Source organism: Pinus tabuliformis, chromosome 3_2 (assembly GCF_031772625.1).
Source record: "Pinus tabuliformis cultivar Carrire ecotype Pingquan chromosome 3_2, CPIR1, whole genome shotgun sequence".
In the NCBI taxonomy this organism is placed as follows: Eukaryota; Viridiplantae; Streptophyta; class Pinopsida; order Pinales; family Pinaceae; genus Pinus; species Pinus tabuliformis.
This window is the reverse complement of record NC_142302.1, coordinates 8,273,482-8,345,570: the sequence shown is the minus strand read 5'-3', so window position 1 is coordinate 8,345,570 and position 72,089 is coordinate 8,273,482.

The window sequence follows — 72,089 nt, the reverse complement described above, 5'->3', positions numbered from 1 at the left end:
ATGTTTATGAGGTTAGGAGTTTTTTTAGGGTGACACAATACCTGAGGAAATTCATAGCCTCATTTTCAATAGTAGCAACACCAATCCATTCCATAGCAGGAAGTGGAAAGACTTTTTAGTGGGGAAAGAATCAGTAGAGGGCCTTCGAGGATTTAAAGAATAATATTAGTCAATCACTAGTTCTATAATTATCAAACTTGCAAAAACCCTTCAAAGTGGAGAGATATGTGAGTGGGTATGTTATGGGAGTGGTGTTGATTTTGGGAGGAAGGATAATATGTTATCATTATGTAGTATTTCATGGGGTAGTTCTTAACTAACATACCTATGCCAATGAGATATATTCCCTAGTGCAAGCTATGAAGAAATGGAAGCACTATCTGATGGTAAATGAGACAATAATCCACACAAATCACTAGCCACTATAGTATCTGTAGGCCTAGAGTAAGCTACAATAGACCATTCATTACAACTGGATGGCATTTCTAGAAATATTTAGTTTAGTGGTAGAAAAAACAAGTTGGCCATCATGCTTTCAAGGCCACCCACATCAAATATCACAATTTTGGGGATTGATGCACATAGATCCATTCACCCATGATTCATAAAAAGAGGCATATTCAGAGGATCGGGACTTCAAGGAGGTGTTTCAACAGTTGTAGAGCCATATTCATGTGCATGATGGTGACAACAAAGTTGACTACCATCTCCAGGATGAGTTACTCTACAAGATGGATTATGGATAATTTATGTGCTCCCAAAGGTGAGTGAATTCAACTGATTAGAGAGGCTCACACCTCCAAGTTTGTAGGGTACTTTGGTGTGGGGAAGACAATGGCCAAATTGCAGAGGTATTTGTATTGGCCCAATATGTAATAACATGTAGCTATGTTAATAAGGGTATGCATGCTTTGTTGTACCAACAAACATAGTAATAAGAAACCTAGTCTATATCATCCCTTACTTGTACCCACTCGTCCTTGGGAAAGAATTTCCATGGCATTTGTGGGAGGGTTATTAACAAATAGGAAGTGACATGAATACCTATTCATGGTAGTTGGTAGGTTCAACAATATGTGTGTTCTTGCTCCCTTTAAAAAGACCATCAGTGGGAAAGAATTAACAAACTTGTTGTTTGGCTAGCTCTGGGTTCACTTTGGGATACCAAAGAACTTTGTTTCAAACAGGGACATAATATTTCTTAGTGCATTTTGGAATACATTGTGGGAGAAGATGGACATGATGTTGAAGAGGTATACAACATTCCATATTTAGAAATATTAGTAGATAGAAGTAGTCAACAAGACTTTGGTGCAACTTTTGAAGGGTTATAATCAGAAGCATCTGAAGACTTGGGATGAAAGTATGGTATATATACAACACTCTTATAATATAGTAGTCCACACTTCTATTGGTAAGTCCCATTTGAAACTTGTTTTGGATATTTTCCACCTTCACCTTTGGATATTGCATATGGGAAATAAGGAAGAGTGAGGGAGGATCTTATAGGAGATGCTTTGAGGGTTGAAAAATCTATGGAGAAGATTAAGCATATCCATATATAAGTACAATATATGTTGTAGAAGTCACATGAAAAATATAAGGCCAGCCATGACCAACAAAAAATAGAGAAGTCGTTCAAGGTGGGAGATAGAGTATGGTTATAGTTGAACAAGGAGACGTTATAGGGACTTGGTAAGAAAATAAAGGCTCTATGATATGGTTCCTCTAATATACTAAGAAAGGTGGGAGATAATTCCTATAAAATTTATCTAACCCCTTACATGCACATTTACTCAATGATGAATGTAGATAATTTGAAACTATATGAGCCTTCCATACTAGATCAAGAAGAGGAATAGATCCTACCTTTTGTATAGGATTTGACACCAGATTCTTAGGAAGAGTTGGTAGAGGATATAGTTTTGCAGAAGAGTTCCAATACTAGAAGACAAGGGCAACATGAATTTTGGCTTATTGGGTTGGAAGGACAACTTCAGGCAAGGCTAAATGGTACACCCAAGATAAGGTGGAGGAAATGTTTTGTCACATCATTTAGTATAATATTTTAAGGACTGAAAGGGCCCCAAAATGGGGAGGTGTGATATGGATTGGATCATTATAATTTTTGTGATCCATATCAATTCTTTGGGAGTGGAAAGAGTGGAGGAATAAGCTCACATGACCATTTTTACCAGTGGGACCTAGTTTGGTAAATTTGGGTCTCAAACCTTTCAGGAGAATTTTGAGGGATTAAAAGATGTTTTATGGGATTAAAACTTTGCATATTTATAATAACACCTTATTTTCTTATTCTACACATAGATACCCTTCCAATGGCACAATATTTTCCTTAATCGAAGTCTTGTATGCAAAAGTAATGCCACTTGAAAGTTGAATTTACTATTTTGGGACCCATAATTTATATGATGCCATGTCAAGCCACATTATTCATGGAAAAGGCGTTGGAAACATTATCATGACGAAGAATAATACAGAAGGGTTCATTTTTTTAACTCCAGTTAATAGAAGAAGGATCCAAATCTAACCATTGGTAGGTTATAGGGATATGTTATAAATAGGCCACTAGGAGGAAAATGGGTTCTATTCTTTTCAAGTGAATTTTTTCCATAGATGAGTATAGTAGAGAGGGATAAGGAGAGAGTGAAAAAATATTATTTGTGTATTGTAGTAGCCTGTGGGGCCATAGGCCTTACTTTTTTTTACTCGTATCCATTTTCTATTCAGAGAAAGAGAGCAGGGTGACCTCACCTTCTAGTTGGGTTTTCTCCCAAAAGGGTTTCATATGATATATATTAAGTCAAATGTGGTTTGTGAATTTTAATTTTGTTCTTCTCTATTTTTGGTATAAATTCTAATTTGCATGCATATGAGATAAACAATTATCTACAGATACAGAAATATAAAAAGAAATAGACCCTAATAGTGTAGATTTCAGATTTTTAAGTATAGTTGTATTAGATTTGTTGTGATGAATTGTCTAGTGAAACATTGATGATATTTTATGGATCATAAACCTTCTGTAAATAACCCTAACCAATTATCAATTCCCTTATAAAAAAATTATTCTCGTTATTTTTTTTTCCTTGATATAGATTAAGCATAGACTTCTCATATGCATTTATTAATAACACAAAAATTGATTTGACTAATCAATATACTCAATTGAAAATAATTACATATTATGCTTTTTTATTCTCTATTTTTATCTATAAGATACCTATTCATTCATTTATTTTAGGTTAAATGTCAATTTTAAATTTTATTAAAATATCAACACGCACACCGTAATAGAGGAATAAGAGTTCCTTTCGTAGTTTTCTTTTCTACAATTTAATGTTGAAAAAAAATATTTTTTTTAAGGTTTAATATTCTACACCAAGGAAACTAAAATAGTAGCAATGCATTAAGTTTTTAATTGATACATAGATAGGTCCAAAATTGAAACAAAAAATTACTGAAGATCTTGTCTAAAAGATTATGGCATCCAACCAATTGGGGTATTCTAACTGAGTTATGTAATAGAGACAAAATATACTAAAATAGGGTTAATAATGGACAACGAGTGGAATAAGAAGGATCCACCTCAATGAGTTCCTTGCCATGTTGTTTGTAGATTCCTATATTAGGAGGAACACCCAAGTGGGCTTCAATCCTTTTAATTGTATAATCCAGGTGATTCATGTGAAGATGGATAGTATCCAACATAAGTAGGATATAGCCCTTAGCATCATCTCTGTCTAAAAACACCTTCCCCAATAAATATTTAATTTTCCCATACATGTCAATGGTGCAAAAGTATTTGTGATACCTCTGACTAATGTTACCCATGACTGTGATCTAACTTACAACCTCATCGATGATGCTAGTGTTAGGAATGCAACCTCTTTCTTTGGAAATATCCTACTCAACCTTACAAAGTTTTCATTGACTTTCGGGGGTGTTTGTCCCTAGAATCTATGGGTCAAAATTTCAGCTTAGAACCTTACTCCAAATCCTCCCCTAGCCTTCTACTAGGAGACCCCTCTCTTGCAATGTTCCCTCTGATGTGCCATGGCTATAGCCAATGAAAACATTAGATAATGTGACCTATATTGAGTTCTTGGTGACCAAGGGAACCTCCATGCCAAAAAAATATGAAGAATTTGAGATGATGTAGTTAAATATCTGTTGATGTCCCCCTGTCTGATCATCTTGCTAGGCTTCCTGCACTCGTTGGATACTAAAAACAAAATAGAATATTAAGTGAAAGGATTGAATATCTGATCTACAGAAAAAATATAGTGCTATGGTAGAAAATTTACTCTTACCAAATCCCTCCATTGGAATCGACTGTTTTGATTTGTCAGGATTTCTAAATGGAACTAGGCTCTGCAACCTAGGGTTGTCATGCGAATTTAGCAAGTGATAGGGGAAGAAACAACACACACCAACATTCTAACAATGGAAATTATCAAGAGTATGTATGGAAGAGTGTTTCCAATCTAGAAACTTCCAAGATGAGGGAATAAATACCATTAATAAAACCATCCATAATAAAATTTGCAACTTCATTTATTTATGTGAGAATAGACTTGAATTATCCTCCTTTGCATGGTGAGGGTGGTGGAAACCCAAAGGTAGCTTATTATAGTAATAATTATACATGATGGTGGCTTTTGGGTTTAGTGAGTTTGTTGACATTTATAGGAAGGGTTGTCTTGAATGTCCCTTCTTGTCATTTCTGGGTGGGATGGCCACTAACCCAATCTCTGTGTATTGCATTCAATCCCATCCCATATGGGGATTTCATGTATGATTTCATTAACTTTCCATATTATTCTTTTATAATTGATGTTAGAACATATTTCAATGCAACATTGAGAGAAACTGGGGTGTGTGAACAACCTTCATTTACTAATTTGTTTGCAACCTTGTTCTCACTCATTTAATATGGGAGGATATTATCATCAAAATACTCAAGAGAATCATTATCAGATAGACTAAGATAGCTTCCAACCACCAAATATAGGAAACTTTGCTTGGAGCAGATCTATGCATGAGTTCTTGAACATTGAAAGGAGAACCTGGGAGTCCCCTTCAACTATTAGTTTTGAAAAACCACATGATAAAATAAAACATAGACCAAATTCAATAAAGAAGAATTCAACAACATTGTTTCCATTGTGTCACATAGATCCTAAAAAAATACGACTTATGGATCCTCGGTGGTCTCTGAAATCTCCTTCGAAGCCAATTACGACAAGATTTCCTTTAGTGGCCCTATCAAAGTTGATCCTAATGAAGCAAGGGCGAGGAGGGGACAAAGAACTTAGGATTGTAAGGGAGGGTTTGGGAGAAAAATTAGGTTGAGGTGTATCTATTTATTTGTGTAGCTTGGGAGGTACTCCAAGCCCTAGGGTTTAGGGTTTGGAGGGAAAAGCACCACAAGTATCACTTGTGGGCTTGGAACCCAAGGATGGGGTTTTTCACCCAATCATGTTTAGGGAAATTCTGGTAGCACATTTCTACATGTGATGTCATGAGATGATAGAGGGCAGAAAGGATAATCCAACGCTTCAAGAATCATTGAATTCCATTCAAAATTAATTATTAATTTTCAATTCATGTAGGCTTGAAGTAAAATATGTCTAATAGATGTGTCTCTTTACTAATTCGTGGAGCCCCTCAATTGGATATAAACAGAGGGTGATTTGATGTGTTTTAGAGCATCCATTGTGTGCAACATTGCCTCTAGAAGAGGACTCGGTGAGAGGATAATATCTAGCCCTAGTCGCAACAAAGGAGGAGGCCTAAACAACATGAAAGAGAGGGATCTAAAGCTTGATGAAGGTTGAGTAATCTGAGGTTGGAGCGGATTGTCTTTGGGCTAGAAAAGTGGTGAAAACAGCGTCTAAGATTATTTTCATGGAGGCCGAGGCTGCTAGATGATAGATCGAGCCCGTGAAGGGAAAAACGTTATTGATATAAGTATGTTTGGGCATTGTTTGGACGATTGTCTCGCTACAGAAGGGTTGTTGTGTTAGGCTGTAGGCCATAACATTACATTTGGGCTACGTAGGAGGTGCATCAAGGCTTAACACATATCCCTAGTGACAACGTGGGTGAGGAAGAAGTCTCTAAAGGTATGGTGTAGCCATTTGAGGGCCTGTTTGGGGATTGTCAAGTAGATTTAGGGCTACAATAAGTGCCCGAACTAGGACTGCTACAAAAAGTAGTATGCAAACATAATTTAGAGCAGTGTTTTAGAGGAGCAATGGGTCAAGAAGTAACTAGTTTGGATCGCTTGCTTATGTAGCCAGTGGGAGCTAATTTGGAGGCTTGTTTGAGTGACCATAAGCCTTCATTGGTGTAGATTCTGCTATGATTGGATTGGGTTCCATTTATCTTATTGTAGGGTAGTGCGTTGGCTACCTAAAGTATCCCTAGAGCAGCATACAAGAAGGATGTTGTTTGTTGTGTGATTGGGTGAAGATTGCAGCCTTATGAGTATCTCTTTGATGGATGAAAGAGGCTACTAGAAGGCTAATTAGAACGCTAGAACTAGGCCTACCCAGAGAGAATATTTATGAGCCTATGTACATGTAGCAGTGTTAGGTAGCAGACCTCTTAGAGTCTCGATGTGTAGTGGCCTTGATGGACTAAGGCACTAATAGTGAGAAGTACGAAAGCGAAGGACTGGTAGGACATGATACAACATCAAAGTTGTAGCAAAGCTTGTCATTGTACCTTGTATACCATAAGCTGTTGTATTATTGAGATTTGGTTTAATATAACGAATATTGGGGTTGTACATTATTGTACAATTTGTTTAAAATTGTGTATACTTGTGCATATATGATTTGCTGCTTTATATTTCAACTATGCAAAGTAGTTTATGGTTGAGATTCTTGATTTGGTAGAATAATTTATTTTAAGACTCTAACCTAGACCCAAGGTCATGGAAATTCAACATGGTATCAAAGCGCATCTGAGCTACCTTAGAATTAAGTAAATCAGAGTTGTGCGTAGCGAAGTACATCATGAGAGGGAATTGGTCACATTATAAGTTAAGGGTTGACTGTAATGTCAAAGTTGCAGGTAGGTCTTCGGTATGAGGACATGTTGGAGGGTTTGTCCAAGTATAGTCCTTGGAAGGAAACGATCAAGTTGGTCTTGTAGGTCAACAAGATCTGGGATTTCATCGAGAAAGGGATCAAGAAGCCAATCGACCCTAAGGAGATGGAAATATATGAACATTTGGATGCGAGGGTGAGATTTATCATCCTAGATGGTGTGAAGGATGCCCGTATACCTCATTTGTCTAGGAAGAACAATGCACATGAGATGTGGATGGCTCTTCAAAAAAATTTCTAGAATAAGAACGAGAACAGGGTATTGGTATTGGAGGATAAGTTGAAGTCCACCAAGATGATAAAGGACGAAAGTGATACCTCGTATCTGACGAGATTATCTCAAGTCAAAGATGAGCTTGCTACCATCAACATGGCTATCGTAGATGGAGATATGTTAAGGATTTCCTTGCAAGGGTTCACCAAGGAATGGAATCCCTTCATTAAAGGGATCGTTGCCAAACTGGGATAGGTTGTGGGATGAATTCATTAAGGAAGAGTTGCAAGACAAGGATATTCATCCAAAGAACAAGTCTTTCAATGATGACATGGAACTTGCAGTGTGAATGGAGGGTAAGCATAGGAAGGACTTGAGTAAAGTCAAGTGTTTCAACTGTGGTGAGATGGGTCATTATTCATCGAGATGTCCAATGAAGAAGAAGGGAGATGATGAGAAGAGGAAAGGAAAGCAGGTCTCCGATGTTGCCACTTCAATTGAGATAGATGATCTCTCCAGGAGATTGGAATAGGAGGACTTTTCTATGATTTCTCATTTCTCACAAGGTATTGTTAAAGAGGATGGATGGTACGTAGATAGTGGTGCAATGAAGAATATGACAGGGTCAAAAGAGGTTTTTGAGACTCTAACTGAATGAGATTCAAAGTTTCACATGATGTTAGGTGACAAGAGTTAGTTGGAGATCCAAGGATCAGGAGTTGTGCCATTCACGATGGAGACAGTATGTGTGATGCGGGTCCAAGATGTACTATTTTTACCATGACTCATATATAGTGTGATTTCTATCTCAATGATTAAGAGGAAGGGGTTTGAGGTCTTGTTCCAAGATGGGAAGGCAAGACTCAGGCATAGAGGCTCTAAGTCTGATGGGATTGTACTTAGAGTTAGAGATCATGGTCTCTATAGGTTGACGAGAAAGCTAATGGATCATGTAAAGAAGCATGTGGAGTAGGTGTAGGTTCTAGAGAAGAAGAAGTAGGTGTAGGTGCAAGTGTAGGATTTAGAGGAGTAGGTATAGGTTCCTGAGAAGAAGGAGCACCTTCCCTAGAAGAAGGTCTAGGTTCCAGAGACTCAGAGGGAGTCTAGTTTGAGAGGGAGTTTACAGATTCAGAGGGAGACTCTCTAGTCCAAGAAGAGCGCATGATCAGTGGGGAGGAAGTGTGCTCCTACAACTGCCAAGAAGGAATCATGGAGAGAGTGGAATATGTTACAAGATAAGAATAAGAAGCATAGTGCTTCCAGTAGTGACAATGACACTTCTAAGAAGGGCGTAGTTCACCGTACAAGGATTGTTGCAATTGTGAGCACTAGGAGTTGGGCAAGTGTTGCGAGTAGTGATGATGATGATGAATTACTTCATAGTCTTGGAAGTACCTCCCTTGCTAATAGGTAGTGGTGATTTGTGTAGCTTAGGAGGTAGTCCAAGCCCTAGGCTTCAGGGCTTGGAGGGAAAAGCACCACAAGGGTCACTTGTGGGCTTGGAACCCAAGGATGGGGTTTTGCACCCAATCTTGTTTAGGGAAATTCTGGTAGCAAATTTATACATGTGATTCCATGAGATGATAAAGGGCATCAAGGATAATATAATGCTTCAAGAATCATCGAATTCCGAGTTGTAGAAGTGGATAAATGAATTTTTGAAGTTCACAAATAATTATTTGTTTTCAAGTCATGTAGGCTTGAAGTAAAATTTGTCCAATAGATGTGTCTCTTTATTAATTCATGGAGCCCCTCATTTGGATATAAATAGAGGGTGATTTGATGTGTTTTAGAGCATCCAGTGTGTGCAATGTTACCTCTAGAAGAGGACTCGGTGGAGAGGAGATTATCTAACCCTAGCCGCAGCAAAAGAGGAGTCCTAGACAACGTGAAAGAGAGGGATCTGAAGCGTGTAATGAAGGCTAAGTAATTTGAGGTTGGAGTATATTGTCTTTGGGTTGGAACAATGGTGAAAACAGGGTTCAAGATTACTGTCATGGAGACCGAGGCTGCTAGATGCTAGACCGAGCCCGTGAAGGAAAACATTCTACTGATCTAAGTATGTTTTGGCATTGTTTGCAGGATTGTCTCACTACAGGAGGATTGTTGTTCTAGGCCAAAGGACATATCATTACAATTGGTATATGTAGGAGGTGTATCATGGCTTGACACCTATCCATAGTGACAATGTGGGTGAGGAGGAAGTCTCTTAAGGTATGTCACAACCATTTGAGTGCCTGTTTGGGGATTGTCAAGTAGATTTAGGGCTGCAATAAGTTCCCTAACCAAGACTGTTACAAAGAGTAGTATGAAAACATAATTTGGAGCAGTGTTTTAAAGGAGTATTGGTTCAAGAAGTGACTAGTTTGGATCACTTTCTTATGCAGCCTCTGGGAGCCAATTTGGAGGCTTGTTTGAGTGACCATAAGCCTTCATTTGTGTAGATTATGTAGTGATTGGATTGGGTGCCATTAATCTGATTGGAGAGAAGTGCGTTGACTACCCAAAGTAGCTCTAGAAAAACATACAAGAAGGACGTTGTTTGGTGCGTGATTGGGTGAAGATTGAAGACTTATGAGTAGCTCTTTCATGGACGAAGAGGCTACTAGATGGTAGATTTGATCTTGGGAACTAGGCCTACCCAGGGAGAAGATTTATGAGCCCATGTACATACAGTAGAAGTGACATGTAGCAGTGTTAGGTGGCAGCCCTCCTGGAGTCTCAATGTGTAGTGGCCTTGATGGAATAAGGAACTACTATTGAGAAGTACAAAAGTGAAGGATCGACATGACAAGATACGACATCGAAGTTGCAACGAAGTTTATCATTGTATGTTGTATACCATAGACTATTATATTATTCAGATTTGGTTTAATATAACGAAGATTGGGGTTGTACATTATTGTACAATTTGTTAAAAAATGTGTATACTTGTGCATATATGATTTAATGCTTTATATTTCCACTGTGCAAAGTAGTTTATCGTTGAGATTCTTGGTTTGGTAGTGTCGGTGATTTTAAGACTCTAACCTAGACCTAAGGTCGTGGAAATTCAATAGTATCTATATCGATTGGATTACAAATACTTGAAGGATGCTTTATTCTAGGCTATTATTTCATTTCTAGTCTTGATTTGACAAGAGATTAGAGAGAATTGCCTCATGAGCGATTTTCCCAAAACCTAGTAATATGCTTACTTCCATTGTTGAAGATTCTATGATTTCATTATTTACATATCTCCCAGAGAATGTAGCTTGGGAGAAAAGTCCATATTGTTTTGAGGATAGGGTTGATGAAATCCATCCTTATCTAAGTTCTTATAGTTAGCCATACAATATCCTAGTCATTGTGGCACATGATTAAGGCACGATGATTCTAAAGGATTTCCATGAAGGTGCACATATTGAAGAGGCGTTCCACATCCTTTGAGTTTGATTGGCATAGATGGCAAAATTAGGGTCCTTGAAAGCATATTTTAAGGAGGTTGTCCCAAGTTACGATTATGCCCATGTTAAGGAGCTAGATGAAGTTGGGAATTTTAAGCCAAATATTTTTCTTCCAAATATTCCACCATATTTCCTCCTATTGATGGTTGGAATGCTTGATGGCCTAGTGATAATATTCTTTGTCCATAAACATGTCCTTTTATTAGTAACCCCAAAAATTAATATCTAATTGTTAGAGAGTCGAATGAGATATTTTTGAAGAGATTTCCAAAATGATTTCCAATCCTGAGTGTTTGGTTGTGGATTCCACACTATTTCTAGGAGCTATATTTTTTTAGGCTTATTTGGTTGATTTCGTTTCCAACAATCTACTACAATGTGTTTATTAGTAGAGGTCATGGAGGATTTTAGTTCTTGGAGTGCTTCCTAAGTGTTGAGATTTAGAAGTTATTTCTATGAATCATCACATAAATGAGCTTCTCGAACATCTTTTACTTTCCAAAAATAGTGTTGTTATATAATAAAAATTCCTTTTCTAGAAAGGTTTTAGATTAAGGATCCTAGCTACATATAATGCATTTTAATCAAATGTCATGGGGGTAACCATTACTATATTTCTTATTCCAATTTTCCATAAATCTTGACCTCCTTGAATACAATGTCACCATTTTTTCAATCCAAGGATGGTGTTAAGTGTCTCTAGATCCCTTAGACCTAGATTTCATCTAAGCTTACGGAGGAAGAGTTTATCCAAAGCTAATAATGACCATTTCTTCTCTTTTGATACTCCTCCCCCAAAAAATTCTCATTGGAGGTTATGGATTAAGAAAAGAATGATTTTAGAGGATGCCAATGTTGAAAGAAGGTAATTAAGGAGGGCTTGTAGGACATACCTAAGGAGCACCAAATGAACTGCAATGTTAAGAGAATGAAATCCCCAACTAGCTAACTTTGAGTCTAGTTTTCCATGAAAAGTTAACCATGAGAAAAATCTAAGCGAGTTAGATACTATAGGGGCTCGCATGTATTTGGAAGATAACGAACTATATTTGTAGCCAAGAAGGAAAGAAATGTGGCTTTGGACACAAAAGGGGTGTTGAAGAATACCCATTGAGATTTAGACTTATTAATTTCAATGCTTGATGCTTCCCTAAATTGATGTAGAAATGTGTTGAATGTTGCTAATTCCATGACTATAGGTGTGCCTATAAACATATTTTCATCCAAAAATTGTTGATGGGAAATAGGGAGATCCTCTCCAAAAATTTGGATGCCTTTTATTTTTCCCATTTGGATAGCCATTTTGAGAGCTCTACCTAGTCCTTCTGCTATTAGGATTAAAAGGAAATGGGAGAATGGATCCCCTTTTATTATTCTACATGATGGAGAGAAGGTGGCAGTAGGGGATACATTGAGAAGGATTTAGAAAAATGATGTATAGATAATCTCTTGGATCCAGTTAACCTAAGTGTTAGCAAAGCTAAAATATTTTAGGATTCGAGAAATGAAAGAATAATTGAGCTTATTAAAAAATGTGAAAAATTAATTTTAATAAGAATACCTATAATTTTAATCTAATTTAAGGAATGGAATACCTCATGGGTGACTGAGATTTTATCTAGGATCTATCTTCCTTCCACGTAACTCATTTGGTTTGAAGAGATCAAGTGAGGAAGGATTTGCTTGAGATAGTTTCAAATTAATTTTGTAATTATCTTATATATAACATTAGAAAGTGAAATATGAATAAAACCACTCGATTTGTTCACTTTGGCCTACCTGGGGCCAATGTGAGAAACATGGAATTGAAATCTAGCAGAATTGAAGTTGTTTTTGTTTATTGCTCGACCATTTCAAGTACTTCCTCACCTATAATTTGCTATCAAGTTTGATAAAAGTATATAGTGAAGCCACTAGATCCAAAAGATTTACTTTTTTGGCATGTCGATCATTTCTACCTCCACCTTAGCTAAAATAATTCGTTCATTATTTCCCCATCTTACTTTAGAGATATGAATGTAGGGATGTTACTTTCCTGAAGGTGGAATCTTTGTTAGGCTTAGCATTAGAGATCATGTATTTGTAGAAGAGGAGGATCTCCTACTTGAGGTATTTTTGGTTGAATATCTTACTGCCATCCTTATCTTAAGTGAGGAAATATGGTTGTGATGTTTGTGTTGGAGCATGTATATGGTGGTTTTCTTTCCCCCTCCCTTAGCTACTGAACTATAGATTTTTGTCTAGACTATAGGGTTTCTTCTTGTTGTCTTCTTTCTTCTGGTTGAGAAAGGATTGTGGCCTCTTCCATTTCCATATTATCTTATTTCCAATTCTTTAATTACAACTTTCTTCACTTGAACCATTTTGTTTGGCCTAAAATATGTTTTTTTAACTCTTCTTTGTTCCAATGTTTCGATTTGGATTTTATATATTTAAGTTTTTCTTGGAATTAGTACACTATGTGGTCTTCAAAGTGGTTGGACTCCCACCACCATGTTTGAATGGAATCCATAAATTTCAATTGTGAGATCCAAAATGGAAGGGTCTATTCTTGGGGATGGATTTGATATTGAGATCTAGATATGTCAGCGATTAGAGTCACCATAAGGTAACATATTGACTTTGATGAAGATGTCCTTATCTAGTGAATTTTTTAATACTAGAAACCAATCCAGATGAGATTTGATTTATTGAGCTGCTCCCCTTATTTTGTCCCAAGTATGAATTCCATTAATTTTGTCCAGATCCACAAGATTCAGTTGTCACATCATGTCTACAAAATGCTTCACGTCTACACCTATGCATTTGAGCCCTCCCTTTTTTTAATTACAAACTTGATAATATTAAAATCCTCTTGAATGATACATGTAAATTTCACAATGATTAATATTAATATTGTAGATAGATTAATAAAGTCCATTTTCTCTATTGGGATTGAGGAGCCATAAATGTTGGATAGAAATCCTACATCCAACAAGCCTATGGCATGGAATTCATTGTAATAATTCTAGGGGGTAACTAAATTTTTTAAGATGGCCACCTCTCTAAAGCTTAATAATAAATTTGGTCCTCTTTCCTAAGAATTCGTGTCAATTTATAATGGATGATAGCCTACCCAACATTTGGAAGTTACTGAGGTGAATTTTTTCACTAGAGGAGTTGGTTTCTTAGATCATCATAATTTTTTGTTTCTTTTTTGCTACTTATACTCTTGAGAAGCCTTTGATTTCCCTTACAATTGAGGCTTCTTATGTTCCAATATATGACCTTCATTACAGGTTTGATGGGTTGGAGGAGAATTCCTCCATCATGACTATTATATGTCATGAAATGACTAGAATTTCCCTTAGTTATTGGAGGAGTTGTTTATTGCTACTTTTGCCCCTCTTTTTGTCTTCTTATTTTTCTTCTTATTTTTCAATGCAGGATGTCATTGAATGAGTGAGTATGTGAACCTAAATGAGGGTTAGAAAATTTTGTACCCAATGCTTCCACTTGAGGTTGAAATTTGGATTTGAGGAGGGACTTTCTCAGGATTTAGATTTAATGATCTATGATTGGATGTTGATTTTCTCCTTTCCATGTTGTTTCCATTGCTGGAAGGGTCCAAGACATCAAGGTCAATATCTTCCAGTACCCCTTGTTTTGGGTTAGCTACTAATTCTACTGTTATTTCCTTGGTGGTAAAATGATTTGAAGATTTTCATCTTTGATGAAAATATTCTTCCTGGTTGGCGTTTGGTTGATTGACTGATTTGGGTTTTGTGGTAGTTTGTGATTGGATAGTGGGTGAATCATTTAAGGGCGATGAATTGTTAGAGATATCCTAATCTTCTAGTGAGGTAAGGGCTTCAAATCTATTGCAACTTTTTAAACCCTCATTGGTGGTTGGGGGTGGGCTAAGAGTTTTGGTTACAGGGGTTTTTAAAGCCATTAGGAACATTCGTTGGATGGGAAACAACAAGCTAGGTTAAGGAATTCAAGGGGAGGTCCTTGAAAATATGGTTGTATTTATGAATTTTCTTACAATGAAATGGTTCTCAAGATCCAAAGATTGCTTCCAGCTTTTTTCGTGGCAGGGAAAATCAATGGAAATTGGGAGAGATTAGAGATGTTAATATACACATATTCTTGCATATGAGGTGTAATTGACTTATTCGGTAGTTTTAGATACTTTCATGAAGTGACCTAGGGTTTTGTATTCCCTCAAAGGTTTATTCACCCTAAAATTATAGTGGAAGGGAGAAGAGATTGATCCACACAAGAGCTACTAAAAAATATTATTTTTCTAGGATTAATCTCTCAATATAGAAGCACAAATAAAGGTCCACAAAATTTAAGAAATAGATCCCATTTTCAAATAATATAGTTTTATCTTCTAGATTTTCAACTACAATTGTAAGGAACCCTTTTATCCCCAATTATATATCTATTTGTCCCTTTGGTTTCCATTTTTTCTAGATCCACCATACCTGGGGCTCTCTTGGTGGGCCAAATTCTCGTACACTTTCCAAGAAAATCATGACCTTGCATGAAATGAATGTATTCCCAAATTTAGTTGGATTTGAATTTATATTTGGGATCTACTACTTATTTCGGTAAAAAAAAATTGCATTAAGATCGAGTATCGAATCCATGGATTTCATAAAGGGATGGATTGTTTCCTAATATCTTTCTTAGACCATCAAACTGCTCTAGCAACTAAGACCGATTTGTTAATGACTATTTACTTTGTTGTTGAGAGTGAGGAGAGGTTGACCATTTGTTTCCCAATACTATGTTACTATAGGAGGAGGCAGAGCTCCCCCTATGGCGCTTGCATGTTTTGGTTGCACCAGAAAACTTATATTATGAAGAGAATATTAGATTTCTTCTTTTTTCCCTGGCTCCTTGTATACCTCTTAATATTGAAAATATTGACATGAACATTGTAATTGTAATTAAGTTGAAAAGTTTAATAAATTAAAATTAATAAATAAAATACAATATTAAAGATATTAACACACATATTGTAATAAAGTATAAGAAATTAAATTACATTTGGAGTAGTATTTTCTCACGTGTGAGATTAAGGTTATATGTTAAAAGTATATGATCCCATTTTAGATAGTCATATTGATAACCACAAGGGACATTGGATTTTCTATGTATGCTATTTAGGTTGATACCTTCTTTTGAGACCTAAAACTATTTTGAATTAGTTAATAGTTTATCTTCTTTGAATGTATGGAAACAAAATGACCTAAGACCTAGAAGGATGTAACATGAATAAAAATATACCCCTTTATAAATCACCAGTAAATCATTTCGGGTAACATGTTTTTCCAAATAATTATGATGAGTTAACCTTAAAATATTTTATAAATTACCCCTCTTATTGCATACCTGATGCCATTTATACTTGAATAAAATCCTTCTAGATCTAATGCTTCTATTTTTAATCTAGAAAATGAAGCATGATTTTTTGAACTTTCAATAGCTCCTAGATCTATTAAACTTGAAAAAATATTGTTATCAATATTACCTGTAGCCTCCAAGACTATAGAATGATGTTCTACCTAGTGGTCATTCACCATTGCATAAATTCTTTGGGCCTTGCCCAAGTCTCCCATAGTGGTTTGACTCTACTGTTTTCTAGGTTCCTATTGTGCCTAAGGAAAATATCTCTAAAAGTGTGGTCCTCCACAAGTCCAACTCCCATTTTGAGGGGTTGACTGGTATCAAATCATTGTATCAATGAAAATCAACCTCGTCAATCAAGACAAGGTATATTAGTCATATCACAACATATCTTGAGCTTACTCACTAGATAAATCATCATAGGATCATAAACTAGATTGCACTTACCACATTGATGCACCCATTTTCTTAGATCATAGGACATGAAAACATGCTAGATTAAAATTCCACGACAAGATTACTATCAGTCTATAGCCATATGCTAGATCTTATCATTGACCCATAATGATACACTCCATAGACAAAATCAAATCATTTTCCCACACTTTGCACACAACATCACTACTTCAAAATGTGAATCACGAATTGTACACAATCATAATTACTCCTTACAAACCTTTCCATTGGCATATCTAAAATAGACATGTCCATTCATTATTCAATCTGCATTGCTTGACCACATCTGATTGCAACTAGACCAAGATCAGTTCGCAAAACATCTTCTCGAATTCCATTGCACTCTTTCTAAATATCTGGTTATTCCATTATATAGATTACATCAACTCAACGTCAAATTGGATGACAATTAACTGGTGCTCAATTATACATCTTATGAATCAAATCAGAGAAGGATAATGATAGTGTTAATGGTGCTAGACCCGCCAACATCTAAGGGGATCTCCCCAGTAAGAAGTCCCAATTATACCTCATACCGTTTGGTGTAGGAGTCCTAGCAATGGGTCGTATGGTAATGCCTTGACTGCGATTTCGCACAGAGGCAAGTAAGATGACTCTGTTGGTAGCAAGGGTGTGACAACTGCAATGAGTCAAGGAAGGTACATGAGAGGTTCTAACACATAGGGGTTGAGATGAGTGCGCCCCTTGGAAACCTGTAATAGTACTTGAATGGGAAGGGAACACACGAGTGAAAATGCATCACAATTTGGAAAGCAAGTTGGTTGGCAATCCAAAGTGATGGTTTAACCAACAAAACATTTCAGAAAGATTTATACATACTCATATAAAATAGTCCATACAATCATGCGTAAGAAGAAAATTCATATGCCATTTAGAGTAAACAAGATAGCTAGAATACAATACAACATATGCATGAAACATGCTATATCTTATTATAAAAGAAGTGTAATTTCCAGTCATACAATACATCCATGTCCAAACACTAGCTCCAATAGTGGAATGTTATAGCCACATCTGCCTCCTCCTCCAAAGAGATGTACTAGCTCCATGCAATGGAGAAGCCAAGGTGCATTACAATATTGTCCAAGCTCTCTCCAAGATAGTCTTATCAGAAGCTTAGATGACCAAAATCCTATACAATGAGTTACGAGGGACTATCTATAGCAAAGGGTGGGGTGACCCTTGATATTCCCCTTTGTGATAATTCAACTACCCTCATGACTCTTCATCTACTCTATGACTGTTAAATCCAACTATCGACACTTGACGTACACTTGACAAGACATACATCACAATGCACATGTACTCATGTGAGACAACATGGCTTGAGCAAGCCAAGCAAGACATCACTGACCCTCGGTCGATTGTGATGAGACCAACTCTTTGACATGCTTGTGATGGTGAATGTGGTGAGATGATGCCAAGCTTGGTTGTCTGTGATGGTGTGCATGCACTCCATTGTGACCTCTTCCTAAAGTGAACTCTTGCCTTCGTTGCATCTGGCTGCATTAGTATGGTTCCTCCATCCGACTCATCTACTAGCATGTGCATGGTCTTTAGGTGCAGATGAACCAGAAACACACTGATGCATAGTGTCCGTGTTGATCTTCCAGTGTGTGTTGGTGGTCATGCACATCAACTATCAACTACATGTTTAGCTCCAGTCAAACTTGCTTCTTGTCTTCACCTTGGTGAGTGTGCTAAATGGGTTGGATTGCATGCATGCGCACAATGACATGCATGCTACTGAATCTCTTGCATGAGATAAAAAACACTGCTCACCATGCCTGCTTCGTGCTAGCTGGTGGGATATATCTATAACTTGTACGAGCGCAGTTTCATCCGTGAGTGTATTTTGCACCCCCTGCTATTCTTCTTACTACTGTAAGTCATTCATCTATCTACACAACTTCATGTTCTTCCTTGAGTTGCTTCTTCAGCACATGAAACTCCTTCTTTGTTCCATTCTCTGTCCTCACGTGATCTTCATGTCGTGTTGTCACCTCATAGCATGAATCTCCAAAGTTGCTTTCATCATCAGTGGATCTGCTTGAGCTCGCAACTTTGTTCCGCCTCTGTATTTTCAACAAACTTCCTCTTGCATTCATTACATTTGGTATGTTGCCTTCAACTGCTATTCATGATGTTTCTCATTGTGATGCTAATTCTGTTATACCTTGATGTCCTTGTCTATGAACAACTTGATGTCTCCATGGGTAGGAAAGTTCATAGACACTTGATCGACTGCATCCCCAAGTGTGCTCTGAACGGTGTCTTCATCTCTGCTTTCCTGGAAACCATTGTACCTTTACTGCTGAGAGGCACATGAACACCTGCAATACCTAGAGACATGGAAACACTCATGTCAAGAAATCAGTTAGTCGAAAACCAAAAATGAACTTGAGAACTGACTTGCAACATACCTATGTGACTCATCATGAAGTTGCATAATTTCAGCCGGGAGGTCGGGAGACTAACTGCCAAGACTACACAAGGCACAATCTAGGCTACTGGGAAACTGACTAACTACTGGAACTGTGCAATGCACAGTCCAGTCTAGCTGCTGACTATTGGAGTTGTGCAATGCATAATCTCAACTGGCAATGGCTACAAGCTCAGTGACTACATTGCGCAATTTTCTGGGCCAATAGTCACTGTCCCTCAGAAATGCACAAAATAGTCCTAGAGGATAGTGTCTGGGCAGAAATGCACATTTATGGAGAGGAAGACAAAGCCTTCCTTCCCTGGATTACGCAATGTTATCTTAGTGAAGGCAGAGTCTGAGCCGAGGTTTCCCAGACCCGTCGACGGGCAACTAAACACGAATGTGAGTGTGAATGCATGGTGACACTAAGTGTAAGAATAATTGAATGACCATGCATGCAAATTGTGAATAACAGATTCAGAAAATGAAACAACATGCATGTGGGTGAGGTGAGTCGCTTAATCAACGACCGTTCTTGAAAAACAGTTTCATGCATGCGACAGTAGTGAGATAGCAACGAAAACTGGAACGATGCTAGTACAAGCTAATATGTATCAAAATGACATAAAGCACTCACTGAAATCAAGAAGACAATGTTCATACAAAGTGAAACACAAAAAGCACTAGAAATGCATCACAAGACATGGGAAGTGGGCTTACCCCAAAACAACTGAGTTGAATGTGTCGACATCTCTTAGATGTGATGTGGGATGTTAGAGATGTAAGGTGGATGTGAGGAATCAGCTCTAGAGCATATAGTTGATGAGTTTTGATAACATCAAGGTTGTGACACGCATGCCACAAATCTAGGGAAAGCGACACTTGGTGGGATGTTTATGAAATGATCCTTGCATTTAACCTCCAACTACCAAAACTAGATCCCTGAAACAAGGGATGCCTTTGAATGCTACCTTGGGAGAAGAAGCCCATGCATGCAAGTCTGTTTTGCTCGGTCCCAGAGGGAACCAGTTAACTCAGTTGCACATGCAAGAGGCTACTCAACTGTTGGGAGAAAATGTGCATTTATGGTTGGGAGATGTGCTGCTTTCCCAGGAGATTTGCGCAATTTCTGGGTAGAGCAGCTGACTGCTACTCAGATTTGTACAAATTTTGGGTAGAGCAGCCATGCTGGGGAAAATTGTGCAATTTTCACTCTGAGTGTTGACTGCCATAATTGCATAATTCTGGAGCCCAACAGGCTGCCAGTAAGGATTCCGTAATTTTTGGAGGGAAGGCTGGTTTCCCTCCAGAATTGTGCAATTTCTTTGGGGAGCTGCTCAACCTGCAGTTGGGCCAAGTCTGGGTGATCATCCTGTGAGGGGAATGCATCAATCTGTGATCGAAAGGCTTCCTTTGTGCAAGAAAAACATTGAAGCTTGTGTACTTGACGAAGCAAGACATGCTACTATGTAGGTTGGAAGGGAGTCTCCAAAACGAAGCTGAGGAAAATTTTTGGAGGGTGGTTGTAGCTACTATAACACTTAGCGACACACTGGTAGAACTCTAGCTCTCTCAATGGACCTTGTTCATGAAAAGCAAGTATAACACCTCCAGAAGTATTGTTCAGTTCTTAGCTACTCTTGGTTTCCACACTAGATTGATTGTAATATGTAGCATCTACCAAGATCTTGGTCAATTGACACACATTCCAAGCCAAGGCATCACATTTTTTTCTATTGTGGTTGAGGGGTATAGTGGTGCACAAGTAGTATAGTCGTCAGAGTCTTAGTTTCATCTTTAGTGTTGCTCCATTGCTAGCAAGCCTAGAGAGTACCTCGACAGAGTCATATAGGAACACAAGCATGGCTCCGCTGCCAGTGAGCCTGGTCAGTACCCTGGTGGAGTTACTTGCATCACCTCTCTACGCAGGAAGCCTTTCTCTTCTTTTGCCTTATCCATTTTTATTTTTTCATTTTTTTCACTTTTTTTTTCATTATTCATCTTCGTAACTGTGCATAGCACTTATTCATTCCAGAGGCAAAAGAGGGATCCCAACTTATTGAGAGCAGAAGAGGTTGTTCCTGTAGAGAAGTAGTTTATTATACCTCTGACATGCTTGTTAAGGTTTTCCCCCTCACCTTACTCTACTTGACTAAGATGACAAGGATTAACCAAAAAAACAACCGACTAGAGTAGGTGATACTAGTGAGCGCGTAAGCATTGTGTTTTCATCAAGGTTCACATCGAATAGTACGTATTTTCCTTCAACGTATCATGGACTAAGAATAACAATTTCTTCATACAGAGGCAAGATGACAGATAACCAAGTAGTGATAGCAACACAAGGCCTCTTGTACTTTACCCTACTTGCTTTAAGAGTCATACATGGTTTCATGTGAAACTATCCTACAAACTAAACAAGCGAACTAAAAAACAACAAAGCAAAGCAGGAGCAGAAGCAAAAGTGAAAGCAAAGAAATTAAGCGAACAAGAAAGTAGACAAACAAACAAACCAAGCAAGTAAGGAAACAAGCATGAAAGAAAACAACTCAAAAGCAAACATTACTCCTACTCTTAAGCTAATAGTGCACAGATCATCTCATGTGAAGTGATACTTCCAATGCAGCCACTGGCGCATTGGTTGACCCATGTGTTATAGAAATATTTGGGAACTACAATCCCAAATTCATATGTCCATAAACCAAGGGCTCTTTAACCCCTAAAAGTGTTGTTTCATACCCTAAAGGATCATGGTCAACTGATTACATCATTTCCCAGAAGTTCCACCTGAAAAACCACTCAGAACTGGCCAAAACTGGACCATACTGACTGCTCCATGGTGAAGGTGCGATGCATACTAGCTGCTACACCAGCCAGGTGCAATGCATACTGAAAAGGCCTTCTGTAGGGTGCAATGAGCAAGAATGGACAAATGGCAGAGACAGTTTGATAAGTGGAAACTCATGGAATCTTCTAGAAACTTCTCCCATGACACTTGCCTCTCTGAATTCGCCTAGGGATGAGTAAGAGATCAATGAAATCTCCAAGTGAAATCAAGAACTATTAGTGGAATGACACTAATAAAAAACTGAGGGCTGACTCACACCCTTGCAAGACATCTATAAATGGATCCCTCATCTGAGAGATCTAGAGGTTAGAATTTTGTATTTTTAAGGAAGTGTTGTTGGTTTATCTGTGAGAAGAGACATTGTATTGTTGGGTGATCTTGCTTTTCATGAGGTGAAGAGGGCTTTGATGCTGGAAGGATGATGCTGGATTAGACAGCTGGGTTGTAATCCTCTCTTCTACTATTAATAAAGTTCTTTGAGCTTTCCTCCATATAATCGTGTATTTGTGAATCTTATTATTTGTGAATGCAATTGTATGGTCAATGTGTTTCTTATTCTGCATTGTTTATGATATTATAGATCGATATGCTTTGATGGTGTTTTGTTACTTTGACTCTACAGGTATTCTCTAAAGCGGGACAAGTAGGAGAGGAGTGGTAAGCTCTATCAAGGGAGAGAGAAATCAAGTAAGGAGCCAAGCAGAAGATCTAGGTTGGTCCCCTTTGCTTCTCTCTTATCTATCATACATAAAGGAAATCACAAATTGATTGGATTGTTTGTTTCTAAGATAACTACCCGTCTTAGTGGGACTAGCAGATCGAAAAGACACTAGTTTTCCTGGAAACAAAATGGCGACACCACTGGGTAACAAATATTTTGTTTGTTTGTTATTGTTGTTTGCTTTATAAACTACAGACGGAGCCTGAAGTTAGCCAGATAGCCTTCGAACCGCCTTTGCTATGCAATTGCGAAGTAGATGAATGCTACTTCAGTCAATCTCCAGGTTGGTTTATGAACTGAACATTTGAATTACAAGCATTCTAAGCGCCCTTGTGGTAGCTCAATAACCTCATAAGATCATACCCCTGTACTTTGTTCCTTACTATTCATAATAGCTTAGCCTTAATCCCTGAACTTAGTTGCAAATTTGACCAAAAACCCAACTCAGTTTCACTCCCTGGCCCATCGCACGTTTTGTGAGTGGAAACCATTATGCATCACACCTCCCATGTGTAGCAGGTGAGATGAATCCCTGTTTCTCTGAAGGACAGGTGCGATGACTGAGTGATCTCATTTCTCTCTTGGAAATTTGGTTTTTTGTCCTTGTTTTCAACTCTGTTTGATTGTATTGCTGCTTATGATCAGTATCTCATTACTGAAGCCTCCTTCCTTTACATACTTCAGCCTCCATTGATTAGGATTTGTAAATGTTTTTATGTATTTGTCCATCATTTACAGTCCTTATTTGTCAAAAGTAGCTTAATCGAACTGTCGTTTTTGATGCAAAAAGTGTCGTAACTGTCATTTTGAGTCAAAATAAGAGTGTCGTTGTTATGAAACCAGCTCACAAAAAGATAGAAAAGATAGATCAATGCCTTAGAATTCAGCCTCTTCGAGGGGGAAACCTCATTTACATTACATAAATGAACAATTCTTGGATGATACAAATGAAAAGACCTCCTTTCTATATATAGGAGTCTAAGGGGTCATAACATAATCAGAGCCGACATAACAATAATAATGTAAGGGCATAATAATAACAATAGTGGGCTTCTATGTGGCACAATAGTAACAATATGAGCACTACATGGGTACATCAATATAATAAGTGGGTTGTACTGATAACAATAAGGGGTTACACTAGTAGTATAGGGGCCTAACATGCCCCTCTCCTTCAAAAAGCGTTGTCCTAAACGCTTGAGTAGTTCTTGATGCTTCTGTATAAAATTATTTTCCTCCCATGTGGAATCTTCAGTGGGTAAGTTCTTCCACTTGATGAGATACTTTGAAATTGATCAATTTCATAGCCGTCGAGTTCTTGTTTCTGTGACTGCTCCAGGTTCCAATATGATTTTTCCTTCCTCTTCAATTTCTGGCAATATTGTTTGAATTAGGATCTTTTGCAACTTTTGAATAAGTGGCCATACTTCTTCGTCCTTCTTCCATTCATCCCTTGCTTCGTTTATCCAATCTGGTTGGTTAATAGAAATAGCACAAAACAATGCTTCCACATCCTCATCCTTGAAGAGTCTTCCCATTCGATAAGGTCGCCATTTTTTAAGTTCATGTAGTATTGCCAACATTTCCTTCTCATAAATAGCTTGCTTGAGATGTAGTAGTAAAAATACCCAATCACCTACATCAAAACATTTTTCACTACGATGTTGATCTACCTGTTGTTTCATTTGATTTTGCACCGAAGTGGCGTTATCCTTTAAAAGTTGGAGAACTTCTTGTTGATGCTCGATGTGATCTTTCTCTGCTTGAACCTTTTTCTTCTTGATATGTCCTTCTATCTCTAGAGTTTGAGGAGTGGTAATTTCTTCCAATCCTTTACAATATATGGTTAGATTCATTTCTTGATGCTCGATGTGATCTTTCACTTCTTGAACTTTTTTCTTCTTGATATTTCCTTCTATCTTGATAGTTTGAGGAGTGGTAATTTCGACCAATGAATTACAAGATATGGTTTGATTCATTTCTTCTTTCTCTAGGGTGGGGTCCTGGAATATATCCTCTTCTTTTGATGTTTCTTGATCCTTTTCTTCCTCCTCTTCATATTCTATGTAAAATAATTTCTTCTCAGTACACTTATGACCTTTAGTGCATTTTCTATCACAATTGTAACAAAGCCCTTTTTCTCTTTTTTCTTCCAATTGTTGTGGTGTAACCCTTGTAGGTTGTGGAAGGTTGGGAGAAACAACACTTCCATATTTATAGTTGTGAGGGGTATGTTTCCTAGTTTCCATAATTTTTCTTTCCACTATGTCACAAAGCCCTTTTACTCTTTCCAAATTTTGTGGTGTTGCTATTTGTATCCTCATAATGTGCTATCATTTCCTCTGTGAAAATTGACCACGTAACAAGTTGTTTACAAGAACAAATCCCTTCATACCATAAAAAATGATTTAGTTCTAAATATGAAGATGCAATAAATACCTTTTGTAACAGTGATACACCATGTAGATCAAAATATTGCTCCATCTGAAGTATCCAATTTACTGGATCCTTGCCATCAAACTTCCTCATCTTGCTTTTTCTTGATTTTAGGAGCTCGATCTTGAAATGACTGTAACTCTGTACTTTCAGATCTTTAAGTTCTGAAATTGCGACCTGTAGTAGCCCTCTGCGTCCTCTTTCCAATGTCGCTAGTCTGATCCAAATTGGATTCTTCAAGAAAGAGTTATACACAATCTCCCAAGATGACCTAATTATAGACCTTTCAGAAGAGCAAACTTGTATGAAGTGCCACGTGTCACTTTTTCGACCTTTGGCTCTAAAAAAATATATACAAGAAACTACAGTCCTTCCTCTTTCTGTACCTTCTTACGAAATTTCAATCCAATTCTTAGAGAGAAAGTTATGACGATTTTCCCCAGGTCACTTATTTGGAATGTAATTCAGGAGTCTACAAAAAGACCAACTTCCGCATATCATATCTCTGCAAATATAGCACGAAAAGCTCTGAAATTCGGACCCGAGATTCAGCATGATGTCTTCTCAAACGGGTTTTTTTAGCTTTTGAAACATCGCAGAAAAAAGTTATAGCGAAAATGCCACGATGACCTATTTGGAACAGCGAAACCCTAGAATCCAAAGCTCTGATACCAAATGTTATGAAACCAGCTCACAAAAAGATAGAAAAGATAGATCAATGCCTTAGAATTCAGCCTCTTCAAGGGGGCAACTTCCTTTACATTACATAAATGAACAATTATTGGATGATACAAAAGAAAAGACCTCCTTTCTATATATAGGAGTCTATGGGGTCATAACATAATCAGAGCCGACATAACAATAATAATGTAAGGGCACAATAATAACAATAGTGGGCTTCTATGTGGCACAATAGTAACAATATGAGTACTACATGGGTACATCAATATAATAAGTGGGTTGTACTAATAATAATAAGGGGTTGCACTAGTAGTATAGGGGCCTAACAGTCGTAAAGTCTTCCTCTTCTAGATAGTCGATTGTACTTTCGTCGTTGTATTTGATTTGAATTGTTAATATTTGAAGTGTCGAAAGCAGTTTTCTATTCGAAATTGAAAATTGTCGTTTTAGTCTTCCTTTCGTTTTTTGAAAAGAAATTGTTGAAATGTCACTTTGAAGAAAAATAGTTCAGATCTATACTTAGTTTTCCTTTTTGGCATTCTCACATTAAGGAAACTAAAATCAAATATATGCATGTGCATTTGCATTTAGACTGTGTGCGAAAATGATTTAGGAAAAGTGCATTTAGTGTGTGCTCTTTGCTCTATGTTGAAAGAATCGTAATCTTCTTTCCTTAGTAGCTAGGATTTTCATTGCTAAGAGAAAATAAACGATTGTTTATCATTTTAGATTGCATATTTAGGAATTTTACATCTACATTACATGGTGAACCTTGAAAGAAAAACTTCTAAGCAAGATCAACTCTAAAATAAATCTCAATGAACATTAAAACGCTTTGGAACCTAATGCAACACATCTAGAAGTCTAGGCTAGAGACATGTTCCGGCGTCGTAAAACCTGGTAACTATCGTTTTCATCGAAGTTTGGGTGATTCCTCCTCTTTGATATGACAAGTGCAAGTACGAACTTGTGCTCCCCATACCGTTGAGTATATATTGGGAGACCACAATAGGCTGATATCCTTTATCCATAGGAAGTCATGTCTGCCACCCTATCGATCGCAATGCACTGAACACAGCACTCGAGAAGATTGACTACCATACATAAGTCCTTGGTAATTTCTCTTTAATTTATCACCAAGGTGTATTTTTCAGTTTTGCGATTGGTTTGGTAATCCCTTTGTTTAGATTTCCAAAGTAGTCACTTTCGTTCCTTTTTGACTCCTTAAAAGAAAAGGTCCATCTGAGCACTTGTCATTTCAGGCTCATTAAAAATCGAAGGCGACTAGAGTCATCTTTAGCTTTTTCTCGACTCTTAAAAATTGAAAAAGAAAAGTTGTGTCAAAGCATCATTAAAATTTATTTAAAACGGAACATCTTTTTCCCCTTAATTTTGAGTTGATCAAGTAATCCGCAATCGTGTAAGAAAGTCAATCAAAACCCCGTCATTTGCAGAGACTAGCGAGTCAACCGTCTTTGACTCCAGAGATGAAACCATTCCGGGAAAAACAGTCTCGTTTAATTGAGTCCAATTCACCTAATTTATTTGAAACTTGTGTTTCAACATCGTCAAAGACTACTGTTACTCCGATCATTTCTGGTACATCTGCCTTTATAGAAGAAGCTCAATGGTTACAAGAGGACATTAGAACTTATCCTAGTGTAACAGTAGACACTTTTATACCTGAGACAGCTCCATATAGAGTTGAACCAGAGATTGAAGTTCACTTACCTAAACATCTAGAAGCTGAGTTCCAGAATTCAAAAGGTGTCACCCCTCCAGTATCTGTTACTGCAGAAGCTATACCTTCTTCGGCCCTAGAATTATTTTATAGACCTGACGGTCTACCTATTCCACCTAGACTGATTGCCATAGAGGAGATAGTAGAGGATCTTCCATCCAGTATGTTATCACTGAAAATTTTGTTGCCAAAAATTGCTCAGAATAGCTTAAGGACAAAGTGCTTTCGCAGCGCATAAATCCTTTAGCAGTTTCGCAGCGTAACCTGTTTTAGTGATTTTGTAGCGAAAAGCACTGACTTTGCACTAACTGCGCTACGAAATTGGGAATTTGTCTTATAATTACGGGAATGAGTAATCTTCTGCAAATACTCAACTGCTGTGTGGTCGTGTACCTAATGAATAGGGACATGCTGTTGTGATGAATGGAAGTGCTTATTTTTCATATTTCAGGGATGGGCCCATTGCTTTGGTTGATTATGAAGGTGAAGACGATGATTCTCCAGTGCCAGAGAGTGTTACTAAAGAAGTTACTGATGTACAATCTATAAGCTCAGTGTCTTCTGCTACTACTCCAAGGGACAACTCTTTGGGACCTGAAGCAATTGGCTCTGAAAGCCCCAAACGAAAATTGGTTACAGAAGATTCCAGTGATGGTGATCCTGGTTCTCTAAAGAAGCGTAGACTACAAGAAAATGCAAAAGATGTTTCTTCGTCGACGGATTTGATAGATTGTTTCCAGCAAAGCGTGCCCAAGGAAAACTGTGCTCTGGAAAAAATTGATGGAAAAGATGAAGTTCTCAAAGTCGGTGATGCTGGGGCAGATGGCTCGAAAAATGAAACAGGCTCGAAAATTGAAACAGGAGAATTTGTTGTTTCAAGGGAAAACTTAAATGGTCACGAAATTAACATCATTGTAAGAGCTATGAAGGCAGTGAAGAGCGAAAGGCCCTATTCCACGGAGAGCATGCTGCAAGTTTGAATTATGCTAAATTAGCAGCAAACGTTTCTATTGGTTCAACGGTAATGTCTGTTGGTTATGCATCACCTTCAGGAATTCCTCCTTCCAGAGGTCTTTATAGTCAATATGCAACGCAGATTTATGCTAAACAAGAGAGAGCTGTGTGGACAAAATTTCGTTATTATCTGCGCAAGCTTGTGACAGTTGGAAAATGGAGAGCCACCCAATATTCAGAGGCTGTCAAGGCTGAACCACTTGTAGCGGGATCAGGTTAAATAAATCCGCCAACTGTTGTAGCACCTAGGGTTGCCAGACCTGTGCCTTGGGTTCCTGATGTGCTTACAATGGCTCCATGTCCAGTATCAACTGAACCTGTAGCCATCATGACTGCATTCAAAGCCTGTTTGCCTGGAAAACCTTTAGAAAATGGGGATATTGAGCTTCCTATCGAGACCAAATAAAAGTAATGATGTACGTTGAACAGTTCTTCTAGGAAGTTGAGGATGCCTAGCGCATTACTCTCAGCATTTGATAATCGGTTTTGGGATTCCAGTAACAAACATTCTTCTGCAGTTTTATAAAGGTTCTGGATTCAATCCATCATGAATGAAATAAAACAGGGCAAACGGCTTTCGTTGCTTGATTCCTGTAAGCTTGATAGGGTCTGTTGGACAGGTGTCACAACACATCATTCAACAACACCATTTGTCGAAAAGTTGTATGCACGCATTAAAAAGACTTTAAATGAATATGCAATTATTGTTTGTCGCTGGCCCGAGTATACATTTTCTCTAGAGACAGCAATCAAGGAAAATTGCGAGGAGAGATTTGTGTAGATGTGTTTCACTCTGTTAAAGGTTGTCATCCTTGGCAGTAGCAGGGTTGGTAAAACCTCGCTGATGAATCAATATGTAAATAAGAAATTGAGTATGAGGATAGATTGTTCACGTTGCAGATATGGGATACCGCTGGCCAGGAAAGATTTCAGAGCTTTGGTGCTGCCTTCTACCGTGGTGCCGATTGCTAAGTTCTTGGTTTACGATGTTAATGTGCTAAAATCATTTGATAACCTAAATAATTGGCGCGATGAATTTCTAATTCAGGCAAGCCCTTCTGATCCGGAGAATTTTCCATTTGTTGTGCTTGGAAATGAAATTTACGTGGATGGTGGAAACAGCAGAGTGGTCTCTGAGAAAAAGGTCAGGGCATGGTGTGCTTCTAAAGGCAACATTCCCTACTTTGAAACTTCTGCAAAAGAAGGCTTTAATGTTGAAGAACCCGAAGAGGAAATATATCTTCCGGACACAATTGATGTCAATGCTGGGAGCTTTCGCAACTGTAAACCATCGGCACTTCCAGGTTTATTACCTTAACATTCCTTTCCCATCAAAAAAGCACCCTCAAAAGAGTACCATGGTAGTCTGAGAAAGGCGGGGTCAATATCTTGGAGCTTCTCGACTATCCCGTGAGGAGCCTGGTTTTTGAAGGGGGTAATACTGTTAAGGATCTCTCCAACACCGTTGGCAGCGCTTGTATTTGTCTTCAAGATAACAACATACCATATAATTTTCTCATTGCAAATTGTGGCAAAAAGGTGTTTTTGTTTCCTCAGTGCTATGCAGAAAAATAGGCTTTGGGAGAAGTTGACCAAGAGATATTAGACACTCGAGTTAATCCCGATGTGTGGGAAATTAGTGGACACAACGCTTTGAAGCAGAAGCAGGACTTTAACCGGGTTTCTGAGGGCTATGCATGGAAATTACTCGCTGAAGTCTTTTTATCAGAAGAAAGATTTAAAGAAGTTAAAGATAATATTTTGGAAGCAGCAACTGCAAACACAGAGATGCATGTGATTCAGTTCTGAAAGTTGTCGGTTTGAGGGGAGTGATGACATTGATTTGCCATCTTTTTCTTGATGAAACTTAAATCATTTCATTCCATTTTTGCCAGATGATATTAGATGCAGATTTACTGAGGACGATGATGGATTGGCAGGAGTATTTATTCTGAAAAGAGATGTAGCTTTCTGTCAAGTTGCTTATCTGAGGACAGTCCATAAAGCTATGAGTTTCAGAATAAAAAAAAAATTTAGAGGGATAACTGGTTGCAATGAAACAAAAAGATAGAACCTTGATGGAAACAAAAAGCAATCGGGCAAAACCTTCAAGGGTAAATCAGAGATCTGCATAGCATTTAAAAAACCAGTGCTTACTGGGATGCATCCAAAGGCTCGGAAATGCATTTCATGTTATAGTACAAACTGGCTTTTTCAAAGGAAAAATCATGGAGAGTTAACTAAGAAATTATTAAAAGCTTTATGGCAAGAATGCAGAGAAGTGATGAGGTTTTGTATGGCGAATATTTTTATATATACCTGTCCTAAATTTATTACTCCTTCAGTACCAAACTATGATGAAGCTCTTGTAAAAAATAACCAGGATGCATATAGGCATCAGTTGAAGCTGTTCTTATCAGAAGTTATGACATACAAGTATAAGACTCATGCAATTGACCATGATGGAGGAATTATATCAAATGCAGATGTTGACTTTTATATTGATGAGGATATTGTTCATATTGTTGAATCAAAGTCTTCAAAGCTATATGCTAATAACTTTATGCATCACATTATCAAGTATGAAGAGATTATTAATGATTTGGACAGAGTACATGAAACGGTGGACAACACATCCAGGACGTGGCATTGGGTAATTAAAGAATAAAGGCAAGCTTCTTTGGATCCGAATATTTTGTAGCACATCAAGGACCAACGAACAGGAGTAGTTTCCTATATTTCAGGGTATTGGAAAACATGTTACATTAAAGGCCAGCAAGCAACTACAGACACCTATCACAGCCAAACTAAAAGAAGCCATTTGTCAGAGAATGAGCCTGTTTTCTCCTTTTTTTTCGTAGGAGCACCATCCTGGTTGTAATAAATGCTATTTCCAGCATGATGTAGAATTAGAGTTTTAATTGTTTTAGGATTCCAGCGCTGTCAATTAATAGGCAGCTGTAATTATTAGTTAGTTAAAAAGTTAGTAGGTGTCATCATAGGCAGTCATCGAGCTCCCCTCATGCTGGAGGTGGCAGCTCTAAGCAGTTAGAAGTATGTGTCTATATAGAGGAGAAGGATCTATGTAATAGAGGGTTGGAGATTTTGATAAAGAACAAGTCTATTTTGGTTTATGTAAAAAAGCAGATTTCAGTAATACAAACAACTGTTGTTTCTTCTCAAGATTCTCAATAGATCTTATTGTTCAAATGTATGGTGGTTTATTCTCTTAGTGTTCCTTTACAGTCTTGTTACAGCATAATCACTCAGAATTCATGTTTCATGCTCTGACTTCCTGTATGCTTTGCAAGCTGTGTTTTATGTAAAGTATGTTTGAACATCTGATGTAAAGAGCCTTGATTTCCATGAAAAGATAGTGTTTTTGTTTGCTGAGATGTGTGAGACTCCATAAGCCCAATGGAGATTAATTTGATATTTGTCCAACCAGCTTATTTTTCATGTGTTGTTTAAAGAGTTAGCCATCTTTCCTTGTCATTAATCCATATTCATAATCTGTGAGAGAGCCCTCTCTGACTAAGGAGGCTAAGCCTTAGTCTAAAGCCTGGTTTGAAATAGTTACATAAGATCTTGCTAAGTGGCAGCCCTTAGTACCTGATTTTGTGATAACATTTTGGTGCGTCTGCCGGGAGCCTGAAGATTATTCTTTCCCGAAATTATGAAGCTGAACTTCTGAAGGTAGCAGGAGCTCAGAAGGTTTTTGAGGCTGCAAAACTACCTTGGTGACTCCATTGTTGAAGAATTCGAAATTCATAGTTTCATGGTGATTCCACTAGAGTTATGAAGGACCCAGAAGCTACCATTCTTATTTCAAGGTATGCATGCATAGATTTTTCAGGAATTCATGGTTTCCCAAATCATTTTCCCAAGGATGCATATTTTCTAAGGAATGGTCCCAAATTTAATGGAGAAGATTTGAGTTTAACTCTGAAGCATATCTCAGATTTCTGTCATTTTGCTGAGCTTCTTAGAGTTAAACATGAGGATGTTTGCATTATGTTATTTTATGATTCACTTCAAGGGAAATGCAAACAATGGATTGAAAGTTTTCCTATCAAATCCGTTAAGTCATTTCAAGACTTATGGCTTATGTTTTTGGAGGAATGGATAGATAGGTCAGAGGTGGTGGAAAACTCTCCTTCAGTTGAGGGTTTCAAACAATGGAATGATGATCATATTAATGAAGAAATAGGTGAAAATTTTTCTTTGTCCTTGTCCTCATATCTAAAATCCTTTGACTGCAAGTCAGAGGATAAGATGAGATTTTTGAATGAAGTTGCTGAGGACATTGAGAAAGAAATTGAAGGTTTAGAAGGTCAAATTCAGGCATATAGTTTTCATAATCATGATCATTATTTTCAGAAGTTTTCTATGGCAGAACGTAAGGAGACAATGCTGGTTCCTTTCTCTTTCACGATTGAGGAACTGAACACTGTTGTTGAAGATCAGTTTGCACAGCTGGAAAGTTACAAGGAAAAACAAGCTGATCATGTATTCTGGGATCCTGTAGCTGATTACATGGAAGAGTTTTACTCTCAAGTTTTTCAGTTTTCCTATAAAGATCAGAGACAATTTCAGTGGCAGCGGTCATCACACTATCAGATTGGCTCTGAACTCCAATGCAGTCAAAGAAATCAAATATCAGATAAAATAGAGGATTGGCTACATTGGAAATTTCATATTGATTGAGCAGAAAGAAGTTGAAATTGTTAGGGTAGGTAGGTAGAGGTAAATGCAAAATAAGCTCAAGGTCAACTGAGCATTTTTTTAGTAGAAGTAGCTTTCTTTCTCCTACAGTCATGCTGGTCAAGCAAATTTCTGTTTGTCAAATAAATTTTATAAGGCACTGGAACTGCAGGTTCTTAGTGCACCCCAAGGGCACACTATCCCAAGTGGAGCCACTGTTATCACTGAAAATTCTGTTGCCAAAAATTGCTCAGAATAGCTTAAGGACAAAGTGTTTTCGCAGCGCATAAATCCTTTAGCAGTTTCGCAGCGTAACCTGTTTTAGTGATTTCGTAGCGAAAAGCACTGACTTTGCACTAACTGTGCTACGAAATTGGGAATTTGTCTTATAATTACGGGAATGAGTAATCTTCTGCAAATACTCAACTGCTGTGTGGTCGTGTACCCAATGAACAGGGACATGCTGCTGTGATGAATGGAAGTGCTTGTTTTTCATCTTTCAGGGATGGGCCCATTGCTTTGGTTGATTATGAAGGTGAAGACGATGATTCTCCAGTGCCAGAGAGTGTTACTAAAGAAGTTACTGATGTACAATCTATAAGCTCAGTGTCTTCTGCTACTACTCCAAGGGACAACTCTTTGGGACCTGAAGCAATTGGCTCTGAAAGCCCCAAACGAAAATTGGTTACAGAAGATTCCAGTGATGGTGATCCTGGTTCTCTAAAGAAGTGTAGATTACAAGAAAATGCAAAAGATGTTTCTTCGTCGACGGATTTGATAGATTGTTTCCAGCAAAGCGTGCCCAAGGAAAACTGTGCTCTTGAAAAAATTGATGGAAAAGATGAAGTTCTAAAAGTCGGTGATGCTGGGGCAGATGGCTCGAAAATTGAAACAGGAGAATTTGTTGTTTCAAGGGAAAACTTAAATGGTCACGAAATTAACATCATTGTAAGAGCTATGAAGGCAGTGAAGAGCGAAAGGCCCTATTCCACGGAGAGCATGCTGCAAGTTTGAATTATGCTAAATTAGCAGCAAACTTTTCTATTGGTTCAACGATAATGTCTGTTGGTTATGCATCACCTTCAGGAATTCCTCCTTCCAGAGGTCTTTACAGTCAATATGCAACGCAGATTTATGCTAAACAAGAGAGAGCTGTGTGGACAAAATTTCGTTATTATCTGCGCAAGCTTGTGACAGTTGGAAAATGGAGAGCCACCCAATATTCAGAGGCTGTCAAGGCTGAACCACTTGTAGCGGGATCAGGGTAAATAAATCCGCCAACTGTTGTAGCACCTAGGGTTGCCAGACCTGTGCCTTGGGTTCCTGATGTGCTTACAATGGCTCCATGTCCAGTATCAACTGAACCTGTAGCCACCATGACTGCATTCAAAGCCTATTTGCCTGGAAAACCTTTAGAAAATGGGGATATTGAGCTTCCTGTCGAGACCAAATAAAAGTAATGATGTAAGTTGAACAGTTATTCTAGGAAGTTGAGGATGCCTAGCGCATTACTCTCAGCATTTGATAATCGGTTTTGGGATTCCAGTAACAAACATTCTTCTGCGGTTTTATAAAGGTTCTGGATTCAATCCATCATGAATGAAATAAAACAGGGCAAACGGCTTTCGTTGCTTGATTCCTGTAAGCTTGATAGGGTCCGTTGGACAGGTGTCACAACACATCATTCAACAACACCATTTGTCGAAAAGCTGTATGCACGCATTAAAAAGACTTTAAATGAATATGCAATTATTGTTTGCTGCTGGCCCGAGTATACATTTTCTCTAGAGATAGCAATCAAGGAAAATTGCGAGGAGAGATTTGTGTAGATGTGTTTCACTCTGTTAAAGGTTGTCATCCTTGGCAGTAACAGGGTTGGTAAAACCTCGCTGATGAATCAATATGTAAATAAGAAATTCAGTATGAGGATAGATTGTTCACGTTGAAGATATGGGATACCGCTGGCCAGGAAAGATTTCAGAGCTTTGGTGCTGCCTTCTACCGTGGTGCCGATTGCTAAGTTCTTGGTTTACGATGTTAATGTGCTAAAATCATTTGATAACCTAAATAATTGGCGCGATGCATTTCTAATTCAGGCAAGCCCTTCTGATCTGGAGAATTTTCCATTTGTTGTGCTTGGAAATGAAATTTACGTGGATGGTGGAAACAGCAGAGTGGTCTCTGAGAAAAAGGTCAGGGCATGGTGTGCTTCTAAAGGCAACATTCCCTACTTTGAAACTTCTGCAAAAGAAGGCTTTAATGTTGAAGAACCCGAAGAGGAAATATATCTTCCGGACACAATTGATGTCAATGCTGGGAGCTTTCGCAACTATAAACCATCGGCACTTCCAGGTTTATTACCTTAACATTCCTTTCCCATCAAAAAAGCACCCTCAAAAGAGTACCATGGAAGTCTGAGAAAGGCGGGGTCAATATCTTGGAGCTTCTCGACTATCCCGTGAGGAGCCTGGTTTTTGAAGGGGGTAATACTGTTAAGGATCTCTCCAACACCGTTGGCAGCGCTTGTATCTGTCTTCAAGATAACAACATACCATATAATTTTCTCATTGCAAATTGTGGCAAAAAGGTGTTTTTGTTTCCTCAGTGCTATGCAGAAAAACAGGCTTTGGGAGAAGTTGACCAAGAGATATTAGACACTCGAGTTAATCCTGCTGTGTGGGAAATTAGTGGACACATCGCTTTGAAGCAGAAGCAGGACTTTAACCGGGTTTCTGAGGACTATGCATGGAAATTACTCGCTGAAGTCTTTTTATCAGAAGAAAGATTTAAAGAAGTTAAAGATAATATTTTGGAAGCAGCAACTGCAAACACAGAGATGCATGTGATTCAGTTCTGAAAGCTGTCGGTTTGAGGGGAGTGATGACATTGATTTGCCATCTTTTTCTTGATGAAACTTAAATCATTTCATTCCATTTTTGCCAGATGATATCAGATGCAGATTTACTGAGGACGATGATGGATTGGCAGGAGTATTTATTCTGAAAAGAGATGTAGCTTTCTGTCAAGTTGCTTATCTGAGGACAGTCCATAAAGCTATGAGTTTCAGAATAAAAAAAAAAATTTAGAGGGATAACTGGTTGCAATGAAACAAAAAGATAGAACCTTGATGGAAACAAAAAGCAATCGGGCAAAACCTTCAAGGGTAAATCAGAGATCTGCATAGCATTTAAAAAACCAGTGCTTACTGGGATGCATCCAAAGGCTCGGAAATGCATTTCATGTTATAGTACAAACTGGCTTTTTCAAAGGAAAAATCATGGAGAGTTAACTAAGAAATTATTAAAAGCTTTATGGCAAGAATGCAGAGAAGTGATGAGGTTTTGTATGGCGAATATTTTTATATATACCTGTCCTAAATTTATTACTCCTTCAGTACCAAACTATGATGAAGCTCTTGTAAAAAATAACCAGGATGCATATAGGCATCAGTTGAAGCTGTTCTTATCAGAAGTTATGACATACAAGTATAAGACTCATGCAATTGACCATGATGGAGGAATTATATCAAATGCAGATGTTGACTTTTATATTGATGAGGATATTGTTCATATTGTTGAATCAAAGTCTTCAAAGCTATACGCTAATAACTTTATGCATCACATTATCAAGTATGAAGAGATTATTAATGATTTGGACAGAGTACATGAAACGGTGGACAGTACATCCAGGACATGGCATTGGGTAATTAAAGAATAAAGGCAAGCTTCTTTGGATCCGAATATTTTGTAGCACATCAAGGACCAACGAACAGGAGCAGTTTCCTATATTTCAGGGTATTGGAAAACATGTTACATTAAAGGCCAGCAAGCAACTACAGACACCTATCACAGCCAAACTAAAAGAAGCCATTTGTCAGAGAATGAGCCTGTTTTCTCCTTTTTTTTCGTAGGAGCACCATCCTGGTTGTAATAAATGCTATTTCCAGCATGATGTAGAATTAGAGTTTTAATTGTTTTAGGATTCCAGCGCTGTCAATTAATAGGCAGCTGTAATTATTAGTTAGTTAAAAAGTTAGTAGGTGTCATCATAGGCAGTCATCGAGCTCCCCTCATGCTGGAGGTGGCAGCTCTAAGCAGTTAGAAGTATGTGTCTATATAGAGGAGAAGGATCTATGTAATAGAGGGTTGGAGATTTTGATAAAGAACAAGTCTATTTTGGTTTATGTAAAAAAGCAGATTTCAGTAATACAAACAACTGTTGTTTCTTCTCAAGATTCTCAATAGATCTTATTGTTCAAATGTATGGTGGTTTATTCTCTTAGTGTTCCTTTACAGTCTTGTTACAGCATAATCACTCAGAATTCATGTTTCATGCTCTGACTTCCTGTATGCTTTGCAAGCTGTGTTTTATGTAAAGTATGTTTGAACATCTGATGTAAAGAGCCTTGATTTCCATGAAAAGATAGTGTTTTTGTTTGCTGAGATGTGTGAGACTCCATAAGCCCAATGGAGATTAATTTGATATTTGTCCAACTAGCTTATTTTTCATGTGTTGTTTAAAGAGTTAGCCATCTTTCCTTGTCATTAATCCATATTCATAATCTGTGAGAGAGCCCTCTCTGACTAAGGAGGCTAAGCCTTAGTCTAAAGCCTGGTTTGAAATAGTTACATAAGATCTTGCTAAGTGGCAGCCCTTAGTACCTGATTTTGTGATAACACAGTACTCCATTGCATTTTGGAACTGGGATCCACTTATATCCTTATATTCCTGAAGTTATTTCTTTTAATCATCCTTCATCGTAAGTTCTTGTTGAATCACTAGGAAATCTTTTGGATAGACTAAATATGTATGAGCAACCATCAACATCTAGGACTGTGTCATCTGACACAACTACGACAAAGCTTCCTACTGCCATTCCTACAATGTTTGCTGGTATACCATCTATCCTGGCTAGTTATCAACCACTAGATGGAGTCCACTCAGGGACTGTTTCGACAACATGGTCTGTTCCTATTTCTTCATCTGGATTCTCATCTGGTATTTCTTATGTTGAAACTCAACAAATTGATCCTGTATGTCAGTATCAATTTGGGCAGTCCAGTCTTCAAAGACCAATCTATCCTTTAAGCGTTAGATTGCCACCATATGGGGGGTAGCATGCCTTTTCATTGTTCCCTCCTGGGGAGCAACCATATGAGAGTTTACAACAAAATTTAGGTCAAACTGGAATTACATCCAGCGGTTGGGTACCAACACTGCCTCAACAACCAAGGGTTGTATATTCAATACAACCAGTCCAACTTGTGTCGAATATTCCCACTACACCTGCTATTGTGACTGCATCGCAAGTACAAGCATTACCTATTGTGTGTCAACCTCAAGTCTCTCAGGTTGCAATACAACAGCCTCTTGCCTCTATGGCTCAATCGCAACCTCACGTTAGTGCCTCCTTACCTGAAACGACTCAGGCTCAAATAGGTACTATCACTCCGCATCTTGGTCAATCATCTGGTATTGGGCAACAGAAAATGGTCCAACAACCATGGCTGGTACAATATCAACAACCGCAATTCCAGCAAGCTTACCGAGGACCTGAGCAACAAGGCTTTGTAGGTAATGGGCAACTGCATTTTCAAAATAGTTATCAACAACCATACTATAATGGTTATGCCCATCAACCTTATCAAAGTTATCAACATCAGATACATTATGCTGGTATGCAAAGACCTACTGCTCAGGCGATCCCATCTTATCCTAGGTATGCTTCGCCAAACCTGAATCAACAGTTTCCTTTTGTAGCAACTCTAGAATTACCAGATCTGAACTGGCTGACGAATGATCCAATTTCTTACGCCCCTTGGTGGCCAGAAATTCCTCATAAACTTCCCTCTAATATTCCTAAATTCAATGGAAATCCAGGTGAAGATCCATCGAATCACGTAATGACTTTTCATTTGTGGTGCTCATCTAACACCCTAAATGATGATTCGATTAGGCTTCACCTTTTTCAGCGAATGCTAACTGGTCCAACAGAAAAATGGTATATTGAATTGCCTAGAGCCTCATTTGATAACTTCAGCACCCTTGCCACAACTTTTCTAACCCACTTTCAGTTACCTATAAGGTACGAAATAGGAATAGAACTCCTTACCAACTTTAAACAGATAACAACCACTCACATATCTGATCATATTCATGAGTGGCGATGTTGTCGTCGAATGGTAAAGACATATGTTCCTGATCAGCTTTTAGCTGAGTGGTTTATTAAGTCATTATTGCCTTCTATTACTGAAGATGTGGTGAAGGGAGGAGTTGTCACCGAAGAGCAAGTCATTGCTCGTGCACAATATTTAGACTTGATCTATACTCAGTCTGGCATGCTCTACGACAAAATTCCTGACACTCCTAGACCAAAATTTTCCATTCCTCCCCCTCCTAAATCAAACAAGGACTCTCATGCGGCGATGGTGTGATCGGTACCACAAGCACGAAAACTGCAAAGGCTCCATCTAAAAAATCCCTTGCAGTTTCTAGTCAAAAATAAAATGAAGAACCTCTTGCCTCGGAGATTAATGCCGTGTCATCTGACAAGGGCAAAAATCCAAAGCAACCAGGGGGCAAGAAGAAAGGGAAAAATAATAAGAAGAAACAGGAAAATTCACCTCCTAAAAAATCTTCTGAAAACCCTGCTAGGCAAAAGAAACCTCGTTATCCATGTTACATATGCGACGACGAGCATTTCACGAAATATTGTCCACATAAAGTTGAGGTTATGAAATTTTTAAAAACTTCAAATACCCCAGCGGTGTTGACTAATCCGTTTCCGAGCCCAGAAACAAACCTGGTTGCTATCGATCATGCTTCCCCATCCCAAGTGCTTATGTTATCCATCTCAAAATAGCAAAATGATGCTTTGATATTGACAAGGAATAAAGATTATGGGAATCCACAGTTGTTGAACAACAAAGCTACAGATCAACCCAGTAGTTTGACAACAACTTCGCCTAAAGTTGTTCCGCCCATCATTCCTGAACTGACTATAAAGCCGCCAAAGGGAGTAGTACATAAATCGACATTTAATCCTCATGCTCGAGCAGCATAGAATTATAATATAGTGGAGGATTTGGCTCAATCGCCATCTGCTATGTTGACGCTTGAAGTACTGCAAAATTGCCCCTCCCAAAAGCAGGCTTTGTTATCAGCAATAGGTGGGATTGACCTAACAGATTCCAATCTTGTGGCCTTCAACCATAAAGGATAAGAACCTCAGTTACCGACACAACTCGCTTTCCTCATATAGGTGAAAGCCCTCAATAAAATTGTTCATTGAACAATCATTGATGAGGGGGCATCTACCTTTATTATGTCAATGAGCTGCTAGAAAACTTTGGGCTCACCACCCTTGTCATGATCATCAAGGACAGTAAAAGCATTCAATGGAAGAACATACACGCCGCATGGGATATTAAGTAACTTGCTAGTTGAACTGGGGGGTAAGACAGTAGAAATTGAAGTCAGGTCATTGACGGAAACCTTGACTACAATATCTTGCTAGGAAGGCCCTGGATTTATGCTATGGCCGCCGTTGTGTCAACATATTTTAGAAATATTGCATTTCCCTTCCAAGGTAAAATTACAATCATTGACCAACTAACCTTTTTCCCCAATAGTTCACAAGCTACTGGAAGCATTCCATTGATCCATGGAAGTTCTCAATCACTTCAAAAAGTTGGAGTAGGTCTCCTAAAAGACCCTTCCTTAATGGGTACTTTTTCCCTCCCACCTCCAAGTAATCTGGTGGAAGTGGCCATAGTGGAAACCTGTCTCCCTCCCCTTCTCCCTCTTCGCTTGGTGAAGATAGCGATGCTAGTAACCAAGTGGCTGAGAATGTGAGAACGATACCATTCAAATTCTTTTGTTACTTCAGAGTCCAATGAACATGGGGGTAATGTTATAATATGTCCGTTGTACATATTGTAACTTACAATCCGACGGTCACGATATGTAGTGATCCGACGGTTCATTCTCTCCTCGGTATTACTGACACTTGATCCGTGGCTTGACACCCGATTGGTCCATGAGTTCTATTTAAAGCACATGGAGAGTCATTGTTCGGGTAATCTGTGCATGAGAGAAGCTTATGTAAATTTTCATTCTTTGATTAATAAATTGCCTGTAGTACCCACGTTGGGACAGGCCGTGGACTGTTTCCCTCTTTGAGGGTTTTAACCACATCAAAAATACTAGTGTATTGATCTGTGATCTGGTTGTGAGCGGTGTCCTTTTGGTATTCTTTTTGAGGGCCGCGTCCGTTGGTGATCCAAATCTGAAGCCGGTAGAACTGCATGCAGCTGTCGTTTCCTAGATCTGCTGTTTCTGACTGCTTTCGGGCCGAGAGGACTACTCTGTTGCGTTCGGAGCATCTGTTCCAGTGAGGAACCCCTTTCGTTTCACGCGAAAAGGTTTCCGGTAGCCCTAGCTGCGTCATTTTTTAGATCGGGAGGTATACAGTGTTTTTTGCAGTTTACTGTTATTTTCTCTCTGCTTATTTCGGTTTCGGTTTATTTAGCCTTTTTTTTTAACCGGATCTATACCTTTCATTTTTGCGTATGCTCTTTGCCCTGCGACTCTGTGCGATCTGGGCAAATCAGAAACAGAAAGGAAGGATTTTTCTCATGCGTATGCTCTTTTCCCTGCACCTTAGTGTGATCTCGGAAAATCAGAAACATTGAGAAAAATATTTAGTTTTTCGGCTAAAGCTAACTTTGAGATTTTTTTAAAAATTTCTAGTTTTTTTGGCTAAAGCTAACTTCGAGCCGCAAGGTTCGTTTTTCTTTGCATATTCGTGTTGGGTTTTGTGTTTTGTGTTTTGTAGGGAAAAAGAGCTTTCTCAAGGCAAGCACGCAAACCAAGGCCCCCCCCCCCCTCTCTCTCTCTCTCTCTCTCTCTCTCTCAAATTTTTTGTATAGATCAATTGGTTCAAAGCTATTTTAAGAGAGTAGAGGTCTTGGGTTCAAGTCTCCATTTTGTGGGGGCGGATTTTTTCATTCCCGCACATTCGCGCACTTTGCCGGCAACGTCAACAATTTTTTTTCAAAAATCCATAACTTCTTCATCCGGAAGCCTTTTTCAGAGCCGTTTTTTTTAAAACCGCCTATTTTTTTGAGATCTATCCATTGGAACACTTACTTTCAGCATCTTCAGCTTCAATTTTTTTTTTTTAAATGGAAAGTCCATGCCAAGTCATTCTTGACAGCACTAACTACTTCCAATGGGTAGCCTACATGGAAGATTTACTTAGAAGTAAAGGTCTCTTCAGAATAGCCACAGACCAAGAGAAGAAACCAAAAGATGAAGACAAGGCTGCAAAATGGGAAAATAGACAAGATCAAGCACATGGTTTGATAGGGATGTCTATTTCTCCTGATCTTAGATTCCACATTGCAGAACTTGAAACTCCTCATGAAGCATTAGAAAAGCTCGCTAAAGTTTTTGGGATTAAAAATGAAATTAGAGCCCATCAACTTGAAAATGAGTTGCTTACTTTGGATCCTAATAATTTTTCTTGCATTGAAGATTTCTTGTCCAAATTCAAGACCCTTAGATATCTCTTGGAAGGTGTTAAAGTTAAGAAAGAAGATGGTAACCTTATTTATTCCATCCTTACTAAGTTGGGACCAGCCTACTCTGTATTTGTTTCCACTTTCCATTCTACAAGGGAAGCTTTCATTTGTCAAGGAAAAGACTACAAGGCCCCTTCCTTTGACTCCTTAATAAGAGAACAAGAAAAACTCTTACACCTTGGTCTTCTTAATCTTGGAAACTCTTCCACGAAAGCGTTAGCCGCCCAGCAGCAACCAAATTCAAAGAATCCTAAGAAGTCATATCCTCAAAAGAATGGTCCTAAACCAACTCAGCCTCAAAATGAAAGATCATTTCAGCAAAATGATAAGACCAATAAAAACAAATGGAAGAAGACTGATAGACATTGTAACTTTTGTAATCGAGATGGCCACTTAGAATCTAAATGCTTTAAGAAGATGGAAGCCTTGGAAGCCGCAATGAAGAAACATAACATCCATGTGGAGCCTACTTCAACTTCAACTTCCGGAATGGCACTTTCTGCATGTCGTTGTCAATCATCTCAGTCTGGTTATGCATTAAATGTATCTTCTTCTTCTTCTCATTCTCATGAGTGGCTCATTGATTCTGGAGCCTCTTATCACATGGCCAAAAACCAAGCCATGTTTTCTTCTTTAAATGATTGTAACACCAAAAATATATATGTTGGTGATGATAGATCTCTTAATGTTGTAGGGACTGGAACTGTTCATCTAGACAATGGTCAGTGTAATGATGTATTATGTGTTCCAACCTTATCCTGCAACCTTCTATCTGTCTATCAGATAACTCATTCAGGTGAAGGTAAAATTGTTGAATTTTCACCTCATGATGTTGTAATCAAGGATCTAAAAGATCCTAAACAGATTCTAGCTACTGGTCTTGCTGATGATTCCACAAGGTTGTATAAGTTTCACAACTTTGGGTCATCAAATCTTCCCTCAGTATTTGTTGCTCATAATGATGAAGTGAGCAAACTTTGGCATGAGCGATTTGGTCACTTAAACTATCGCTCCCTTCAGCATCTATGTAAAGAAAATATGGTGACAGGTCTTCCTATGGTATCTTGCAGAGATGGTGTTTGTTCCGGATGTGTACTCAGAAAACATCATCGGGACAGTTTTGACAAACGTGCCTCTTGGCACGCCTCAGCCCCTTTACAGCTTGTGCACAGTGATTTATGTGGTCCTCTTCCTATTGCTTCATTCTCTGGCTGCAAGTACTTCTTAACTTTCATTGATGATTTCTCTAGACGCACTTGGGTATACTTCTTAAAACTCAAGAGCGAAGTATTTAACACATTTTTGGCCTTCAAAGCCTTTGTTGAAAAACAATCTGGACATCAAATTCTTAAGCTAAGAACTGATAATGGTGGAGAATATGTTAAAAACACATTCATCAACTTTTGCACCGAAAATGGAATTCAAATGCAACATACTGTTCCATACACTCCACAACAAAATGGTGTAGCTGAAAGGAAAAATCGCACCTTAAAGGAAATGGCTAATTGTATGCTGCAATCTAAAGGACTCAGTCTTAGTTTTTGGGCCGAAGCAATTAATTGTGCAAATTATATAATCAATCGCACTCCTACTAAGGTTCTAGAGAATATCACTCCAGAAGAAGCTTGGAGTTCCATTAAACCAGATGTAAGTCACTTTCGTGTTTTTGGAAGTGAAGCATGGGCCCATATTCCAGATGAAAAGCATAAAGCTTTAGAACCTAAGAGTGAGAAATGTACTTTTTTTGGATATTCTGAAGATGTAAAAGGTTATAGACTTATTCCATTTAAGTCCAAAAATGTTATCATTAGAAGAGATGTAAAATTTGATGAAAATAAATCGGCCTGCGAGCCTAGTCCGGCGGATGTGCCACCTCTTCCTATCTCTTCTACTTTTGAAAACATTTCTTCTTCAGATGATGAAAGTGAGGATGATAATCCTCCCCCACCTTCTCAAGATCCTCAACTTCCAAGATGGGTCCGTGCTACTCGGGATGCAGCAGGTGATCTTGCCGGTGATCCTACAGATCAGCGACGTACACGTTCTCAGTTTGAAAGAGCCTCTTCTTTACTGGCTCAAGCTCCAGTAAATCATGATCCTGACACTTTTGCAGAAGCTTCAGGCCATCCACATTGGGAAACAGCTATGAATGAAGAATATCATTCATTATTGACAAATGATACATGGGATCTTGTTCCTCTACCAAAGGGACGCAAACTTGTTAGATGTAAATGGGTTTACAGAACCAAGTATGGACCAGATGGGAAAGTTGATAAACATAAAGCTCGTCTTGTTGCTAAGGGCTTTTCACAGGTTGAAGGCATTGACTACACTGAAACCTTCTCCCCTGTTGCCAAAATGAACTCTATCCGCCTTGTTCTTTCCCTTGCTGCCTCTTTAAAATGGGAAGTCCATCAGATGGATGTTAAATCTGCCTTCTTGCATGGGGACTTGCATGAAGAAATCTATATGGAACAACCCATTGGCTTCATCCAAACAGACTCCAGCCTTGTATGTCGACTTAAGAAATCTCTCTATGGTCTCAAGCAAGCTCCTCGGGCTTGGTATGCCAAAATGGATAGCTTTCTTTTAGAATCTGGCTTTTCTAGGTGTTATTCTGACAATACTGTCTACACCAAGAAAGTGAGCAACTCTCTTATCATCCTTGTTCTTTATGTTGATGATCTTATTCTTACTGGTAGTGATCCCAACCTTATAAACCATGTGAAGTCCAGCCTTAAAAAGAAATTTGAAATGACAGACTTAGGACACTTACACTATTTTCTCGGTCTTCAAGTCTTGCAATCCAAGGAGGGTATTTTCCTTTCCCAGTCCAAGTATGCTTGTGATATTCTTCGTCATTTTCACATGGAAGACTGTAAGCCAGCCCCTTCTCCCTTTCAGTCTGGAGTCAAAATTTCAGTCTCTTGTACTTCTCCTGAAGTTGATGCTACCTTATACCGTCAACTTGTAGGAAAACTCTTGTATTTAACCCATACTCGTCCTGACCTTTCCTTTGCTGTTGGCCTTGTTGCTCGTTTTATGCAAAACCCCCGTGAAAGTCATTGGAAAGCAGCTAAAAGAATACTTCGTTATGTTCGAGGTACAGTATAGTTTGGGATTCATTACAGTGCCAAAGCAGCTCCTCTATTAGTTGGTTTCACTGATTCTGATTGGGCTGGTGACCCTGATGATCGTAAGTCTACTGCCAGTTATGTGTTCACTCTTGGTTCAGGACCTATTACATGGGCTTGTAAGAAACAGGCTGCCATTTCTCTTTCGTCAGTAGAAGCAGAGTATCGTGGTGCCGTGGAAGCTGGTAAGGAAGCCTTGTGGCTTCGTCAGATCCTATCAGAGTTTGGCTTTGAGCAGCAGCATCCAACCACACTTTGGTGTGATAATCAAAGTGCCATTCAGCTATGCAAAGATCCAGTCCAGCATCAGCGCAGCAAACACATTGAACTACACATGCACTTCATCAGAAAGCTCATTCATGACCATGTTCTTGAAGTGCAATATTATCCAACAGATGATCAGGTTGCAGACATCTTCACAAAGGCTCTCACAGAGGCGAAGTTCACTAAACTTCGATATATGCTTGGAGTTCAGGAAGTTGTCACTAAGGGGGGATAGGCTCTAGTGCCTCCTTCCTTCTCTTATTGTGTCATATTTGTAAATCCTTCAATCCTATCCCAAGTTGTTCTTAAGGGGGGATGTTAGGATATTCCGACACATAGGATATAGTTAAGTTCAACTTGGTCTAGTTTAGAGTTAGGTATAGAGTTAGGTAAAGTGTGTTTCTTTACCGTTGTACATATTGTAAGTTACAATCCGACGGTCACGATATGTAGTGATCCGACGGTTCATTCTCTCCTCGGTATTACCGACACTTGATCCGTGGCTTGACACCCGATTGGTCCATGAGTTCTATTTAAAGCGCATGGAGGGTCATTGTTCGGGTAATCCGTGCATGAGAGAAGCTTATGTAAATTTTCATTCTTTGATTAATAAATTGCCTGTAGTACCCACGTTGGGACAGGCCGTGGACTGTTTCCCTCTTTGAGGGTTTTAACCACGTCAAAAATACTGGTGTATTGATCTGTGATCTGGTTGTGAGCGGTGTCCTTTTGGTATTCTTTCTGAGGAACTTACCCTGTAAATTCCTATAGGTAATCCGCCCATTCCTTTACAACAGGAGGAAAATTCCCCAGTTCATGAGGTTCATCCAGTTGTTTACCCAGTACCTCCTCCGAGCAGTCTAGTGGTTTCCTTTGATTGGAATCAACTAGCAAGACCCCACCTTCCATATAATGTACCATTCTGGATCATAGTAAAAGTTTACAAAGTGATCGTATCTAGCACTATCATAGATGAAGGGGCTTCAATGAGTATCCTTTCCTCAACTGCTCGGAAAGAACTTGGTTCACCATCGCTTGCACCTGCCACACATCATTTGTTAGGCTTTAACAAAGGAACCAGTTGACCGTTAGGGATCCTTCCGAAGTTGCCAATAACTTTGAAAAGGAAAACCGTTCAGTTGAACGTGATGGTAGTCCAGGGACCATTAGATTACAATCTGCTTCTTGGACATGACTATATATATAGCATGGAAGCTATTGTTTCCACACTCTTTCGAGTGATGTGTTTTCTGCATGAAGGAAAACTGGTTCAGCTTATCGACCAGCTTTCATTTCCTGGTTCAAACACAGCTACAAGTCAAACATGATCCCTAAATGGTCTCTTTGTGTCGAGAATGTCTCTTCAACCTTCATTTCATCCACCTAATTACCGCGAGTACTCCAGTGAATGTAACGAAGCTTAGGGGCATGCACCCTGGTCTGCTTCAGCAGATGAACCCAGCTGAAAAGATAGATTTCCTTGTAGGTTATGTGCTTGGTATGAAACACCATTTCCTTGTAGGTTATGTGCTTGGTCCGAAAAACCATTTCCTTGTAGGTTATGTTCTTGGTCTGAAACACCATTTCCTTGTAGGTTATGTGCTTGGTCTGAAACACCATTTCCTTGTAGGTTATGTGCTTGGTCTGAAACACCATTTCCTCGTAGGTTATGTGATTGGTCTGAAACACCATTCACTTTTGTCCACTATGGGGGACAAAGCTAAGGAAGTGTTTTTGTCTAACTGCTGACAGAAACAACCCTACCTAACCGTAGTGACTTCCACATGGTTACCTAGAGACTCTCCTTTTCTCGATGCCTGGGGGCATGCAAACCTTTTTATGCAAGCAAAAAATGACCAATTTCATTTCTTAGCTTTTTAGCATTTTTAGCTTTTTAGCTTTTTAGTTCAACTTCTTAGGTTAGGTGATTGGTCTGATCCACCATTCACCTTTGTCTGCAGCGCGCGAATGAAGCAAAGGAAGTGGATTTTCTAGATGAAAGACAGAGCTATCCTACCTAACCTTGGTAGTTCCTTAGCTTTAGGATAGTTAGCTTTATAGTTTGGTCGTTTCTAACCTACATAAAAAGGCAATGAGCATATGTTATCGTAGAGTTCAACCTCACTAAAAAATAAACCTACTAATGAGAGACATCTTTAAACGACTGGTATGAGCAATGTTTCTGCAAGGTTCAAGCTCGTTAAAAAATAAACCCGCCTATGAGCAATGTTTCCGCAAGGTTCAAGCTTGTTAAAAAATAAACCCGCCTATGAGCATAGTTTCTCCCGGTTCAAGCTCATTAAAAATGAATCCACCCTCGGTAAATAACCTTTGTAATTGCCCTGCTATCAACCTTTTGAACCTTGGTTGTGTTCCTACCGTCACCTCCATTCTTTTGGCCGATCATACGCTTCCACTGGATTGTTTACCCTTTGAGGAACATCTGCGACGAGTGGTCTTGTTAGACACCCTCTTCACACTGCCATGTTTCGAGAAGTTCCAAACTTACCTGGAACCAATTGCTACCCGAAAACACCACTCGTTCCTAAAAAATGAGTCTCTTTTAAACTCTTTTTAGACTCATTAAATATAAAAAGATTGTCGAGCTATTGGCCTTTCCAGCTCGTTAAAGTAAGGGGAAGCGCCATCCCTCCTATACATTTTAATCTTTTTGGACCTGAGGGATTATTAAACAAAAAGATCGAGCACTTATCTTTTTCGGCTCACTAAAGCGATCGAAAAGTCATCCCTTTCGTATTATTTTATACTTTTTCAGACTTAAGGGATTATGCTACGAAAAAGGATTGCTAGAGTTTCCTTTTCATCCCTTTTCAAACTCTCTAAACATGAAAAGGACCGAGTTATATTTGTTGTTAAACTCGTTAAAATAATAGCGACAAACTTGTCCATCCAGACAAGAACGAGTTTCACTATCGCTAGGCTCACTAAAATATAGCGACAGGTTTGCCCGAAGGGAAAATTATAGAACAAGCATATGTTATCCTCCTCAATCTTGACAAAAATAAAGAGGTACTGGTCAGCAATGACTGGGGTAAAGGGGAAGAAAACTTGAAGAATTTTATTGGTAGAAGGTCACTCTTGAACATGACACTTTCACTCCATCACCATGATTGAGTCGGGTTGGGTTATTCTGTTCACCGGTCATATCACCATTGGTCCTCTGTACCATCCATCTTTTGAGGTTAACGCTACCAATCCATCTCAGTGTCGCAAACATGTTCAAGAGAAGTCATTCAGAGAATTTACCATCCAGCTAACGCCTCATCCACTGCAATACTTTCAACCTTCATTTTTCATGATCGTCATTCCTGAACCTTGTATCATCAGATCGTTTTCACCTCCAGAAAATTCATTTGCTCCATTTTGTGTTGTAGATGTGGGATACATCAAGGCCCTCCTACGACGGGTCACTTCTTGTCGACATTAGCTCATTATCCAAGAAGTTGACTTAGAAACAACCCTTTCAGTACTTTGAAGCTTGCATGCATCAATGGCAGGTTTCTCACTTCCGGTGACAGGTTTACATCAATGACCTTCGACCGAAATATTTTGCGTGGTGTTCGACATCGGCTCATACATTCACACCATGTGAATTGTATTGTAGTACCTTGAGGGTCATTATCATTATCGATGACCCCTCTCGCGTCTGTTAACAACTTACATTATTGGCTGGTAATCAGGCGATGTCTTTCCATGTTTGACTTCAGAACATCTTTTCACATGGATCGACTTGTACATCGGGCAAAGATTGAACGAGTTTGAAGACCCCGGATCTAGTTCATCCATTTGGGCTGTGATATATTCAGGAAAATATAAACATCAATTGTACACAGAAGCTGCACAGATAGTCATCTAAGCCAAGGAAGATGACTCTTCATGTGAAGAATCACCAGTCTACAACAGCAGACGATTGTCTGTCCTATGTACATGAAAATGAATTTATAAACCTGAGCATGGGAATGCCCACCTCAGCTATATCATGAAAATAATATGATGATGATGTATTGTATTGTATCTTATACAGGTCACCTTCCATCTCGAATACCTCAGATCCTCATGATAAAGCATTTCACCGGACATCAAAAGATTTACGACCTCATGCTTTAGGGGGCAACTGTTATAGACATATTTGGGCACTGCAACCCAAAACTCATATGTCCATAAACTACAGGCTCTTTAACCCCTAAAAGTGTTGTTTCATACCCTAAAGGATCATGGTCAACTGATTACATCATTTCCCAGAAGTTCCACTTAAAAAACCACTAAGAACTGGCCAAAACTGGACCATACTGACTACTTCATGGTCAAGGTGCGATGCATACTAGCTGCTACACTAGCCAGGTGCAATGCATACTGAAAAGGCCTTCTATAGGGTGTGATGAGCGAGAATGGACAAATGGCAGAGACAGTTTGCTAAGTGGAAACTCATGGAATCTTCTAGAAACTTCTCCCATGACACTTGCCTCTCTGAATTCGCCCAGGGATGAGTAAGAGATCAATGAAATCTCCAAGTGGAACTAAGAACTATTAGTGGAATGACACTAATCAAAAACCCAGAGCTGACTCACACCCTTGCAAGACATATATAAATGGATCCCTCATCTGAGAGATCTAGAGGCTGGAATTTTGTATTTTGTAAGGAAGTGTTGTTGGTTTATCTGTGAGAAGAGACATTGTATTGTTGGGTGATCTTGCTTTTCATGAGGTGAAGAGGGCTTTGATGCTGGGAGGATGTTGGATCAAACAACTAGGTTGTAATCCTCTCTTCTACTATTAATAAAGTTCTTTGAGTTTTCCTCCATATAATCGTGTATTTGTGAATCTTGTTATTTGTGAATGCAATTGTATGGTCAATGTGTTTATGATTCTGCATTGTTTATGATATTATAGATCAAGATGCTTTGATGGTGTTTTGTTACTTTGACTCTATAGGTATTCTCTAAAGCGGGAAAAGTAGGAGAGGAGTGGCATGCTCTATCAAGGGAGAGAGAAATCAAGCAAGGAGCCAAGCAGAAGATCTAGGTTGGTCCCCTTTTCTTCTCTCTTATCTATCATACATAAAGGAAATCACAAATTACTTTGATTGTTTATTTCTAAGATAGCTACCCGTCTTAGTGGGACTAGTAGATCGAAAAGACACTAGTTTTCCCAGAAACACCATGTTGGTGAAGGCTTGGTCTGTGAGAAACCCAGTTGTGTGAACTAGAAAACAAGAAATATGTAACAGTGAAGACAAACACACTCCGAGCTTACAAGTGACCACAAAACAAAGACGAGCGAAAGTGCATGACATTCATTCTGTGGAGCTACCACGATATTGTGCTACACTACATGCAGATGTTGAGTGTATGCATTCTCTTGACTGTGACATGAAAGAAAACATGAGAAAGGTAGACCACGTGTGTTGTGCATGTGTTATTGATGTGTAAGATTCCTCCAACACATGAGAGATGGGATTATGTAGTTCGAATGGAGGAAGTGAAATATGGATGTTTGGTTGATCTTCTATGAAAAGAAGAGAGTGATGAGGAGCCTTGAGAATTTCAACAATTTCATGACCGGAAGTGAAACCAAATTCAAGATAGCAAGGGCTTGACATAACCATCAGCTCGGGTTGAAGTGCCTCAACAGTCTGGGGGATTTTGACTTCGTTGATAGATATATCATCGTAGACCAATTTATTGGACAGATTAACATCGATTGAATCAACATCGTGATCGGATGAGGAAGTGAATAGATCACGACAGCCAAGATCAGAAAATTCGAGATGTTCGTCGGCATACTCATAATTTGATGAATCAGGCAAAGGGGTAGATGGGAAGCAAATATGTTCACCCTCTATGTTTTCAGGAAATATAGATGACAGATTTGACGGATTTTGTGAGGAAGATGTATCCTCTCCACACTGTAATGACGGACTGACATCCAACGTGTCCTGTGAATGATCAGAAGTAGAAACATCTGGAAATGGGTTTGCACAGGGAATATCAACAATGGAAAAATCACAAGGGATGTCAGGATGAAGTGGATGAGGCGTGGCTAAAAGGGAGTCATCCTTCACCGTGAGTTATTCTTTATGTTCCCACACACACTCATCAAGAATGATGGCGCAGGTTGGCTGCATAACACCAACTCCATCGACAACTTGATCCTCATTCACAGCAGGTGAGGAGTCTAGAATGGAAGAACGCGAGACACTACAATCCAGAGGATCAACATAACGCTAAGACGGAGGTCGAGGGAACAAATCCACGTGACAACCAATAGGCTTGAAAGCCAAATCTGTGCAGATCTCAAGATCAGGTGGGGTGGGAGGATGTGACAATTCAATAGAGTTATGTGCATGATCTCCCACCTCACTCTGCGGTGGTGGAGATGTTTGATGAGGTAAAGGTAGACAATTACTTGACAGCAACTATGCCTGCTCGTGATTGCACAGTTCCATCACTGGAGTATGAGTGGGATTCGAGTGATTTCAAGAAATGTGTATTTTCATAAATGTAAATAAGATTCTCAAATCTCCCATCAAGAAATTCCCAATCAATATCATCTTCAAGGAATCGGTATGCAAGAGTACAAAAGCGTGTGTGAAACTGTTCAATGGATTCATCAGGTGCTTTTCGTAATTTCAAAATTTATTTGTTGAGTGCTTTACATTCAATGTGATTGAAAGCATGGTCTATCTCTACAATGAGATGAGCAAGAGAACGAATATATTTTTTGGGCAGCGTGGCACACCAGTGCATTGGGTGCCCTCGAAACGTGTAGACAAACATCACGCAGCTCATGTATTCTCTAAAGAATCCATCTCTTTCGCATGAGCCTACAACATCGACCGCGTGCCTAACCAAGGCTATGTGGCCTCCACCATCATATGTTTTATGAGACAAGTCATCTAAGAGATTTTTCGAGATAATGAAGTCGTTTCAATAATACATGCACTCCAGAAGAGCAACTCGGTAGTTAGTCATGATAGTTATGTAGAGATTCAAAAAAAATGTGAGGACTCATATTGTCATCTAGCCCTCCTTCTAGTGCCAAAATGTTGACAGTGATGGACCCACCAACATGTAAGGGGATCTCCCCTGTAAAAAGTCCTAATTAGACCTCAGACTGTTTAGTGTAGGAGTCCCAACAGTGGGTCGTGTGGTAGTGCCTTAACCGTTATTTCGCACAAAGGGAAGTAAGATGACTCTGTTGATAGCAAGGGTGTGACATCTACAGTGAATCAAGGAAGGTACGTGAGATGTTCTAACACATGGGGGTTGAGATGAGTGCGCCCCTTCGCAACCTGTAATAGTACTCGTATGGGAAGGGAACACACGAGTGAAAATGCATCACAAGCTAGAAAGCAAGTTAGCTGTCAATCCAAAGTGATGGTTAAACCAACAACACATTTTAGAAATATTTATAGATACTGATACAGAATAGTTCATACATGCATGCATAAGAAAGAAAATTCATATGCCACTTAGAGTGAACAAGATAGCTGAAATACAATACAACATATGCATGAAACGTGTTGGCTCTTATTATATAAAGAACTGTAAGTTCTAGTCACACAATACATCCATGTCCAACCACTAGCTCCAATAGTGGAACGTTATAGCCACATCCGCCTACTCCTCCAAAGAAATGCACTAGCTCCGTGCAGTGGAGAAGCCAAGGCGCATTACAATACTATCCAAGCTCTCTCCAAGATAGTCTTATCTAAAGCTTGGCTGACCAGAAGCCTATACAATGAGTTATGAGGGACTATTTATAGCAAAGGGCGGGGTGACCCTTGACATTCCCCTTTGTGACAGTTCAACTACCCTCATGACTCTTCATCTAATCTATGACTTTTACATCCAACTTTCGACACTTGACTTACACTTGATAAGACATACATTACAATGCACATGTACTCATGTGAGACAACATGGCTTGAGCAAGCCAAGCAAGACATCATTGACACTCAGTCCATTGTGATGAGACCAACTCTTTGACATGCTTGTGATGGTGAAGGTGGTGAGTTGATGCCAAGCTTGGTCATCTGTGATGGTGTGCATGCACTCCATTGTGCCCAGTTGCTGAAGCAAACTCTTGCCTTTGTTGCATCCAGGTGCATTGGTATGGTTCCTCCATCTGACTCGTCTCCTAGCATGTGCATGGTCTTTGGGTGCAGATGAACTGGAAACACACCGATGCATAGTGTCCATGCTGATCTTCCAGTGTGTGCTAGTGGTCATGTGCATCAACTGTCAACTACATGTTCAGCTCCATTCGGACATGCTTCTTGTCTTCACCTTGGTGAGTGTGCTGGATGGGTTGGATCGCATGCGTGCACACAATGACATGCACGCTATTGAATCCCTCGCATGTGATCAACAACACTACTCACCATGTCTACTCCGTGCCAACTACTGGGATAGATCTATAACTTGTATGGGAACAGTTTCATCCGTGAGTGCATGTTGCACCTCTTGTTGTTCCTGTTACTGTTGCAACTCATTCGTCTGTCTGTGCAGCTTCATGTTCTTCTTTGAGTTGTTGCTTCAGCACATGAAAATCCTTCTTTATTACATTCTTTGTCTTCGCATCTTCATGTCGCGTCGTCACCTCATAGGCTGAGTCTCCAAAGTTGCTTTCATTATCAGTGGATCTGCTTGAGCTCACAACTTTGTTCCACCTTTGTGTTGTCAACAACCTTCCTCTTGCATTCATTGCATTCGGTATGTTGCCTTCAGTTGTTGTTCATGATGCTTCTCACTTTGATGATGTTGCTGTTATATCTTGATGTCCTTGTCTACAAAAAACTTGATGTCTCTATGCGTAGGCAAGTTCATAGACACTTAATCGACTGCGTCCCCAAGTGTGCTCTGAATGGTGTCTTCATCTCTTCTCTCCTAGAAACCATTATACCTATACTACTGAGAGGTAGATGAACATCTGCAATACCTGGAGACATGGCAACCCTCATGGCAATAAATATATTAGTCAAAAAACAAAAATGAACTTTAGAACTGACTTGCAACATACTTGTGTGATTGATCATGAAGGTTGCGCAATTTCGGTCGGGAGGTCGGGATACTGATTACCAAGACTGCACAGGGCATAGTCTAAGCTGCTGGTAGACTCACTGACTACTGGAACTATGCAATGCACAATCCAGTCTGGCTGATGACTGTTGGAATTCTGCAATGTGAAATCTCAGCTTGCAATGGTTGCAGGCTCAGTGACTGCATTGTGCAATTTTCTGGGCCAGTAGTCACTGTCCCCTCAGAAATGTGAAAAACAGTCCTGGAGGATAGTTTCTTAGAAGAAATGCACATTTATGGAGAGGAAGATAGATCCTTCCTTCCGTGGATTGCGCAATGTTATCTTAGCCAAGGCAGAGTTTGGGCCGAGGTTGCCCAGACTCGCCAACGGGCAACTGAGCGTGCATGTGAGTGTGAATGCATGGTGATACTGAGTGTAAGCATAAGTGAATGATCATGCATGCAAATGATTAATGACAGATTCAAAAAATGGAACAATTTGCATGTGGGTGAGGTGAGTCGTCGAATCGGCGACCATTCGTGAAAAATAGTTTCATGCATGCGACAGTAGTGAGATAGCAACGAAAACTAAAACAGTGCTAATATAAGCTAATATGTATTAAAACGACAGTAATTTCTCACTGAAATCAAGCAAAAAATGTTCATACGAAGCGAAACACAAAAAGTGCCAGAAATGCAACACAAGACATGGGAAGTGAGCTTACCCCAAAACAACTAAGTTGAATGTGTCGACACCTCCTAGATATGATGTGGAATGTTAGAGCTGTAAGGTGGATGTGAGGAATGAGCTTTGCAGCATCTAGTTGATGAGTTTTGATAACATCGAGGTTGTGATGCACATGCCACAAATCTAGGGAAAGCGGCACTTGGTCGAAGGTTTCTGAAATGATCCTTGCATGTAACCTCCAACAACCAAAAATAGATCCCTAAACGAAGGGATGCCTTTTCATGTTGCCTTGGGAGAAGCAGCATATGCATGCCAGTCTATTTTTCTCGGTCTCGGAGGGAACCAATCAACTTAGCTGCACATGCAAGAGGTTGCTCAACTGCTAGGAGAAAATGCGCACTTTGGGTTGGGAGTTGGGCTGGTTGCCCAAGAGATTTGCAAAATTTCTGGGTAGAGAAGCTCACTATTGCCCAGATTTGCGCAAATTCTGGGCTGAGCAGCCTTGCTCAGGAAAATTGCACAATTTTCACTTGTGAGTGTTGACTTCCAGAATTGCGCAATTTTGGAGTCTAGCAGGCTGCCAGTCAGGATTGCACAATTTCTGGATGGAAGACTAGTTTCCCTCCATAATTGCATAATTTCTTGGGGGAGCTTCTTAGCCTACAACTAGACTAAGTCTAGGTGATCAACCTGTGAGGGGAATGCATCGAGATGTGATCGACAGGTTGCCTTTGTGCAAGAAAAACACTGAAGCTTGTGTACTTGACGAAGCAAGACATGTTGCTATGAAGGTTGGAAGGGAGGCTCCAAAATGAAGTTGAGGAAAAATTTTGGAGTGTGGTTGTAGCCACTACAACACATACCCATTCACTCACACCAAAAATTGATCGATTGCCTCTAGAAATGTCACAATTTAAATAGTGATAAGTTTTCATTTTATAGTTTCCAATGCATTTACACAAAACACAATCAAATGAATAGCTTGAGCCACATATTCATGCCAATAACAGAGGTTTATAAACAATGTGATCATTCTATCACTGATTCACCAAGTAGGACTATGATGATGTCCTCATGGGAATGGAATGCCTAATCAATCAGATAGACACCATTGATTGTGTGCACTGGGCCTCCATCATACAGTCATGCCAAAACTCTAGTGATCACCAGAAAAAATACATCCTCATTGACAAATTGTGACCTTATGCATAAGTACAAATACTCTAATGTACCAGAAAAAAAGAACAAAATGGAGAAACTTCTTGGTCACCATAATCAACCCTACATAAGATCTATGCCATCACAAAACCAAATATTTACACAACATATCTTTAATGCACCTAATTTCTTCACACAAATCACTTCCATTTGATTCTTATTTATACCAATTGTTCGTGGACCAAATGAAATTGATTAAGTTATAATACCAATGGATATTTCCATAGGAAGGCCATGGGAAGACTTGTGGTTTTCTTATTTTGTGGATAGGGCTACAAACACAGGTTACTAATGGGTAATATGGGTTGCATACCCTAATTTCTCATTGGAAATCTAGGTTATGGACTTTGATTGCTAGTGTTTGAAAAACATTTTTTGCCTAACCTGGATAAAAATAAAAATGTCACTTTCTAGATCTACTCACATTTGTATCACAACATCTTCAAGCAACTTGCCAACTATCTACAATACCATAACACAAAATACATTCATCTGAATGATGCACATGTTGAGAAAAAGACTTGCGGGGGGGGGCGCAGGGGTGAATCAATATTTTAAAATTCACTAAAAACTTTCAATTTCTTTTTCACATTTCTATATGCGACTTTAATTCATTGAACCAACATATGTACATGATTGTGATAAATATAAGTAGCATATATCTAGTTAACTAAATTTTCAACTAATTCATCATCTATTTAACTTGAACCAATGCATCAATACTTCTTTACATTAATTAAACAGTAACCATGTGCAGTAAGAACAAAAGAAACCATTGCACATAAGCAATACATAAACAGACATGAACACCGAGATTTAAGGTGGAAACCCAATGTGGAAAAAAAAACACCATTGTTTTTGTCTTTGTCTTTAAAGAAAACATCTTACAATCTTGTACTAGCGCGGATTCATACCAGCACGCAGGAACCCAACTGTAAAAGGCTACAACCTTCTCTCATTCTCCGATAGACACTGGAAGGGAGCTCCAACCCCCTGATCAGATTTACCAACTACCACTAGAAGGAAGCTTCAAATTCCTCACTCAAGGCTCCAACCATCAACACTTTCATGCACCACGTTCATATTATTCATAATGGATCCACCTGAACCAAAATATCGCAACCTCTAGGCCACCTTTCATCAAATTTTTAGACTAGAACCACTACCATAATTTAAGCCCAATATCAAATAACAAACTGAAACCAATCACTGTCTCAAATCATTGAACTAAGTTAATCCCCAAGTCATTAAATAAACCAATTACTGAATCTCAAACAACTAAAGCAACTAGATCATCCCAATTCACTGTATACTCTTCATCAGAATTTCAGACCACTTATTTTTCATCACAAAAATTAGATCTCGTCACTGCAAACTCTAGTCAATCTGAAGTCAGAATATATATGCTACTACTATGAGACATACTCACGTATCTACATTCTTTCTCTTCAGATAACCTACGTATAGATCTCAAAACACTGAACCCTGAAACTGAATCATCGCACTACTAAAATCAATCATTGAAACACATACTGACATTATCACAGATCTCTGAAAAAAATACATATCATCTCATAGAAACATCATTACTATTCAACATCTCATAACATAATCAGTTCAACCTCAACCAACATTGTCAAACACATCATCATGAAAGGCTTCATCGACAGATAGCAGCAAACACAACAAGACTGATCAGACATCATAGATGGAAAAACCCTAGCATATGTACATGACCCTTATATGACACTTCCATGTATGTACATGCCTTTCAAGAATAATACCCACGTATAGATATGTAACTACTGAATCATACCTTCACTGCACAACATATCACCAATCAAACCCAAATCTTGACACACACTGTAAAAGAAACACATCATAACATCATCATCACAAATCTATCAACCCATAAGAATATTATTTAATGTGTAGTAATTTCAGATCTATAAGATCTGATCCATCATCACACTCTCGGGTGCACACTTATGTCAAATCAAAAAAATCATCCATAATCCAAATCATGCACACTTAGCACTTTTATATCCATCTCCTTATATAGCTTAGGCCTTAGCCAATACCTTAGGCCAATTCCATAGTTATGTCGATGGTATTCTTTGACGAGATCAAATATCTATTGTTGTGCTCATTACTATGGGCCAATACCATGGTAAAGACCCCTGCTATTTAGAATACTATGGTGTGGAAAATGTACGTGACTTTTCTTCACCAAACCTACGTATGTAGGTAGATTTTCTTCATAGAACTTGTGTATACTTTGTCTTTATCATTACTTTGTCTCTAAACTAATATTCCTTTGTCCAATATTTCTATCACATCTATATTGGCATGAATACTCATCTTGCTACCATCATGTTGACATCTTTATTAAGTAGGTTTCCATCAAGGACAACACATTTTTCATAATGCCAACAATCTCCCCCTTTGGACTTGATGGAAACCACTTTGGTGTTTGGTCACCACCACCTGTAGATACCTGTAAACACATCTGTAGATATACCAAGTTTCTTTCCCAAGTCACCAATCATTCTCCAAACACCAAGCTTCTCTCCCCTTTTGAGATCAAGGGCAAAGGGTTGACCAACGATGAATGAAGACATGGCATGAGCATTGTAGATCTGATTTGCTGAGTATAAACAATGAATATTGGTCATGCTTCCCTTGAGTACATGATGAACTTTTTGAATATATACAAAGAATTACATGAATATATGAATCAACTAGACACGACCCTTCCTATCACCAATGAATCATGCTTACATTGATCACCCAACACAGTGGGGTTACATATTTGACTTAACATTACATCACATGTCCAAAATGATGGGATTACATGACTTGACAACAATAGCCCATACATGACTGAATTTTATAATGATTTATAACATAGGTCTTTGTGTGACCTTTACATCAAGAGAAAAATATGGAATTTATAACCAAGACCAAAGACCTCAATCATACCATGATAGTCATCAACAATCATCATATACCATATGGGATCTGCACCATAAGCATCTGTCAGTAGCAACATGAACTACAACATGCACATCAATTTGCAAGATAAGACAATGTAGCTTTAATATCATCAACCTGTGACAAAGTATGTAACATCAATAGCATAAGTGAGAACCAAGCATATAATCATAAAGTAAGATAGGGCACATTCTTCAACATCATAAAAATATACCATGTTTCAAAGTATCATATAGTAGATGTAGCAGTAGTATATCAATAACCATGTCTTCATGAAACCTGTACCAACATCATTCTCTTGGCCCATTATCTTCATACAAGAAGATTTTTTTACACCAAAAACCATTTCACCAATATGAAATTCAAGTAGTCATCCATAAGATCCCTTTCAAAAATATGTATGAACTCATCATCATCATCAACCAATAATAAGATTGTGAAGTCAACCCATCTCCTTGATCTCATATCAACAAGATCAACAATCTCTTTTCATGTCATATGTACATGCATCACAAGTTTGATCAATAACATTATTGAAATTTTATATGTATCTGTTCAAGAAACATATAAGGATCATCCCTATTTCACCATAAGAAAAATGAAAACAACATGTAGTTATCCTTCAAAACTTTAGCAATGATGTGTGTCTTTAGCAACATCACCAATATACTTATCACGAACACGATTCTTCAACAAGAAATAATAATTACAACAATGAATTATTAGAAGCATAGCAAATTCTCCCCCTAAACCTATTCCAACTATTCAATTGGCAGGTATCATCACATCAAATCATCCATCAGTAAGGTCATCAACGAAACTTCATCATTCAGTAAATCCATGTTATATTATAGCAACTCATAAACCATTATAAGCCAATATCATTTCTATATAACATCCATTGACTTTAACAAACAACATGAGAACAAGAAATCCAAGTAATAATTGCCTGAAGCATATTAGAGCCTTTCCTTGAGTCGGTCCTATTGTTTCTTCATCATAGGAAAACATACACAACTATCTAGATCAGAACTCACGTATTTACGCAAATGTCCTTCTAATAATATCTGCGTAAAAAAAGTAAAATGATGAAATTTCATAACCACAACTTCCCCTGAGCCTGTATTGTCTGTACCTATTCACTATTACTACATCAGATACATTGTCAATAATGTGAGCAACATGAATATAAAAAAAACCATGGGAGTCATCATCAATACAACATATGTATTACTCCCCCCTGATATTACACATCACTGATCCTGAGGACCTGTTGTAGCGGCGACACCACCCTCCAAAATTTTTCCTTAGCTTTGTTTTGGAGCCTCCCTACCAACCTTTGACAACAACTTGTCTTGCCTTATCAAGCACATAAGCTTCAATGATTTTTGTGCGGAATGATAGCATGTCCATCAAAGCTTGTTGCATTCCCCTCACAGGTTATTTCTATAGACTTGGTCCAGCTACAGGCTGAGCATATCACTCAAGAAATTGCTTAATTCTAGAGGGGAACCAGCCTTCCCTCCAGAGATTGTGAAATTTTGTCTGGGAACCTACTGGGCTCCATAATTGCACAAATCCTCTAGTCAAGCTTCACTGAGAAAATTGTGCAATTCCTCCCAGCAAGTCTCTCCAGCCCAAAAATTTTGCAATTCCAGGCAGCAATCATCTGCTCTACCCAGAAATTGCGCAAACCTTCTGGGCAATCAGCGCAACTCCCTCCAAGAAATGTGCATTTTTCCCATCTTTTGAGTAGACTATTGCATGTGTAGTTGGGTTGACCGGTTCCACCTGGGACCAAGAAAACTTAACTTGCATGCATGGGTTGCTTTTTCTAGGAATAGAAAAAGCAACATGCAAAAAGAATCCCTAGATTTTAGGGAGCTATTTTTAGCAGCTTGAGGTTACATGCAAAAATCATTTTAGAATATTTCCTCCAAGTGTCACTTTTTCCTAGATTTGTGGCATGCACGTCATGAGACTCAAAATTATTTATTCGATGCTTTAGAGCTCACTCATTCACATCGATCTTGGAGCTCTGACATCCCACAACACATCCAAGAGTCTTCGACACACCCAGCTCAACTATTCATGGGTAAGTTGGCTTAACTTGTCATTTGCAGCATTTCTATCACTTTTTGTGTTTTAGCTTGTGTGAGCATTGTTTGCTTGATTTATGTGAATGATTGTTGTAGTTTACATGCATACTAGCTTGTACTAGCACCTTTTCAGTTTTCGTTAGCATCTCACTACTGTCACATGCATGAAACTGTTTTGCACGAACGGTCGCCGATTTGGCGACTCGCTTCACTCACATGGATGTTGTTCCATTTTTGAATCTTTCATTCACTGTTTGCATGCATGATCATTCAATCCTACTTACACTTAGTATCGCCATGCAATCACATTCACATTTTGCTTTTAGTTGCCCGTCGGTGGGTCTGGGCAACCTTGGCTTGGACTCTGCCTCACCAAGACAACATTGTGCAATCCTAAGAGGGAAGGCTTTGTGTTACCCTAAGAAAATGCACGTTTCTACCCAGTGACTATCCTCCAGTATTGAATTGTGAAATTCTGAGGGAGAACGACTGCTGGCCCAGAAAATTACGCAATGTAGTCGTTGGGCCTGCAACCACTGCTAGCTTAAATTGCACATTGCGCAGTTCGAGCAGCCAGCAGGCCAACATGGATTGTGAATTTCACAATTCCAGTAGCTAGCTAGGCTCCCCAAATAGCCCAGAATGCCTTTTGTGTAGTTCTGGTAGCTAGTCTCCCACCCTCCCGGAAAAATTGTGCAATCCTTGTCAGTCAATCTCCAAGTATGTTGCATGTCGTTCCACAAATTTTCTTTGGTTTTCGTTGACAGATTTCTTGCCATGCATGTCACTTTGTCTCCATATCTAGCAGGTGTTCGTTCACCTCTTAGAAATTTACAAACAATGGCCTCCATGAGAGCGGGATCAAAGGACACTGATGAAAGTGTAGCTGGAGCAGCAGTTGAGCGAGTGTCCGCGAGTCTCCAATCTATGAAGATACTAAGATGATTATAGATAAGGATATCAAGCTGAAATGGAAAGAGGTCAATGATGCATTTGCAGGCACATTTGGGGAAGACCTCGAGGACTACCAAGTCTATGTGAACATCCACAAGGTTGGCTTGTACCGAATTGCATGCAGATATCCCATGCTCCCATGCACGGACATGATACATTGGATCGTCTCGTACACTGATCCTGAGACGATGACACTGAGAAGTGTCAGTGAGACAAAGATTGCTACCTTCAGGGCACAAGATCATGATGAGATGTATCAGATGTTAAAGCCCATGATCATCATGGAGACTCCCTTCAGCATACCCAACAGCAATGCCAACTCCAGAGACATTTTGAAGAACTGGGTGAAGGAGTCGACCAAATTCAAGATGACACCCAACCAAGTCTACAAGACGAAGATACTGCGAAAAGCGTATCAATACTTCATCATATTTTCATGTTGACTGTATGGCCAAGAAAGCATGGAAACCTTCCCATAAAGTTGGGTGATCGCATTGGACCAACTAGCCAAAGAAGGCAAAGCATGTTGGCTCACCAGCTGAAGGAACAGGTAATAAGGGCTCGACAGTCGCCCAAAGGTATGCAAACAAAAATCTACATGTCCTCCTACATCTTGGATAAAATATGTGCCTGTTAGGAGTTCTTAGGCTTGAAGTGGGCATGGACACTAGCAGAGACTGCTGTGAACACTTATTCTAAGATGTTGTCCGAATGTAGCTTCAGAGGAGTTATCACACAGTTTTCTGATCATTTTGTCACCCCAATTTACAAGATGATATTCGAACATGATCCACCCTACATGTTCAAGGCAATAATCGGCACTGATTGACATAGTTGATTGATATGCCTCACCATCCGGCACCTTCATACAGATGTACAACATGGAGAAGCCTCTGCATGTTCTACCAAAGTTTTCCTTGGAAAAGCTCGTCATTCAGGAAGTATTGTATTACATCTCAATAGGATTAACAGCTAGGTTGCACTGGAAGAAGAAGGAAACTTGACCCACTCTTCCGTTGTAGATTAGGCTATATGAGATACGAAGTTTCAAGCATGCGGATGTCGAAGTAGAGGAAATGAAGAAGTATCCATTCAACCTCTGAAGTTACAATCTATATGACCCGCATTGTCTTGTGAAAGATCACTACCCAAGAGTATAGTTCAATTGGATCCACGGGGCATGTCATTGGGTGGAGGAAGACCCATGGAGATATTGTTACAACTCCTCCAGACTCAATGAACCAGTTGGCCTCACTGTGGAATGGATAGAAAAGCAGCGTGAATCATCATCTTGGAGAGCACCAGAAGTAGTAGAGGTGAACATACCAGTGAGCGACAAGGGCAAGAGGAAGATTATCGATCACATGGAGGAAGAGAAAAGATGCAAGTTCCGAGCATACCCACTTGTGTAGAAAGCAACTTTGGCCATAGACACGAAGAGTCAACATCGCGACAAGAGAAACATGCAAAGGTAGAGAGAGAAACGGAGAATGGAGGCAACAGAGAAGGATTTGCATGAGTTGAAGGAGAAACTTCAGAAGGAACAGGAGCTACGTAGACAGGAGAAGGAAGAACAATAGAAATAGGTACAATAGAGGGTGCAACATGTATAGATAGATGAAACTGCGCCCATACAGGTAGTGGACTCATCAGAACAGCTGGCATCAGGCAGATAGGGTGAACCATCGTAGGAGCAGGACTTCGCTCAGGAGATAGAGCAAGCACTTGAACAGATGGATACAAATATGGAGCAACAGGAGTTAGAGAAAGACATCGACCTCATGCCTCATCACCAAGAGGTTGATCCACCAGCTTCACGGTGTCCAGAAGAGGAGAAAGTCCCAAGTGACCAAGGAGACATAGAAATCCTTGGAGACAATCCGGAGGAGGATATGCACAACATATCAATGGATGAGTCTCAACATAGGGTTGTGCAATCTCACAGAGTGTCAACTCCAAATGATCATACATCTCCTGTGTAGTTGAAGGAACGAGTGATCGTTTGTGATGTGAGCAAACATCCAACATCATTGGTTGATGCTACCCGTGCATATGTCGAAGCCACTAGCTCAAGTGTTTGCTTTATAATAGCTAAGAACGAGAGAATGGCTAAGGAGCTACAGACAACCAAGAAAGTAGGAGAATTGGTTACAACATCCACCCAAGAATAATTGAAGAAGGAAATACTGGATGAAGTATTGTCCCTTGACATAGTCATGCGGGCGTTGTATTCCAAGTTTGGTACCATGCATAAGCAGTCGTCCATCTCAACGAATCGCAGCAACGATGTGCTAAAAGAGCATGTATCTTGTCGAATGTGCATGCTCTTGTTGATTACATGCAAACATGGACGATGAGATACAAGGGAGATACAACGCATCTAGAGTCAGATCTAGAACTATGAAGAGCTCCCACAGCTCATCGCTAGTTTACAGGCTTCCCATGCATGTGTATTTAAGAGTATGGAACTTGTTGTGAGCGAAAATGCAATCCCATCCATTGGGACACTCACCCAGGCGAAGACAAAGGCATAGGTCTTGTTGGCATTATGACTCAGGTTTGGCGCTATGGCTCAGGTGTTGTCCTTGATGGCAACTCACTCTGGTGACAAATCACAGTTCAGGCTCTCAAAATGATAGAAAATGAGATACCCGCAAGTGCGCCGAACAAAAGCCGTGGACTCGTAGGTGCTCCGAACAAGAGGTGCGGACATACCCGCAGGTTCTCCGAACAAAAAGTGCGGACGTCAAATTCACACACTTTCATGCAGAGAAGCACGCGCACGTGGGAAATTTTATGATTGATCCATGGTATTTAGTCCGACGTTTTTGATCCTATGGTTTTGGTCCGTGGTTTTTGTTTCTAAAGTATTGAACCTCGATTTTGGGTCCCTTGTATTGGCTTTCTATGGTTTTGATCCATGGTTTGAGTAAGGGCTTGCCTATAAAAAGGAAAGGAAATCATTTGGCTAGGCACTTATGCGTTGAATATCTCAAGGAGAGCAAGATCTGAAATTCTGGTGATCGGTTGGTGAGTGATAGCTCGATCTAAATCAAGGAGAAACCTGAGCACTATAAGGCAGATCTACTGATGGGTCGAGATCCCATTGGCGCATGATCAGATATGTAAATATGATAATCTGGGGTATACTTGAAGTCTGAAAAACTATCTATACTCGCAGAACCGTAGGTGCGACACGGTGCAGGTGCGGAGAACCCCAGGGTAGACAAGGAGAAAGTGCAGAGATACATAGGTCTATCAAGGAAAAGATGTGGAGGTTCACAGGTTTTGCACACCGCAGGTGCGAAGTTCGCAGGACTGACATAGTATGTGCGGGGAGACCCACAGATTAGACACATAGAAGCTGCGGATGTGCGCAGGTTTCTGTTGGTGAAGTTGCCGACTTTTCTTGAAATATGTTTTAACTGCTTCTTTCTGTTACTGCTGTGTTCTGGGTTTTGAATTGGTGCCTGGTTATTGGTACTGTGTTCTGAGAAGTTGTTGATTCCGTAGTTGCACAAGGAAGTTGATTAATTGCAGATCTATTTGATGTTTGATTGATATTCATGGATCCAGTCTGAAAATTCATGAAACGTGGTCCTTGAGAGAAAAGAGAAGGTTGTGGCCTTCTGTAGGTTGAAGCCTGCGCGCTGGTATAAGACTGCACCAGTACAGAAGCATTGTAAAAATAAGTTTCTAATTGAAAGAAGATAGAGACCTATTGCAGCAGGTGGTTTTCACCCACATTGGGTTTCCACCTTATATCTTGTGTTCTTTGGTGTGATTGGTTTCTCTATTTTTCTTGTTCCTGTTTACTGTTATATGGTTCTGACACTCAGATTAATGATCCACATCTGAAGAATATATTAAATTATAACTCTGGAAGGTATACGCAAGTTTCATTAGTCAGAACTGCAAATATTTGTATAAATTGAAAAGAGTTTGATAATTACTGATTCACCCCCCCTCTCAGTATTATTTCCAACAATTGGTATCAGAGCAGGTCCATCAGAAGAAGCTTGATCGCTTGAAGGAATATCTATCATCATGAGCAACTACGAGAGAGAAGCATCAATCAGGCCACCAATTTTTGATGGGACCAACTTCGTCTATTGGAAGGTAAGAGTCACAGCCTATCTTCAATCTCTTGGTACAGAAGTCTGGGATATCATAGATACGGGGTACACTTTTCCTTCAGCAACTCCTACAGATCCATCTGGTAAGAAGCAATATGAAACAAATGCAAAGGCTATCAATACTCTATTAGGATGTCTATCTCAATCAGAATTCGTCAAGGTTATGCAGTACAAATGCGCAAAAGAAATAGGGGATAAGATCGTTCTGAGCTATGAAGGAGATGAACAGGTAAAACGATCAAAACTTCAAACCCTCAGAATTCAGTATGAAAATCTCAGAATGTACAATGATGAAAGTGTGGCTAACTATTTCCTACGTATAGATGAGATTGTTAAATGTATGAAAAAAGAAATAAAAGAGGCTGTTGTTGTTGAAATGGTTCTAAGATCTTTGTCCTCTAAGTTTGAATCAAAAGTTTCTGCAATAGAAGAAAAACAGAATCTACAAAACCTTACCATGTCACAGCTGCACGGAATTCTAACTGCTTACGAAATGAGGAAAGGAGGACCATCAGACAGGAGAGAAGTTGCATTCAAGGCTTCAGGCAAAGGAGATTACTATGAGTCAGGACATATGTCAGAAGAAGAGGAAGAATCAAATTTTGTTAAGAACCTTCAACGGGGTGCTGGAAGATTCAGAGGTAAGTTTCCTTTCAAATGCTTTGCTTGTGGAAGAGTCGGTCACTATGCTGCCAAGTGTCCTCATAAAGATAAGCTTGACAAAGGTAAGGAACCTGTTAGATGGAACAAGAAACAGAATGTAAATAAGAAAAGCTATTACACTCATGAAGACAGTGATGGACTTTCAAATAGTGATGAAGATGAACAAGGTAATAATTATAGACTTTTAATGGCTTTTGAAGATGATGATTTCATGGATGCTATAGATGAAGAAGGTATTTATGAAGAAATTTCAAAACTCAAAATTTGTTTAGAAGAGAAAAATATGATTATTGATATTCTGCAATGTCAACTAGCTGAAAAGGAAAAACATCATGAAAATTTAGAATGTGAAATTGTGGGACTTAGAAAAGAGATTGAGAAAACTAAAGCTCTTAATCTTAGATTTGTTAAAGGATTTGAAACGTTAGATGAGACTATCAAAGTGCAGCGTTCTCCACTAATCAAGACAAGTCTGGGATATAATGAAGAAACAACCCAAGCGCAGAAACCATCTACCTCCAAAAGTTATCTTGATGCAGCAAGGAGAAGTGAACAAAGACCCAATGGAAATCACCAGGTAAATCAGGGACAATTTACCTCAAGAATGAACAAAGACTACCAGGTAAATCGGGGGCAATCTACTTTAAGGACAAACAGAAGCTACAACCAGCCTCAGGTAAAACCTTCTCAATTTGCCTCAAGAATGGATGTCAATAGAAACTACAATCATTTGGCTGGTAGATTTGATAATCACAGGAGTTTCTTCAATGGCCAATGTTTCTCTTGTCATAACTTTGGTCACAAAGTAGCTCAATGTGTTGCCTATAAGACAATCATGACTAGAGAAGCTCAAAAATAGAGGAGTATGACTGGGATCATGAAAAGAACCTATAATAACTTTTATGCTCTTGAAAATGAAATAGAATGTTCTATTTGTAACAATTTTGGTCATGAAGATTCTAAATGCAGGAGCAGGTTTCGGCAGACAACTCAGAAGGAGCAAGCCTCAAGTGCCAAAACATGGAGAATGAAGGAACCACAACCAGAGAGATGTGGTATAGCTTTATATGCGGAAGGGAAAGAAAATCAATGGTACATCGACAATGGATGTTCGAAACATATGACGGGTGATAAGGAAAAACTTCAGTCATATAGTGCCTTAGAGAAGGAGAAGAAGGTCTCTTTTGGAAATGACACCCCTGCTCTCATAAAAGGTAAAGGTTCTGTTCAGTTAAAAGAAAAGGTCAAAGCTGGAAATGTCATGTATGTTGATGGCTTAAAGCATAACCTATTGAGTGGTAGTCAGATGTGCAATCAAGGAACTGAGGTAATATTTCGATCAAATGGATGTAGTGTTCGTGATCTTGATACAGGAAAAGAAGTGATCAAAGGCATAAGAACTCCAAATAATTTATACATATTCAAAGAAGGACAACATCAATGCTATCTAAGAAAGAATGATGAACACTGGCTATGGCACAGAAGATTGGGGCATCTAAGCTTCTCACAGATAAGGAAAGCATGCAAATACCAGGAAGTTTGTGGTCTTCCAGACATCAAAATTCCAGACAATGCAATATGCAAATCATGTTAGTTTGGTAAGAAAACCATAACTAACTTCCCTGAGAAGGAAGGATCAGCTAGCAGGCTGCTTGAACTTGTCCATACTGATGTATGTGGTCCATCTAGGAAAAGGTCACCTCAAGGAGAAGAATACTTTATATTATTCATTGACGACTTTTCCAGGATGTGTTGGATAGGACTTATGAAGCACAAAGACGAAGCCTTCGAAAAATTCAAATCTTTCAAAGCCTTGGTTGAAAACGAATCAGATCACAAAATTAAATGCCTCAGGTCTGACAGAGGTGGGGAGTTTACCTCAAATGAATTTTTCAATTTTTGTGAAGAACATGGAATAAGAAGGGAATTCTCTACTGCAAGGACTCCTCAGCAAAATGGAGTAGTGGAAAGGATGAACAGAACAGTTCAACAAATGGCTCGTGCTATGATGGATGAGTCTGGAACTCTCGCAACTTTCTGGGGTGAAGCTGCATTTGCTGCAGTTGTTATTCTCAACAAGACAAATGTCCGAGTGAACAACACTCAAACTCCTCATGAGCTCTGGTATGGTAAGACTCCTACGGTAAAACATTTCAAAATTTTTGGAAGCAAATGCTATATTAAAAATACTGATGAAAATCTTGGCAAGTTTGAACCTAGAGCAGATGAAGGCATTCTCCTTGGATATTCTCCCCACAGCAAAGCATACAAGTGTTACAATAAAAGACTTGGAAGAATTGTTGACAGCATTGATGTAGTGGTGGATGAAGAAGGAAACATTCCTAGGCAAGTAAAGTCCGAAGATTTTGAAGATGATGAGCACTATCCTTCAACATCCAATTAGACTTATGATGAAGAAGAAGCTCAAGAGGCACCAGAAGAACAGACAAGGATAGAAGAGAAGACTCCATCCAGATATGTTCAGAAGAATCATCTAGAAACTCAAATTCTGGGGCAGAAAGAGGCAGGTATACAAACAAGAAGAACAATTGCAGAAGCTTCAAGCTATTTGGCATTACTCTCCTCCACTGAACCACAAAATGTAAGAGAGGCATGTAAGGATGAATGCTGGGTCAAGGCAATGGATGAAGAACTTGGGCAGATTGAAAAGAACAACACTTGGGAGTTGGTTCCTAGACCAAAAGACAAGAATGTCATAGGGACAAAATGGATATTCAAAAACAAGTTGAATGAAAATGGGGAAGTTATTCGAAACAAAGCCAGACTTGTTTGTAAAGGATATGCTCAACAAGAAGGAATCGACTTTGAAGAAACTTTTGCTCCCGTTGCTAGACTTGAGGCCATTAGAATGTTCCTTGCTCTCTCTAGCTTTCAGAAGTTCAAAGTATTTCAAATGGATGTGAAATCAGCCTTTCTGAATGGAGACTTAGAAGAAGAAGTGTACATTGAGCAACTAGATGGATTCATCCTTGGGAATGATCCAAATCTTGTATGCAAACTAAAAAAGGTTCTCTATGGTCTTAAACAGGCTCCAAGGGCTTGGTACTATCGTTTGGACAAATACCTTCATCAACAAGGTTTTTCAAAAGGATCAGCAGATAGCAATCTTTATATAAAAATTGAAAATGACAAATTGCTAATACTTGTTGTGTATGTAGATGATATTATCTTTGGCAACAATGAAGAAGCTACGAGTCAAATCTTTGCCTTGGTAATGCAGAAAGAATTCGAAATGTCCTTGCTTGGAGAGCTGACATATTTTCTTGGTTTACAAATCCAACAAAATGAAGGCGGTATATTTTTATCTCAAACCAAGTACCTCAAGCAGATCTTGAAGAAGTATGGCATGGAAGATTCGAAACCAGTTTGTACCCCTATGGTTACATGATGCAGCCTCAGTGCAAATGATGATTCAACAGCAGTGCATCAACCAACTTATAGATCCATGATTGGAAGTCTTCTCTATTTAACAGGTACCCGACCAGACATCATGCATGCAGTGGGAATGGTTGGAAGATTTCAGGCAAATCCAAAGGAAACTCATCTTCAGGCAGTAAAGAGAATTTTCAAGTATCTTCAAGGAACTCAAAACTATGGCTTATGGTATCCTAGAGATACGGATCTCACACTTCATGCTTATACAGATGCAGATTGAGCTGGAAGCGTGGATGATAGAAAAATCACAAGTGGTGGTGCATTCTTTATAGGTTCTAGATTAGTATCTTGGTTCAGCAAGAAACAGAGTTCGATTGCCTTATCTACAGCTGAAGCAGAGTATGTGGTTGCCGCATCTTGTTGCACACAACTCCTTTGGATGATGCAAACTTTGCAGGATTTTCAAATCACTTGTACTCCGCCTATCTCCATCTTATGTGATAATACAAGTGCTATCAGTATCTCAAAGAATCCTGTCATTCATTCAAAGACTAAGTACATACCGATCAAGTATCATTTTCTCCGGGAACAAGTGTTGGAACAAAAGGTCAAATTGGAGTATGTTCCCTCTAAGGAACAAGTTGTTGATATTCTCACCAAATCACTGCCCAGGGA